Source organism: Hyla sarda, chromosome 1, assembly GCF_029499605.1.
Source record: "Hyla sarda isolate aHylSar1 chromosome 1, aHylSar1.hap1, whole genome shotgun sequence".
In the NCBI taxonomy this organism is placed as follows: Eukaryota; Metazoa; Chordata; class Amphibia; order Anura; family Hylidae; genus Hyla; species Hyla sarda.
This window is the reverse complement of record NC_079189.1, coordinates 558,841,507-558,913,595: the sequence shown is the minus strand read 5'-3', so window position 1 is coordinate 558,913,595 and position 72,089 is coordinate 558,841,507. Positions and strand designations below refer to the sequence as shown.

General features: G+C 42.4%; 2 protein-coding genes across 7 annotated transcripts; one reads left to right on the top strand and one right to left on the bottom strand.

Annotated features, from left to right (window-relative positions):
- Positions 1 to 31,922: 31,922 nt before the first annotated feature.
- On the top strand, positions 31,923 to 71,373 carry CDC20B (cell division cycle 20B). Of its 6 annotated transcripts, none has more exons than XM_056542340.1 (12): positions 31,923 to 32,559; positions 32,646 to 32,717; positions 54,041 to 54,248; positions 57,473 to 57,621; positions 58,236 to 58,332; positions 61,123 to 61,227; positions 62,802 to 62,998; positions 65,360 to 65,454; positions 66,132 to 66,357; positions 67,569 to 67,694; positions 68,328 to 68,445; positions 68,952 to 71,373. In XM_056542340.1, the coding sequence occupies exons 2-12, from the start codon at positions 32,655 to 32,657 to the stop codon at positions 69,053 to 69,055; spliced, it is 1,488 nt and encodes a 495-aa protein (XP_056398315.1). In that variant the 5' UTR covers positions 31,923 to 32,559; positions 32,646 to 32,654; the 3' UTR covers positions 69,056 to 71,373. The 6 variants fall into 6 exon arrangements, with proteins under 6 accessions (XP_056398315.1, XP_056398304.1, XP_056398311.1 ...); XM_056542329.1 differs by having other exon boundaries at positions 31,923 to 32,563; XM_056542336.1 differs by lacking the exons at positions 31,923 to 32,559; positions 32,646 to 32,717 and adding an exon at positions 42,480 to 42,568.
- GPX8 (glutathione peroxidase 8 (putative)) lies at positions 46,636 to 52,759 on the bottom strand. Its single transcript, XM_056542425.1, has 3 exons — positions 52,148 to 52,759; positions 51,585 to 51,846; positions 46,636 to 47,406 (listed from the first exon to the last, which is right to left on the bottom strand). Exons 1-3 carry the CDS (start codon positions 52,412 to 52,414, stop codon positions 47,243 to 47,245), a joined length of 693 nt encoding a protein of 230 aa, XP_056398400.1. The 5' UTR covers positions 52,415 to 52,759; the 3' UTR covers positions 46,636 to 47,242.
- Positions 71,374 to 72,089: the final 716 nt, after the last annotated feature.

The following is a 72,089-nucleotide window of genomic DNA, read 5'->3' as shown; positions in this document are numbered from 1 at the left end:
TAGAGGACAGTCAGCAGCTTCTGCCCAGCCAAGAAGTGGAGGAGACATTTGTCCTCCTCTGCTAGGCGGGCAAGTAGTAATGAGGAGAGAGGCATGGGAGGTGGTGTGGCGAGCGTTCAGGCTCCTGAAGCAGACACTGTTGAGGAACCTGAGGAGGACATCAGTGACGTGCAGACACAACTCGATGATGATGAAGCCGATTGCACTTGGGAGCCGGGTGCAGAAGGGGCTTCATCATCATCAGGAGAAGAAAGTTGCAGGTTGCCCATGAGGCAGCAGCTGAGCTAGCAAGGTGGTAGCATGGTTGGCAGTAAGCATGGTGGCAGAAGTGGAAAGTCTGGAGCCAAACGTCCCCGGGGCAGACCACCTGCTTCGCGGCAGCCTACCTTCCCGGGAGGTAGTGGAACAGGGGTTCCTGGAGTCGGCGGCAGTAGCAGTCGAACATTGTGGACTGTTGGTGGGAAAATCAGCTACTTGGCGGTGTGGTAGTCTTTCATCAAGCATTTAGAGGATGTTAACCTGGCCACATGCAAGATATGTTGGCAGAAGGTCAAGCCGAGGTGGAGAGTTCCAAGCCGTCATTTCTTTGCAAAGAAGGCAGTACCAGCCCTGCACAATTTTGTGGAAGAGAAGGTGGTCCAGTCCTTGAGCCTGTCAGTGTGTACCAAAGTGCACGGCAGCGGCGATGTGTGGAGCTGTAACTACGGTCAGGGACAATACATGTCCTTCATGGCCCACTGGGTGAATGTGGTTCCTACACAGCCACAACAGCAACTTGGACAGGTAACGCCGCTTCCCCCTTCACGTTCTCAGGCCATTGGTCCTGTAACAGTATGCGACTTCGCCTCCTCATTCTCCACCATGTCCGCAACCTCCACTGCATGGACAAGTCTCAGTGCACCTCCAGCATACCATGTGTGCAGGGCACGGCGGTGTCACGCTGTTCTTCACATGGTTTGCCTTGGCGAACGGAGTCAAACAGGGGAGGAACTGCTAAAAGTCATTCATCAAGAAATTGAATTATGGCTTACTCCACGAAAACTGGAAATGAGAACCATGGTGACCGAAACAGGAAGAACATTTTGTCTGCGCTGTGACAAGGAAGCCTGAGACATGGCACACGTGTTCAATCTGGTTGTCAAGTGGTTCCTGAAGTGTTCCCCCCATCTGCAAGACATCCTAACAATGGGAAGGAAACTTTGCATGCACTTCAGCCACTCATACACTGCAAAGCACACCCTATTTGAGCTGCTGCGTCAGAACGGTATCCCCAACAAAGTCTGATTTGCGTTGTTTCCAGATGTTGAAATTCAACCCTCCATATGTTGGGATGATTATACGAACAGAGAAAAGCCATCACCAATTTCTTGATGATCCAAGCGGATAGGGGGACTCCCCTGTGTAACTTCAATGTCAACCAGTGGCAGCCCATACGTGACACCTGCCGTTTGCTCAGGAAGCCACCTTATTAGTCAGTCACCAGGATTACAGGATGAACAACGTCATTCCACTGCTTCATTTACTACAATATGTGTTGAAAACGATGACTGGTCAGGGCACTGGAGACGTGGCGCCTACATCTCATGGCCACATGAGCCCTGTGGTGGCTGAACTGGAGGAGGAGGGGCACAGTTGAGCACAGTTTAGGTTTTGCAAGATGGGCGTTTTTTTCTAGTCATCTGACAGGAGAGGAGGAGCAGGAGCAGCTAGAGGAAGGCGTGACAGAGGACCCAGACACACCATGGCAGTATGCAATGGAGATGGAGACAGGGAGTCCCTCCAAGTCACTAGCACAACTGGCACGATGCATGGTCGCTTGCGTAGTGACCGACGAATTATCACCATTCGGCAGTGGGATGACTTCTGGCTCTCCACTTTTTTGGACCCTCGCTAATGGCGCAAAATGGGGCCTTTTTTACACCCACTGCGTGTTCCCTTCCTGTGCTAAAGTGCATGGGTGTATGAGTCAAACAAAACCAACCAACTGTTGGGAAACAAGTAAGGAACATAACAGAACCAACAAACAGATATATAAATACAAACAAAGCAGGATATAGCATACTAACATACAGTTCAGAAACCGGAACCAAGATTAACGGCAGATATAACATTAACAAGACTAGATAGGGGGATAAGTTTACAGCAGACAAAACCAGGAGATGCAGGGGATTAACAGGTTAACTGAATGTCAGAACAATAAATGGATCAGGAAATCAACAGCACTGTTCACACTGGACTCAGAACAAGGAAGACACTAGACACTCCACTCCAAACATGATGGGACATCAATACCAAAGCCAAATAGGCTTCTAGTCACCGGGCACTCTCCACCTAGTAATCCAGATACTGGCCTAGGAGGAAACAAAAATCCTAAATACAAGCAAAGACGGGCACAGGCACATGACTCACTCACTCCTAGATAGACAGATTAGCTCAAGGCTCAGAAAAGGATTCTATCCTCAGAGCTGCAGGATCAAACTAGGTCAAAACAGGACTGACAAAACGCACAGTCTGAATACAGACTAAGGAAACACAAAGCAAATGCAGAACATACACAAATACTAAAACCTGACAAATGTACTAAAACAAAGCAGGCTAAAATCTATATATCAAACAGGACAGATAACCATGGTTAAAACTCAGTATATGTGCACAGACAGACATAGTGAACATCAAGCCAACATGGCCAGAATACAGGTCTAATCACCAAACCAGAACAGCACCAGAAGAGGTCTTATATATCCTCCCAGAGCTGAAGTCAAGAAGGTTAACTCTTCTCATGCCAGGGAGAATTAACACATAAACTGTTCAGACATTAACAATGTTTGAACAGGACCCAGAGCAGAAAATACAAAATGCAGATAAACGGACATTACAGGATGTTTTCCTGTCTGGTAAAAGTTGCCTTAGGCACTTCCAGTGTCACTGTTCTGGGCCCAAAGCTCCAGGGTATATTGTGTTGTGTTATCTTTTGATTGTGTGTTATACATATGTTCATTAGTGCTACTGTATCTTTAAGGTATGCCATGCAGAGTAAACCATGTGATTCTGATGCCCCAATGGGATGCCCCCACCTTAATCCTTATATAGTGTGCGTGTGGGGGGGGGGGGGGGAAGAGTTGTTCAGTTTAGTTCCAATTTTAGTGTGAGCTGTGGTACAATGTGGAGAGGAGCTGGTAGAAGTCTGTGATAGTCCGAGGAGGCCTGAGGAAAAATTTACAGCCACGCAATTTCCAAGAACCCCATTGCACAGGCACAGTTCCAAGCCTGGTGATAAGCTAGAAGCTCCGGGGTAATATTCTTTAGCCAGTCTAAAGTCAGCATGGTTTGTCACAAGTGGCAAGCTAAAGTATAAGTCTGCAGCAACCATAATACAGTCAAGCAAAAGTAACTATAAGTCCCAGCAAGGCAACAGACTCCCCAGGGTTACTCTGCATCTTCCCTGCTCTGATCTGTACTGTAAAGGATATTACCACCATTCCTACTTCAGTAAAATATAGTTATCCATAACCCTGCATCTGTGGTCATTGTCTCCTTGGAGAGTGGTGGTTAACGCTATCCTGGTGTCACGAACAGTACATCCCCCCAGTGGTACACCACATGTGTATAGAGGAAAGATTAAGACTTCCCCTCTTTACAAACCCATTCCTAGCTTTAGTTTTAACCTGCATAAAAAACTGAACATGCTCTGATTGTAATAGTGGAAGCTACATAATAAAGCCTATTTTGAAACATTTCTGTCAAGTCTTTTGACGTTGTGCAGTTATGTCAAAAGTTTAGATCACACTGGGTCTCAGTCCTGGGACCCACTGCAACCGCGAATTAGAAGCATATGCTTCCCTTCCTGGCTGTCAATCAAATACAAATCATTCACTGCAGTAGTATATACAATGAATAAGTCAGATGGAAAGGCTAGCCGGGAGGGAGGAGCACTGTGGTGTATTTTACTGCTAATAACTTGCAGTGGGTCAAAGGAGTGAGACTCGATGTGATCTAAACTTTTAACATATCTGGACGACATGTCAAAAGTGTTTTCAAATGACAGTAACTCTTTAAAGACACGTGTTTGTGTTTCTGCTCCTTGAATTAGACCAGCTCCATTGATAATCTCTAAGAGACATGTACGTCCCCTGTCACTCTTATGTATGCCATATTTAAGAAGTGTCGGTCCTTACATGCCGTGCACACTAAGCAACATTTTCAAGTAAACAAAACTGTCAGAAATGTATGTCAACAATTACCTGTTAATTTAAGTAATTTAAGGTACAGCAAATCCTAAATTGTGTGATTTTTATACATACATCATACCACTAGGATATTTACAAAAAATGGTGTAAACTGTGGCCAAAAATTAGAAAGTCATGGCTTGTGAAAATTCTCTCATGCTCACCAAAATCTAAACAATGCCATGAAAAATTGGCATCAAATGTAAGGTCGTGTTCACACAATGTTTACAGTTGGTATTTTTCGGCTGTTTAAAAATCTGCTAGAACTCAATAGAAAAAAAGACCAATTTGCACATGTTTTTTGAGCAGTAAAAACACGATTTTGTAGTTTACGGCCCAAAATGCAGGCAATAATACATTGTGTGAACATGGCATAAGACAGATTTATTAGCAAGAAATCCAAAAATAGGTTCCCATAATTTTTCTGAATTTTAGACAGTCTTAAATACGGCAAATGGTGTCAGCCACCTGTGTCTACTACTATAGTGTCTGCCACTTCTAAATAAAATTTATGACAATATAATAGAATAATCTGCAAAATCTTAAGGATTTTTGTGTCTTATAAAATGCATTGATTTGGAAAATATGGCAAATGCCAACCTGTATGTTGTATGTGTGTAACCGTGTGTGTGTGTGTTCATGTGTGTGCAACTGACACACCATGAAAAATGCCCAAATTACATGCACTTAATTGATTTAATTATTATACAAGATGTCCTGGGTAAGTGGATGCACACTGACTATTTAACTATATTGAGAAGTTAATGATTCATTAAAAGACATGACTAACCCTGAAGGTCTTTGTTCTATCATATTAATGTCTATCCCTTAAAGGGAATGTGCTGCCTTTTTTTCATTATTAGTGTCAAATACTGAAATATTTCCTTATTTTGTAATCTGTTTCTATTTTCTGATTGTAAATTTTTTTGTACATTATTTTGGGGGCTGCCATCCTGCCTGAGCTATTTTTTTTTTAAACAGAATTTAGTGATCTACTTTACAGCAGGACCCTTGGACCACAGACAGCAGCAGACAGGACCTGTCTCGTTCAGATGAGTTGGAGACCTTTTCGGAGGTCATACTACAGGGAGGGGGTGTTGATCTCTGCTGTTAATGGTGGTAAATCCAGTGTTATCTCTCCCCTGGTGTTCCCTTTCACTGTGCTCCTCAGAAAAAAAGGCATTACTGGAAAATTATATGTACAGAACAGGACATCTCAGCTTAGTTTAAGCCCTAGTGGTCAGAATGGCATCTGCAAGATTTCAGGAATATTATTAACCCCTTAAGGACCAAGGGCGTACAGGTACGCCCTTGGTCCTGCTCTCCTGATATAACGCGGGGTTACACAGTAACCCCGCGTCATATCGCGGCGGGCCCGGCGTCATAGTGAAGCCGGGACCCGCCTCTAATAGCGCGCAGCGCCCATCGCGGCGCCGCGCGCTATTAACCCTTTAGCCGCGCGCTCAGAGCTGAGCCGCGCGGCTAAAAGTGAAAGTGAAAGTTCCCGACTAGCTCAGTCGGGCTGTTCGGGATAGCCGCGGCTAATCGCGGCATCCCGAACAGCTGACAGGACAGCGGGAGGGCCCCTACCTGCCTCCTCGCTGTCCGATCGCCGAATGACTGCTCAGTACCTGAGATCCAGGCCTGAGCAGTCATGCGGCAGAATCGTTGATCACTGGTTTCTTATGAGAAACCAGTGATCAGCATAGGAGATCAGTGTGTGCAGTGTTATAGGTCCCTATGGGACCTATAACACTGCAAAAAAAAAGTTGAAAAAAAAAGTGAATAAAGATCATTTAACTCCTCCCCTATTAAAAGTTTGAATCACCCCCCTTTTCCAATAAAAAAAAAACACAGTGTAAATAAAAATAAAAATAAACATATGTGGTATCACCGCGTGCGGAAATGTCCGAATTATAAAAATATATCATTAATTAAACCGCTCGGTCAATGGCGTGCGCGCAAAAAAATTCCAAAATCCCAAATAGTGCATTTTTGGTCACTTTTTATATCATTTAAAAATGAATAAAAAGTGATCTATCAATGCAAAAATGGTACCGTTAAAAACTTCAGATCACGGCGCAAAAAATTAGCCCTCATACCGCCCCATACACGGAAAAATAAAAAAGTTATAGGGGTCAGAAGATGACAATTTTAAACGTATTAATTTTCCTGCATGTAGTTATGATTTTTTCCAGAAGTCCGACAAAATCAAACCTATATAAGTAGGGTATCATTTTAATCGTATGGACCTACAGAATACATATCAGGTGTCATTTTTACCAAAAAATGTACTACGTAGAAACGGAAGCCCCCAAAAGTTACAAAACAGCGTTTTTTTTTTCAATTTTGTCGCACAATGATTTTTTTTCCCGCTTCACCATAGATTTTTGGGCAAAATGAATGACGTCATTACAAAGCAGAATTGGTGGCGCAAAAAATAAGCCATCATATGGATTTTTAGGTGTAAATTTGAAAGAGTTATGATTTTTTAAAGGCAAGGAGCAAAAAACGAAAATGCAAAAACGGAAAAACCCCCGGTCCTTAAGGGGTTAAATATAGATAGCAAAATGTAAAAAATATATAATAAAAAATGTGTACAAAATATGGTTAACGTAAACACCTGATTTAAATAATAGGTAATTTCCTGATTATACATTCCCTTTAAGAACAATACCATTTTAGGAGATTTGCAGGAATATCCATTTATTAATGGACTAGCCACAGTATAGGCTTTCAATTTGTGATTGTTGGGGGCCTGACCTCATGGCCTCCTAGTATCAGAGTTTGTAGTGTTTGAACTATTCCACTGAACCTAGGATGAATCCTGGGGTTTGAAAGGGAAAGAAAAATGATTTAACCCCTCGAGAACGCAGACAATTTTTATTGGCTCCTTTTTTCATCTACAGACCAATTTTTCTTGCTGGACCAATTGTACTTTGTATTGACACCTTTATTTTAACATTATATATATATATATATATATATATATATATATATGGGTCAAAATTTAAAGAAAACCAAAACCCAATTTTGCAACTTTTTGTGCAGTGCATTTTATAGTAAAACTGACATCTTATCTTTATTATTCAGATCAGCATGATTACAATAATGTCTAATTTATAAAGCTTTTGTTTTATTGTACTATTTTCTAAAAATAATTTAAACGTAAAAAATTTTTTTTGCTCAAAATCTCCCTCTTCTGACCCTTATAACTTTTATTTTTCTGTCTATGGGGCTATGTGAGGGTTCATCTTTTGCACCATGATTTTTTTTTATTGGTATCATTTAGGATACATGTTATTTCTTTTATATACATTTTTTATATTTGAAAAATAGGAAATGGGGGGTTATTTGATGTAAATGGAGATTTGCTTTATATTCTCTAAAACATTTTTGTTTAAACTTTTCAACTATCCCTAGGTAACATTTATAAGCTACTATTAGATTTATGCAATGCTATTTCATTGCATTGATTAGTTGAATTAACGGGGTATTCTGGCCATAGACATCTTATCCCCTATCCAAAGGATAGGAGATAAAATGTTTGATCGCGGGTGGCTCGCCGCTGGGAGTCTCTGTGATCTCCGTGCAGCACCCGGCATTCTATGCAGGACTTCTGCAGTCTCGGAAACCTCTGTTCACGCCCATAGACAATAATGGGGAGGGCTGGGCGGTATACCGGTTCATACCGAATACCGACATTTTTGTGCTGCACGATATGAATTTTAACCCATACCGCAATACCGGTTTGGCCCCTCCCCCTCGGGAATGAATGAATTATTAGCGCAGCGCTACACTAACTTTACAGTCCCTGTTGCATAGTCAAATAAAAAAAAATCCTGGAATGACCAGCTTCAGCATGATGGCTGATTTAAGCCATTGATGGTGATGGCCGGCTGCTGATAACTGTTGTCACCCACTGTTATGAGGTGAGTTCAACTTTCTTCATAATAAGAGTGTGAGCGTTTACCGCACAAGTATCACTAAGGGAGTGACAGAGCTTTAAGAATAAAAATAATGGATACTTTTCTGTGTGATTTCCCTAGCTAAAATTCTAACAGTATCCTTCCTAGTAACTTCTCCACACATGCGAAATGCCCACTCGGCCAATCACTGATCATTTGGAAAGTTGCTTTATTTCTGTTCTTAGATGAATTGGAGCCTTATGTGTCTTGTGTGCAAAAATCTAATAAAGTGTTAATAATTTTCAAACTTATGTAATAGTCTAGACTGCATTACTGCAAGTTATATTTTATGTACTCAAAAATGTTGTAACAATTGTTCACAAGGAATAAAGTACAATTTCTCTGAAACTGTTTTTTCAAACCACCAAGTCATCCTATAAATCACCACCTATGAAAGGTAAAGTATTGCATGTTTTACATTTTAAGTCAAACAGTATAAAAGCCATTTTCCTCTACAAACAAAACAGTAGATCTGCAAGGAATGTTAACATCTCTTGAGCATTATGTTTTCCCCATTGTACTGACTTAAATGCTAAACCCAACCTGCAAGAAAAGAAAGACTTTTATAAACAAAGTAATGTAACTAGTGATGAGAAAAGTGAGGCCGCTAAACCCGCAGAAATCATTAGAAGGTAAACAGAAGAGACATGCTCCTTCCCTGTAGGCGAGGTGGATTTGTCTATGTGGAAGTTAATGCTGTTATGATCTCCTTGAACTTAAACACCTTCTACCTGACCAGAAAAGACCTTGTGATGACTCTTAAACACATTTGTCTCCAGGGCTTATATTTTATGATGTTACTTAATAATGTAAATATAACCATGATATACAATCACTGGCCACCTGTTCCTTGTTAACACAAGTAGCTAATCAGCCAATCACATAGCAGAAACTAAATGCATTTAGGCATGTAGAAAAGTCAAGACAACTTCCTGAAGTTCAATCTAAGCATTAGAATGGGGAATTTAAGTGACATTGAACGTGGCATGGCTTTCGGTGCCAGACGGGCTGGCCCGAGTATTTCACAAACTGCTAATCTACTAAGATTTCATGCACATCATCTCTAGGGTTTACAGAAAATGGTCCTAAAAAGAGAAAATATTCAGTGAGCGGCAGCTGTGTGGATGAAATTGTCATGCTGTTGTCAAAGGAGTATGGGCAGACTGGTTTGAGATGACAGAAAGGCAACAGAAACTCAAATAACCACACGTTACAACCAAGTTATGCAGAATACCATCTCTGACCACACATGTCCAACTTTAAAGCACATGGGCTGCAGCAGCAGAAGACCAAACCGAGGGCCACTCCTGTCTTCTAAGAACAGAAAACTGAGGCTAAAATTTAGCTGACCAAAAAGATTGATGGTCTTTCCTATCGACAGACCATCAATCAAGTGGTCCCAGAAAACTTTATTAACCCCTTAATGCATTCTGTCATACATGTTTGTTGGAAGTGCATTGGGGAAATAAGGTTCACTCCAGAGGTAGAGGGTGCCAGTTGTGTATTACCAATGGCATCCACTGGCAATAACTTTAATCCCAGCTGTTTAATATGCTAGATCCCATGTTTGCTTACAGTCTAGGCAAGCAGAGGGGAAGGGCATCTGTGGCGTCGGTGCATGATGAGGGAATTATCCTGTTTGTGGTGCCAAAAAGAGTTGTGGCGCCCACTGGGTGTTAGTAGACGTACCTGATCACTTGAAGACACCAGGGCACCGTTTATCCGATCCACGGTACGAAGATGGGAAGCAGTCTTCCTGGGCCAGACACAATGAGTCAATAAACACACCGACGTCAGGTTACAGTTAACTGCTTTTACTGAGCTTGTGAAGTTGGTATAACACAAACAGCTGGCCTTAGTGTGAGAGTGCAGCGCACCCCTTGCGAGCCTTGTTGCCGTTCTGAGACTTGTGATGCTTTTCAGCGGACGGGATTGTAGAATTTGTGGTACTGGTAGCTAGGGTCCTTTCAAGGCACTGTAGACTATTCTGCAGGGGCATGTAATCCTCCTGCGAGTGACACTTGTAAGATGACAAGTAGTAAACTTGGAGCTGAAGTAGGCCTCTGCTTATGACACACGACACACCTGAGCTTAGCTGTTGTTCAGGAGTCTCACTAGGTTGGAAACTAACTGTGGACTAACTCCTCCCCTGTACCTCACTATACAGAGGGGACTTTTGGAGTCTCAGTGGCTCACATGATCACATGGGATTCACTGCTCACATTTTTAAAGGTACAGTAACATGTTGAACTTATATGCATGGAACCATAACAAAATTAATTTAAGAAAAATATCTTATTTTAATAATACACTATGCACATAATTGATAAAACAAAAAGGACACTAGTGGACCCAACACAATGTGCTGCTAGGCTGCATGAGACAGTCCAAAACCACGAGACAGCCACTTGTGCAGGAACACAACACATCTATTCATCACCCAATCTATAAAGCAGTGTTAGGCTGGGTTCACACCACGTTTTGTAACTACTGTTCCCGTATACGGCTGGTAGGAGGGGGGGGCGGGGCTTAATCGCGGCGCCCGCACTCAGCTGTATTCGGGAACCGTATTTAATGCATGTCTATGAGCTGACCGGAGTGATCGACCGCGTTTTTGCCTACGGTCGGGAAACCGCACACGGCCGAAAACGAAGCTGACCGGAGGCTGTGGTTCACTCCGGTCGGCTCATAGACATGCATTAAATACAGTTCCCGAATACAGCTGAGTGCGGGAGCCGCAATTAAGCCCCGCCCCACCTCCTCCCAGCTGTATACGGGAACCGTAATTACAAAACGTGGTGTGAACCCAGCCTTACCAAACCAGGGTGCCCCTAGCTGTTGCAAAACTACAATTCCCAGCATGCTGGTTGGAAAATAATGCTATATAGTGTGTGTAGGGACATGCCCATTGATAAGGGTGATGGTAACTAGAATATGGGTGTCACGATGCCGGCTGGCAGGTAGTGGATCCTCTGTGCCAGAGAGGGATTGGCGTGGACCGTGCTAGTGGATCGGTTCTAAGTCACTACTGGTTTTCACCAGAGCCCGCCGCAAAGCGGGATGGTCTTGCTGCGGCGGTAGTGACCAGGTCGTATCCACTAGCAACGGCTCAACCTCTCTGGCTGCTGAAGATAGGCGCGGTACAAGGGAGTAGACAGAAGCAAGGTCGGACGTAGCAGAAGGTCGGGGCAGGCAGCAAGGATCGTAGTCAGGGGCAACGGCAGGAGGTCTGGAACACAGGCTAGGAACACACAAGGAACGCTTTCACTGGCACTAAGGCAACAAGATCCGGCGAGGGAGTGAAGGGGAAGTGAGGTGATATAGGGAAGTGCACAGGTGTAAACACTAATTGGAACCACTGCGCCAATCAGCGGCGCAGTGGCCCTTTAAATCGCAAAGACCCGGCGCGCGCGCGCCCTAGGGAGCGGGGCCGCGCGCGCCGGGACAGAACTGACGGAGAGCGAGTCAGGTACGGGAGCCGGGGTGCGCATCGCGAGCGGGCGCTACCCGCATCGCGAATCGCATCCCGGCCAGAGGTGGTATCGCAGCGCCCCGGGTCCGTGGAACCGACCGGAGCGCTGCAGTGAGAGGAGTGTAGCGAGCGCTCCGGGGAGGAGCGGGGACCCGGAGCGCTCGGCGTAACAGTACCCCCCCCCTTGGGTCTCCCCCTCTTTTTAGAGCCTGAGAACCTGAGGACCAGACTTTTGTCCAGGATATTGTCCTCAGGTTCCCAGGACCTCTCTTCTGGACCACAACCCTCCCAATCCACTAAAAAGAAGGTTTTCCCTCTGACCTTTTTAGATGCTAAAATTTCTTTGACGGAGAAGATGTCCGAGGAGCCGGAGACAGGAGTGGGGGGAACAGATTTGGGAGAGAAACGGTTAATGATAAGTGGTTTAAGAAGAGAAACATGAAAGGCATTAGGAATACGAAGAGAAGGAGGAAGAAGAAGTTTGTAAGAGACAGGATTAATCTGGCGCAAAATCTTGAAAGGACCAAGATAGCGTGGTCCCAACTTATAGCTAGGGACACGGAAGCGGACATATTTAGCGGAGAGCCATACCTTGTCTCCAGGGGAAAAAATGGGAGGAGCTCTTCTTTTCTTATCCGCGAATCTCTTCATGCGTGAAGAAGCCTGTAAGAGAGAATTTTGGGTCTCTCTCCATATGATGGAAAGATCACGAGAAATTTCATCCACAGCGGGCAGACCAGAGGGCAAGGGGGTAGGGAGGGGGGGAAGAGGGTGACGGCCGTACACCACGAAAAACGGGGATTTGGAGGAAGATTCAGAGATTCTGAAATTATACGAGAATTCGGCCCAAGGTAGAAGATCTGCCCAGTCATCCTGGCGGGAGGAAACAAAATGTCGTAAATAGTCACCCAAGATCTGGTTAATTCTTTCTACTTGTCCATTGGATTGAGGATGGTATGCAGAAGAAAAATTTAATTTAATCTTGAGTTGTTTACAGAGAGCCCTCCAGAATTTAGACACAAATTGGACGCCTCTATCCGAGACGATCTGCGTAGGCAACCCGTGAAGACGAAAAATGTGTACAAAAAATTGTTTAGCCAACTGAGGCGCTGAAGGAAGACCAGGAAGAGGGATGAAATGTGCCATTTTGGAGAATCGATCAACGACCACCCAAATAACAGTGTTGCCATGGGATGGGGGTAAGTCAGTAATAAAATCCATACCAATCAGAGACCAAGGTTGTTCGGGGACAGGCAGAGGAAGAAGAAAACCAGCGGGCTTCTGGCGAGGAGTCTTATCCCGGGCACAGATAGTGCAGGCTCGCACAAAGTCCACCACATCAGTCTCTAGAGTCGGCCACCAATAGAAGCGAGAGATGAGTTGCACAGATTTCTTGATGCCCGCATGACCTGCGAGATGGGAGGAGTGACCCCATTTGAGGATTCCGAGGCGTTGGCGTGGAGAAACAAAGGTCTTTCCTGGAGGAGTTTGCCTGATGGAGGCTGGAGAAGTGGAAATCAGGCAGTCAGGAGGAATGATGTGTTGAGGAGAGAGTTCAATTTCAGAAGCATCTGAGGAACGAGAGAGAGCATCGGCCCTAATGTTCTTATCAGCAGGCCGAAAGTGAATTTCAAAATTAAATCGGGCAAAGAACAGAGACCACCTGGCCTGACGAGGATTCAGCCGTTGGGCAGACTGGAGGTAGGAGAGGTTCTTGTGATCGGTGTAAATAATAACTGGAAATCTTGATCCCTCCAGCAGATGCCTCCATTCCTCAAGTGCTAATTTAATGGCTAGAAGCTCTCGATCCCCGATGGAGTAGTTCCTCTCCGCCGGAGAGAAGGTCCTAGAAAAAAAACCACAAGTAACAGCATGCCCGGAAGAGTTTTTTTGTAGAAGGACAGCTCCAGCTCCCACTGAGGAGGCATCAACCTCCAATAGGAAGGGTTTAGATGGGTCAGGTCAGGAGAGCACGGGAGCCGAAGAAAAGGCAGACTTGAGTCGTTTAAAGGCGTCTTCCGCTTGAGGAGGCCAAGACTTGGGATCGGCATTTTTTTTGGTTAAAGCCACAATAGGAGCCACAATGGTAGAAAAATGTGGAATAAATTGCCTGTAATAATTGGCGAACCCCAAAAAACGTTGGATGGCACGGAGTCCGGAGGGGCGTGGCCAATCTAAGACGGCAGAGAGTTTATCTGGGTCCATTTGTAGTCCCTGGCCAGAGACCAAGTATCCTAGAAAAGGAAGAGATTGGCATTCAAACAGACATTTCTCAATTTTAGCATAGAGTTGATTGTCACGAAGTCTCTGAAGAACCATACGGACATGCTGGCGGTGTTCTTCTAGATTGGCCGAAAAAATTAGGATATCATCTAGATATACAACAACACAGGAGTATAACAGATCACGAAAAATTTCATTAACAAAGTCTTGGAAGACAGCAGGGGCGTTGCACAGGCCAAAGGGCATGACCAGATACTCAAAGTGTCCATCTCTGGTGTTAAATGCTGTTTTCCACTCATCCCCCTCTCTGATGCGGATGAGGTTATAGGCGCCTCTTAAGTCCAATTTAGTAAAGATGTGGGCACCTTGGAGGCGATCAAAGAGTTCAGAGATGAGGGGTAAGGGGTAGCGGTTCTTAACCGTGATTTTATTAAGTCCGCGGTAGTCAATGCAAGGACGTAGGGAGCCATCTTTTTTGGACACAAAGAAAAATCCGGCTCCGGCAGGAGAGGAGGATTTACGGATAAAGCCCTTTTTTAGATTCTCCTGGACGTATTCAGACATGGCAAGAGTCTCTGGGGCAGAGAGAGGATAAATTCTGCCCCGGGGTGGAGTAGTGCCCGGGAGGAGGTCGATAGGACAATCATAAGGCCTGTGAGGAGGTAGAGTCTCCGCTTGTTTTTTGCAGAAAACATCCGCGAAGTCCATATAGGCCTTAGGGAGACCGGTTACTGGAGGAACCACAGAGTCACGGCAAGAGTTACTGGGAACCGGTTTTAGACAGTCCTTGGAACAAGAGGGCCCCCAACTCTTGATCTCCCCAGTGGACCAATCCAGGGTTGGGGAATGAAGTTGAAGCCAGGGAAGTCCAAGGAGAATTTCCGAGGTGCAATTGGGGAGGACCAAAAGTTCAATCCTCTCGTGATGAGATCCGATGCTCATTAGAAGGGGCTCCGTGCGGAAACGTATGGAACAGTCCAATCTTTCATTGTTTATACAATTGATGTAAAGGGGTCTGGCGAGACTGGTCACTGGGATGTTGAACCTGTTGACGAGAGAGGCCAAAATAAAATTTCCTGCAGATCCAGAGTCCAAGAAGGCCACAGAAGAGAAGGAGAAGGCAGAGGCAGACATCCGCACAGGCACAGTAAGACGTGGAGAAGCAGAGTAGACATCAAGGATTGTCTCACCTTTGTGCGGAGTCAGCGTACGTCTTTCCAGGCGGGGAGGGCGGATAGGACAATCCCTCAGGAAGTGTTCGGTACTAGCACAGTACAGGCAGAGGTTCTCCATGCGGCGTCGTGTCCTCTCTTGAGATGTCAGGCGAGACCGGTCGACCTGCATAGCCTCCACGGCGGGAGGCACAGGAACAGATTGCAGGGAACCAGAGGAGAGAGGAGCCGAGGAGAAGAAACGCCTCGTGCGAACAGAGTCCATATCTTGGCGGAGCTCCTGACGCCTTTCGGAAAAACGCATGTCAATGCGAGTGGCTAGGTGAATAAGTTCATGAAGATTAGCAGGCATTTCTCGTGCGGCCAGAACATCTTTAATGTTGCTGGATAGGCCTTTTTTAAAGGTCGCGCAGAGGGCCTCATTGTTCCAGGATAATTCAGAAGCAAGAGTACGGAATTGTACGGCATACTCGCCAACGGAAGAATTACCCTGGACCAGGTTCAACAGGGCAGTCTCAGCAGAAGAGGCTCGGGCAGGTTCCTCAAAGACACTTCGGATTTCAGAGAAGAAGGAGTGTACGGAGGCAGTGACGGGGTCATTGCGGTCCCAGAGCGGTGTGGCCCAAGACAGGGCTTTTCCAGACAGAAGGCTGACTACGAAAGCCACCTTAGACCTTTCAGTGGGAAACAGGTCCGACATCATCTCCAGATGCAGAGAACATTGGGAAAGAAAGCCACGGCAAAACTTAGAGTCCCCATCAAATTTATCCGGCAAGGATAGGCGTAGACCAGGAGCGGCCACTCGCTGCGGAGGAGGTGCAGGAGCTGGCGGAGGAGATGACTGCTGAAGCTGTGGTAGTAACTGCTGTAGCATAACGGTCAGTTGAGACAGCTGTTGGCCTTGTTGCGCTATCTGTTGTGACTGCTGGGCGATCACCGTGGTGAGGTCAGCGACAACTGGCAGAGGAACTTCAGCGGGATCCATGGCCGGATCTACTGTCACGATGCCGGCTGGCAGGTAGTGGATCCTCTGTGCCAGAGAGGGATTGGCGTGGACCGTGCTAGTGGATCGGTTCTAAGTCACTACTGGTTTTCACCAGAGCCCGCCGCAAAGCGGGATGGTCTTGCTGCGGCGGTAGTGACCAGGTCGTATCCACTAGCAACGGCTCAACCTCTCTGGCTGCTGAAGATAGGCGCGGTACAAGGGAGTAGACAGAAGCAAGGTCGGACGTAGCAGAAGGTCGGGGCAGGCAGCAAGGATCGTAGTCAGGGGCAACGGCAGGAGGTCTGGAACACAGGCTAGGAACACACAAGGAACGCTTTCACTGGCACTAAGGCAACAAGATCCGGCGAGGGAGTGAAGGGGAAGTGAGGTGATATAGGGAAGTGCACAGGTGTAAACACTAATTGGAACCACTGCGCCAATCAGCGGCGCAGTGGCCCTTTAAATCGCAAAGACCCGGCGCGCGCGCGCCCTAGGGAGCGGGGCCGCGCGCGCCGGGACAGAACTGACGGAGAGCGAGTCAGGTACGGGAGCCGGGGTGCGCATCGCGAGCGGGCGCTACCCGCATCGCGAATCGCATCCCGGCCAGAGGTGGTATCGCAGCGCCCCGGGTCCGTGGAACCGACCGGAGCGCTGCAGTGAGAGGAGTGTAGCGAGCGCTCCGGGGAGGAGCGGGGACCCGGAGCGCTCGGCGTAACAATGGGGCTTTGTATTTGCAGACCAGGTAGAGTGCTCTGCTGATCCACCTCCTATAATGGCCACCCGGATGTAATGTTTGGCAGGGAAAATTGCAGCCCTCAACTCACTCAGACCACTGTCCCTGCCTTTTTGTGTGCCCACCTCCCTAATAGGATGGCCCCAAACCATGATGCTGGTCTCTACTAAAGTGCAAGGCATAGTAAAGTCAGGGAAGCAGAAACACAAGGGATAAACAAACAGTAAAGAGTAGATGGGCCGAATCCAAACCTAGAGCGCTCGCAGTGCAAATACGGAAAACAGAAGAATAATCAGATCACTTAGCCAAGGGTCAAAAACACAGGATAGATCAAGCAAGGAGAAATTCAGAAGCTACTGCAGAAAGAACTCAAACACAGGAAAATAGTAACAGACTGGTATTTATATCCCCTATGAAGATAGCTTGGGCGCTGAGACCAGATGTAATTGGCCCGTTGCCCAAGCCCCATGATTGGCCCTTGTGTCGCCACAGAAAAGCAGCATGCTAAAATAAAATTAACCAAAAATATAGTCCACTAATGCAACTTCAAAAATGCAAAATCAAAACTTTATTAAAAAAGACATGATAGATTGAAAACCATGCTCTGTGTGAGGTATTAAAGAGAGGCAGTGCATTACCGGAGGATCACAGATAATAATATTCGAGTAACGCCATGACACCTGTAACTGTAACCTACAGTATATTAAGATCGATTCTTACCAAGATTAAATATCCATAATCAGTACTTTATAACTACGGTATTCAGACCATACAGAGACTTTCCAAACTACTGAATCTAAGTCACAAACAAGTCCCTTCATATCAATAAGTAGCATTCCATCCCCCAAGCAGATAGGGCAGTTCCATGTAGAACTAAGCAAAATATAACCAAAGCTTCTTACTCATATCTGTCCAGGGATGTGCACCTTTTAACCCCAAGGCCTGTTTCGCTAACTTCCTCAGGGTCTTGATTTAGAATTCATGTATAATTTGTGGGTAGAACAGATTTTTATCAACCCCTGTGCAAGTATATAACTATATTGCACTGATCTGCCTGTCTATGTAAAACAATTGCTGCCCTCCTGTGGTTATATGTATATAATACATATCCTGTAAATAGATAAATGGAATGAGAAGATAGATAGATAGATAGATAGATATGAAATAGATAGTAAATAATATATTGATATAACAATGAAAAGAATGATATTAATATATAGTAGATAGAAAGATAGCTATTTATTTATTTATTTATCTATTTATTTATTTAATGTATATCTATCTATTTTGTATCTATCTATCTATCTATCTATATATATATATATATATATATATATATATATATATATATATATATCTACCTAATATCTATCTATCTCATATCTATCAATTTTATAGCTATCTATATCACATCTATCTATTATTTAAATAATTATGTATCTATCATATACTTATTAGGGCTCGTTCTTATATATCAGGCAATCCTGCTCAATGGTAAAAAAAAAAAACCCACACCAAATGGAAGCTGATGGCAGAAATGATTTCATTGTTACTCATTCCAGGCATTCGGCACTTTATTTAGGTTAGGGACCCACTCTGACTAGGTAGCCTTGACGTGGCGAGTAGGCTTGTACTTTTTGATCAAAATGTATACTAACAACCTGTTTGTTTTTGAAATTGTGTTGAGTAGCAATTAGATCAAAATACTAATGGTGGATTTGCAGCTATGTTTCTCTATTTTTGTGGTATTTTAGATAAAACATTGGATTGGATAGAAGAACACATCTTGTAGCATTTTCCTTTCCGCTCAGATCTTTTTATTACAGAAGGGTGAAATGGTACAACCTTACTTATGAATATTTTTTTGGCATCAGGCAGAGCTGGAGAGTGCCAAATGCAGCACTCCAACTCTCCCATAGAGATGTTTTGAGGGGGTGTGTCAGCCGACGCGTTATGCGTTGGTCGGACACGCCCCCTTGCCGCTAAATGCCTTTAACATGTATTATAAAGGGAATAAACACAGTAAAGGATCAGAGGAGATTTATAAGAAGAAAAACTACCACAAGAGGACATCGTTTTATATTATAGGAGCAAAGGTTTATGCTGTATTATCAGGAAGTATTACTATACTGAAAGAGTAGTGGATGCATGGAATAGCCTTCCTGCAGTGGTATCTGCAAATACAGTGAAGAAGTTTAAAGAAGTGAAAAACTTATCTCCTATCCAAAGGATAGGGGATAAGTTTTAGATCGCGGGGGGTCCAAGTGCTGGGGCCCCCCGCGACCTCCTGTTTGGAGCCCCTGCTCTCCTTCACAGCAGCGTGTCACGACCCCCGCCCAAAGTGGGAGATTGCCGAATGGCTCTCCTATAGAGCTATATGGAGGGGGCAGGGGGTCGTGACGCACCACTGTGAAGGAGAGCCGGGACTCCAAACAGGAGATAACGAGGGCCCCAGCGCTTGGACCCCTTGCGATCTAAAACTTATCCCCTATCCTTTGGATAGGGGATAAGTTTTCTTCCATGATACTTCTCCTTTAACCCCTTAACGACAATTGACGTAAATGTACGGTGGTGTGGTGGTACTTAAAGTGTAAAAAAAAAAGTAAAAAAATTTGAAAAATCCCCCAATAAAAATGTAAATGTAAATCCCCCAATGAAAATGTAAATCATCCGTTTTTCCCATTTTACCCCCAAAAAAGCATTAAAAAATTATTAATAAACATAATTGGTATCACTGCGTGCATAAGTCTGAACTATCAACATATATTGTTAATTATCCCGTACGGCGTAAACTTAAAAGTCCAAAATTGCTGTTTTTTTTCTCACATTTTATTAACTTATTAACCCCTTAAGGACCAGGCCCATTTTGGCCTTAAAGGGGTACTCCGCCCCTAAACATCTTATCCCCTATCCAAAGGATAGGGGATAAGATGTCAGATCGCCGCGGTCCCGCTGCTGGGGACCCCGGGGATCACCGCTGCTGCACCCCGCTGTCATTACTGCACAGAGCGAGTTCACTCTGTGCGTAATGATGGGCGATACATGGGACGGAGCAGCGTGACGTCATGGCTCCGCCCCTCGTGACATCACGGCCCGCCCCCTTAATACCGGCACTCCCCCTCCCATAGACTCGCATTGAAGGGGGCAGTCCGTGACGTCACGAGGGGCGGAGCCATGACGTAACGATGCTCCGGCCCCTGTACTGCCCGTCATTACGCACAGAGTCAACTCGCTCTGTGCAGTAATGACAGCCGGGTGCCGCAGCGGCAATCCCCGGGGTCCCCAGCAGCAGGACCGCGGCGATCTGACATCTTATCCCCTATCCTTTGGATAGGGGATAAGATGTCTAGGGGCGGAGTACCCCTTTAAGGACCGGACCAATTTTCGTTTTTTCCTCCTCGCCTTCTAAAAATCATAACTCTCTTATATTTCCATCCATAGACCCATATGAGGGCTTGTTTTTTGCGTCATCAATTGTACTTTGTAATTACATCACTTATTTTACCATAAAATGGACGGCACAACCAAACTAATATTATTTATGTGGGAAAAGTGAAAAGAAAACTGCAATTGAGCAAATTTTGGAAGGTTTTGTTTTCACGCTGTACGCTTTCCGGTAAAATGACATGTTTTCTTTATTCTGTGGGTCAATGCGATTACAATTATACCCATGTTATATGCTTTTCTATAATTGTACCGCTTAAAAAAAAACATTTTAACAAAATTAGTATGTTTGAAATTGCCCTATTTTGACCACCTATAACTTTCTAATTTTTCCGTATACGGGGCGATTGAGGACTCATTTTTTGCGCCATGATCTGTAGTTTTAATCAGTACCACTTTTGCTTAGGTTTTACTTTTTATTAAAAAAATTGGGTCTTTTTTTTTTTTTACGTTTACGCCGTTCACCGTACGGGGAGGGGATTTTTCTATTTTTTTTAATTTTTATTTTACATTTTTTAACTTTTTGTTTCACACTTTTTATGTCCCCATAGGGGACTATTCATAGCAATTAGTTGATTGCTAATACTGTTCAGTGCTATGTATAGGACATAGCTCTAAACAGTATTATCGTCGATCTTCTGCTCTGGTCTGCTTGATCTCAGACCAGAACAGAAGATCCCGGGAGACGGCCGGAGGTAGGTGAGGGGACCTCCAGCCGCCATGCTGGATAATCGGATCCCTGTGGCAGCGCTTTGGACGATCCGATCATCCATTCAAAGTACCGCACTGCCGCAGATGCTGTGATCTGTATTGATCGTGGATGTCCGCCATTACCGGTGGGTCCCTGGCTGCTGATAGCAGCCGAGACCTGCCGCGCATGACGCGAGCACTGCTCTGGTGCTCACGATCATGGCGGCGCGTAAATGTACGTCATGGTGCGTTAAGTACCACGTCACCATGATGTCCATTGTCGTTAAGGGGTTAAAGAGTAAAATATAAGCAAAAGTGGTAGTGATAAAAATTACAGATCATGGTGCAAAAAATTAGCCCTCATACTGCCCCGTATACAGAAAAATTAGAAAGTTATAGGTGGTCAAATAGGGCAATTTCAAATATACTAATTTTGTTAAAATAGTTTGAGATTTTTTTTAAAGCGGTACAATTATAAAAGGGCCTATAACATGGGTATTATTTTAATCATATTGACCCACAGAATGAAGAAAACATGTAATTCTTACTGTAAAGTGTACAGTGTGAAAACAAAACCTTCCAAAATTTGTTAATTGCGGTTTTCTTTTCAATTTTCCCAAATAAATAATATTTTTTGGGTTGCGCTGTACATTTTATGGTAAAATAAGTGATGTTATTACAAAGTAAAATTGGTGACACAAAAAACAAGCCCTCATATGGGTCTGTGGATGGAAATATAAGAGAGTTATGATTTTTAGAAGGTGAGGAGGAAAAAACGAAAATGCAAAAATAAAATTGGCCTCGTCCTTAAAGGGGTACTCCGGCGCTTAGACATCTTATCCCTTATGATTGCGGGGGACCCGCCGCACCCCATTAAAATCAGTCCCTGGAGCTTGTTCGCTCCGGGTCTGATTACTGTCGATCATGGGGACGGAGCGTTGTGATGTCACGGCTCCGCCCCCGTGTGATGTCACGGCTCCGCCCCTCAATTCAAACCTATGGGAGGGGGCGTGACAGCTGCCCCTCCCATAGGTTTGCATTGAGGGGCGGAGCCATGATGTCACACGGAGGCGGAGCTGTGATGTCACAACGCTCCGTCCCCGTGATCGACGGTAATCAGACCTGGAGCAAACATGCTCCGGGGACTGATTTTAACTGGGGTGGTGCGTGCAAGATCACGGGGCTCCCCAGCGGCGGGACCCCCGCGATCAGGCATCTTATCCCCTATCCTTTGGATAGGGGATAAGATGTCTAAGCCTCGGAGTACCCCTTTAAGGGGTTTAGCATGCATAAGATAGGCATAAGGCTATCTTTTATATCAAATAGCACCAGGGGCTATATATATAGTATTCAGAATATTGAGCAGACTAGATGGGCCAAATGGTTCTTATCTGCCGATACATTCTAATTTCTATATCAATCTATCTATCAATGTACAGTGGGGCAAAAAAGTATTTAGTCAGCCACCAATTGTGAAAGTTCTCCCACTTAAAAAGATGAGAGAGGCCTGTAATTTTCATCATAGGTATACCTCAACTATGAGAGACATAATAAAAATCCATAAAATCACATTGTCTGATTTTTAAAGAGTTTATTTGCAAATTATGGTGGAAAATAAGTATTTGCTCGGGGAACGTAACAAGGGGTTAAGTGAACCTTTATACCCCACAGGTGTTTCATAACTTTTGTATATGTAAAAAAAAAAATTTGTTTTACCTAAAATGCTTGTTTTCCCAAAAATTTTACATTTTTAAAAAGGGTAATAGCAGAAAATACCCCCCAAAATTTGAAGCCCAATTTCTCCCGAGTACGGCGATACCCCATATGTGGCCCTAAACTGTTGCCTTGAAATACGACAGGGCTCCAAAGTGAGAGCGCCATGCGCATTTGAGGCCTAAATTAGGGACTTGCATAGGGGTGGACATAGGGGTATTCTATGCCAGTGATTCCCAAACAGGGGGCCTCCAGCTGTTGCAAAACTCCTAGCATGCCTAGACAGTCAGTGGCTATCTGGCAATACTGGGAGTAGTTGTTTTGCAACAGCTGGAGGCTCCGTTCTGGAAACAGTGGCGTACCAGACGTTTGTCATTTTTATTGGGGAGGGGGGCTGTGTAGGGGGTATGTGTATATGTAGTGTTTTTTACTCTTTATTTTATTTTGTGTTAGTGTAGTGTAGTGTTTTTAGGGTACAGTCGCACGGGCAGGGGTTCACAGTGGTTTCTCGCTGGCAGCTTGAGCTGCAGCAGAAAATTTGCCACAGCTCAAACTTGCAGTCGGATACTTACTGTAATCCTCCGCCCATGTGAGTGTACCCTGTATGTTCACATTGGGGTGGGGGGTGGTCATCAAGCTGTTACAAAACTACAACTCCCAGCATGTACGGTCTATCAGTGCATGCTGGGAGTTGTAGTTTTGCAACCGCTGGAGGCTCCGTTTTGGAAACAGTGACGTACCAGACGTTTTTCAATCTTATTGGGGAGGGGAGGGGGGCTGTGTAGGGGTATGTGTATATGTAGTGTTTTTTACTTTTTATTTTATTTTGTGTTAGTGTAGTGTAGTGTTTTTAGGGTACAGTCACACGGGCGGGGGTTCACAGTAGTTTCTCGCTGGCAGTTTGAGCAGCGGCAGAAAATTTGCCGCAGCTCAAACTTGCAGCCGGATACTTACTGAAATCCTCCGCCCATGTGAGTGTACCCTGTACGTTCACATTGGGGGGGGAGAAACAACCAGCTGTTGCAAAACTACAACTCCCAGCATGTACGGTCTATCAGTGCATGCTGGGAGTTGTAGTTTTGCAACAGCTGGAGACACACAGGTTGTGAAACACAGAGTTTGGTAACAAACTCAGTGTTTTGCAACCAGTGTGCCTTCAGCTGTTGCAAAAGCTACAACCCCCAGCATGTACGGACAGCGGAAGGGCATGCTGGATCTTGTAGTTATGCAACAGCCGGAGGCATACTACATTGGCTGGGGATGCTGGGGATTGTAGTTATGCAACAGCTGGAGACACACTGGTTTGCTACTTAACTCAGTGTGCCTTCAGCTGCAAAACTACAACTCTCAGCAGTCACCGACAGCCAACGGGCATGCTGGGAGTTGTAGTTATGCAACCACCAGATGCACCACTACAACTCCCAGCATGGACTTTAGCTGATTGTGCAAGCTGGGAGTTGTAGTTATACAACAGCTGAAGGTACACTTTTCCATAGAAAGAATGTGCCTCCAGCTGTTGCAAAACTACAAGTCCCAGCATGCCCATAAGGGCATGCTGGGAGTTGTGGTGGTCTTCCTCCTGCTGTTGCATAACTACAGCTCCCAGCATGCCCTTTTTGCATGCTGGGAGCTGTCGCTAAATAACAGCAGGAGGCTGTCACTCACCTCCTGCTGCTGCTCAGGGAACAGGTCAGTCCTGCCGCCGCCGTCGCTCCTGGGGCCCCGATCCCAACAGGGACGCCGGGGATCGGGGTCCCCAGCACCCGGGGTCTTCTGCCCGCACCCGCTCACGTCCTCCGGAAGAGGGGCGGAGTGGGTTGCGGGAGTGACACCCGCAGCAGGCGCCCTGATTGGTCGACGAATCAGGGCGATCGTGAGGTGGCACCAGTGCCACCTCACCCCTGCTGGCTCTGGCTGTTCGGGGCCGTCTCTGACGGCCCCGATCAGCCAGTAATTCCGGGTCATCGGGTCACTGGAGACCCGATTGACCCGGAATCCGTCGCAGATCGCTGGACTGAATTGTCCAGCGATCTGCGGCAATCGCCGACATGGGGCGGGGGCCGGAAATGCTCAGGGCGTATCCATAGGCCCTCGGTCCTTAAGGACTTGGAAACGGGGGCGTATGGATACGCCCTATGTCCTTAAGGGGATAAGGACTCAGGGCTTACTTGTACGCCCTGGTCCCGTTAACGGGGTTTAAACCGTTCTCACGACCGGAGAACGCTTTAAACCCAGTGGGTCCCGACTGCTATCAGCAACCAGGGACCAGGGTTAATCCCGGGGACGGCCGATCGGGCCGATGCTCGGCATTAACCCTTTAGACACCGAAGTCAAAGTTGATTGCGGCATCTAAAGCAAAACCAAAAGTATCCCGGCAGCTCAGCGGAGCTGATCGGGAATATTGCGACATAATCGTGATCTCCCGATCAGCTTACTGGACGACAGGAGTGTCCTCACCTGCCTCCTCGTCGTCTGATCTGCAATCTGCTGCTCCAAGCCTGCTCCGCAGGCTAGAGCAGCAGAGTGCCGAGAACACTTATCAATGATATGCTATGGCATAGCATTAGTCAGTATATGCAATCAGAAGATTGCATGGTATAGCCCCCTATGGGGGCTAAAAAAAAAAAAAAAAAAATAGTAAAAAGTGTTTAAAAGTTAATAAACGTTAATTAACCCCCTCTATTACAAGTTTAAATCACCCCCCTTTTCCCATTTTTTAAATAAAATAATGTAATAAAAAATAAAAATCATCATATGTGGTACTGCCGTGTGTGTAAATGTCCGAACTATTAAAATATAAGGTTAGCTAAACCACATGGTCGATGAAAAAGTCCCATGAAAACAATAATGGTACCGATAAAAACTACAGACCACGGTGCAAAAAATTAGCCCTCATATAGCCCCGTATGTGGAAAAATAAAAAAGTTATAGGGGTCAGAAGATGATCATTTTAAACATACTAATTTTGGTTCATGTATTTAGTTAAATAGTAGTTATATAAAATAAAACCTACATAAATTGGGTATCCTTGTGACCGTATGGACCTACAGAATAAAAAAGGTGTCATTTTTACGAAAAGTGCACTGCGTAAAAACGGAAGCCTTCAAAAGTTGTAAAATGGATGAAGGGGAGGAGGAAAAAACGAAAATGCAAAAACCAAAATAGTTTTGAGTACTTAAAGGACAACTGCAGCGCAATATACACTTATCCCCTATCTACAAGATAGGGGATAAGTGTTTGATCGCAGGGGGTCCGACCGCTGGGACCCCCCTCGATCTCCCTAACGGGGCATCGCCATTAGCGCTCATGGTGACGTAGCGTCGACCTAGAGGTCGACGGTGACGCCGCGTCACCTCCCCGTCCCCATACAGTTCTATGGGGGAGACGGAGAGGCACGAACGCTGCCTCCCCGCCTCTACCATAGAGATGTATGGAAGAGGCGTGCCGGCTGCAACGTCATGCTGCGGCTGGCACGCCCCCAGCAGGGTACAGCCGCGGCCCCGTACAGGAAATCACAGGGGGTCCCAGTGGTCGGACCCCCCCGCAATCAAACACTTATCCCCTATCCTGTGGATAGGGGATAAGTGTTAATCACGCTGCAGATGTCCTTTAAGGTAAAAATGGGCTGAGTTCTTAAGGGGTTAAAATATAACGTTATTGAAACCACACGGTCAATCGCGTAAACATAAAAAAATACCAAAGCCCAGAATTTCAGATTTTCCAAAAAATTATGAAAAAGTCCCATGAAAACAACAAATGGTACAGATAAAAACAACAGATCGCATACATCCCTGTATATGGAAAAATAAAAATGTCATGGGGGTCAGAAGAGAACAATTTTAAGCATACTGATTTTCGTACACAAGTAATTTTTTCAAAGCAGTAAAATAAAAGAAAACCTATATAAATTGGGTATCATTGTAATCGTATTGACCTTCAGAATAAATATATTGTGCACTGCGTAGAAACAGAAGCCCCAAAAATTAGCAAAATGTTCTTGTTTTTTTAATTTTGTCCCAAAAATATACATATTTTTTTTTTCCTGTAGACTTTGTGGTAAAATGAGTGGTATCAATATACAAGTGGCGCAAATAACAAGTCCTCGCATGGGTCTGTAGGTGGAAAATTGGAAGAAATGGCTATAAGAAGATGAGGAAAAAAACGAATGCTCAAAAACTAAAAGGGGCGTCTTTAAGGGGCTAAATTTCCCAATAACCAGGTATCATTTTCCCTTACATTAGAGGGGTGTTTCATAACCAGGGTGCCTCCAGCTGTGGCAAAACTACAACTCTCAGCATGCCCGGACAGCCTTTGACTGTCCGGGCATACTGGGAGTTGTAGTTTTGCCACAGCTGGAGGCACCCTGGTTGGGAAGCATTACACTATTGCTTACCATGCAATTTCTTAATCTCCTAGTATTTATTAATATAAAAGTTTTACAAGTGTTTTGGAAGAAATTCCCTAAACAAGACTATGCCTGTCATACTTTATTGCAATATAAGCCATATATATTAAATCATATCATATATTGTGAATTATCGCGATATATCGTAAATTCTAATACCGCTTTCCATCTGACAGGGAAGAACCCCTCCCGTCCCCATAGTAACAAAACGCTGCAGCAGTACGCCGCGTCACGTGACTCACCCACAGCCACCGAGACCCCGCCCCTGTCCCTGTCCCTCCCGCGCTTCTTTTGCCGCCACTCACCAGCGCTACCCGGCAGTTGGCGCTCGAAAGTTCAACGGGCATGTGACTTTGCGGTTGCCATGGAGATGAGTCGGGGGGGGGGGGGGGGGGGGAAAGTAAAGCGCCTACTTTGTGTCCATGGTAACCAAAAAGGCTGGATGCAGAAGCTGAAGTACCAGTTTACTTCACCTGTTACCTAGCCAGTAATAATGTGTGTATATATATATATATATATATATATATATATATATATATATAGTAACTTTATAAATGTTTGAAAAATAAAACGTTACAGCTCATGAGAAGACATGACATGCTACTATGTTCATCCCCAACCTGTGCTTCTCCAGCTGTTGTAGGACTACAACTCCCGGCATGCTGAAAGCAGCCAGGGCATGCTGAGAGTTGTAGTTTTGCAACAGTTGGATGTCCCTATACACTATATCAGTGGTCTCCAACTGCAGACCTCCAGCTGTTGCAAAACTACAACTCTCAGCATGCTAATGGCTGTTTACACATGCTGGGAGTTATAGTTTTGCAACAGCTGAATCAGTCGGTGCTGTTGTGCATGGAATGTCGGCTTGGAATTTCTCCGGGTGGGCATACTGTAGTTTCAATGCGCCCTTATTTTCCCATTTCTATTCTTTTACATTCTTTTGTTATTTATTTATTGGCATTTTGTATTATGGGGGAATAAATATATATATATATATATATATATATATATTAGTATATATTTTAATATTTATTTTAATAAATTTTTTAGTCAGAGAGTCATCGAATTAAGTACCTATACCTATGTATTACAGTGAACAGTCATATTGTCGATCCATTAGTGGAGCCTGCCTACAGGCTGTAATAGCAGGTCTGTCATGGCAGCCACAGGGCATTCGGAAGCGCTCAGGCTGCCATGACAAGTCCATTATGTCAGGGGAGAGCCGATTTGGCCTGTACTGTTCATTGTAGCTTCTAACCATCTAGATGCCACTGTCAGGGTTAAAGGAAGGATATGGGGATAAGTTATAGATCGGAGGGGTGGTCCTACCTCTGGGGTCCCCCTCCCTCCCCCCGTAATCTACCGTACAGAACCGCGGCAGTCGGCAGGAAGAGGGCGTTCTGTTCTCCGTATGACGCGGCGGCCGACACGCCCCTCCATGTATCCCATAGAGATACATGGAGGGATGCAGGGGGCATGTCTGCCGCAGCTTCCAGCGGGGGTCGGAACAAGACTTCCTGCGGACTGCCGCGGTACAGGAGATCGCAGGGGTTCCAGCGTTCGGACCCCTGTGATCTATAACTTATCAGTACTTATCCTCTATCCTTTGGAAAGAGGATAAGTTATATTTCACTACAGTATTCCTTTAAATAACCAGTTTTGGAGCTCGCTCTGTGCCAGTGAGTGCGCATGCACACCAAAATTGGCGCATCCGGCGGCAGAATTTTAAAACCACCTGCTTCGGTATCCCTTCCGGATCCATGCCATACTCGATTCATTTCAATGATCTGAACTAACTCCAGTCGGCTCATTTTCCGACCGTATCTGGCTTCTGAACTGGACTGAAAGCCGGAGCAGACCATAGTTTTCAGTCAGGGTTAAAAGCCGGTTACGGTTGGAAAATGAGCCAACTGGAGTCTCTATCTGATTCAGTTAGGCTCATTGAAATGAATGGGGTACTGCATAGATCTGGCAGGGAAACACCAGCAGGCATTTTTTAAATGTTGCCGCCGGATGTACAAATTGTGTCGTGCATGCACCTTGCTGAACATGGCTGTGAGCGGTTTCCAAGCACTTTTCATATCTCCTAATGACACCATAATGTACTGTTACATCATGGGTCATTCAGGGGTTAATACTTTTCTTGTTTTTTTGATGGCACCATTTATGACAGCACTGTGCATTGTAGTCATCTTTACAAAATGACATTCATTTCAGAATTGGCACCTAAATGCCTGAACGGAGCAATGTTTACCTTCCTGTATAGAACTATGCAATAGGTTACAAAGCTTCCTGCTCCGTCTCCAGCACAAAACCCAGCTCCATAGAATCACATTACCCTGGGTCTCATGCTGGAGACGGGTGCTGTGGAGAAGGAGCAGGAAGCTTTGTTAGGCTGGGTTCACATATGTACAGCATCCGGCATAGGTCTCGATGCAACTGATGCCACAACTGATGACAAGCTGTCATCAGTTGTATGGCATCCAACATTTCTGCACAGCGTGTCCAACCATCCGGCATCAAAATTGAGATGCTGGATGATTGTGAACTGTCCCATTCAAATGAATGGAATCAGTTTTAGCATCAGTTTTCCTCTGTGCATGCCGGAGGGAAACTATGCTGGACGCTTAAAATATGTAAATCCAGCCTAACCTATACGGCAGAGAGTGGGAAAAACTGTACACCATTCAGGCATTTAGGTGTGGATTTGGAAATGAATGTCACTGTAAAAGATAACTATAGTACGACAGACATAATTTTAAACAAATTCAGTGATCATTGGAGGTACCCTGTTATTTTGTTGGTCAGTGCCATAACAGCAATACCAATTGTATTTAGTTATTGTTATATTTCACTACTAAAAAAAACTTAAATAAATTGTGCTTTGAATGTCCATATTATGACCACCCTGACGTTTAATATTTCGGTTGATGGATTTGTGGTTGAGAGCTTGTTGTTTTCACGCAGGCTGTAGTTTTTATCGATACTATTATAGGATACATAGTACTTTTTAATCGCTTTTAAGCACATTCAATCCAAAAAATATATATATCTGTGATTTCTCTCTTTATTTTTGAAAGTTCTCAGTTCTCTATTTTTTTTTTATCACATGACAGAATATTAGGCAGGCATCCTTACTTGCTCCAGGGTTAATCCTATCTTATATAATGAATAATAAGTTAAAAAAAATATCATTCACCACCTAATAGAAAAACAGCAATAAGCACTGTCATCCATGAGGACACATTCAGCAGTTATCTTGTTGTCATGACCATATATTACTGTAAAAAGAACAAAGGAACATAATTACTTTAGCTTTATATTCTTCTAGGGAGAAATAGATACATAGATTGATGTGAACTAGATGTAAGATAGATAGATTTGATAGATATTAGACAGATATGTTGATAATTGAAAAATGACAAAGATATCAGATAGATAGATATGCTATAGATAGAATAGATTGAGAGATGATAGACAAATAAACAAACGTGATAGATATTCCATAGATAGATAGATAGATAGATAAACATGTAAGATAGGTAAGTAAATGTTAGACAGATATGATGTATATATATAGACAACAGAAGAAAAATGTAGATATTACTTAAATACATAAATAAATAAATAGACAGTTATATACATGTATGGATATGACATAGATAAAAAATATATAATAAATAAAAGATAAATAGATAGATACAGTAGAAGATAAATACATAGATGATAGATAAGCTGTGATCATATGTTGCAGTTGCATTGCCGTTTAATTGCAGTACTGCAGCATTTTTACTGTGATTATGCAGTAATGCAACAGTGCAAATGCAAGGTGTGAACACAGCCACACATAGGTGACAGATGATAGATAGACAGATAGATAGATATGAGATAGATACAAATGAGATAGATAGACAGATAGATAGATAGATAGATAGACAGACAGACAGATAGGAGATATATACATATGAGATAGATAGATAGATATGAGATAGATACATATGAGATAGATAGATAGATGGATAGATAGATAGATATGAGATAGATAGATAGATATGAGATAGATATGAGATAGATCGATAGATTTGAGATAGATGATAGATAGATATGAGATAGATAGATAGATAGATATGGGTAGATACATTAATATATCAAATAGATCGAGAGATAATATAGAGAGGTACATATAAAACTAAAGTATACTGAGAGACAAACAAAAGGAGGAAAGAATGATAACTAGATAGATAGATAGATAGATATAGATAGATATGAGATAGATATAAATAGATAGATATGGGTAGATACATTAAATAGATCAAATTGATCGAGAGATAATATAGAGAGGTACATAGAAAACTACAGTATACTGAGAGACAAACAAAAGGAGGAAAGAATGATAACTAGATAGATAGATATGAGATAGAAAGACCGAGATATGTAGATAGATAGATAGATAGATAGATAGATAGATAGATAGATATGAGATAGATAGATAGATATGAGATAGAAAGACAGATAGATATATAGATAGATAGATATGAGATAGAAAGACAGATAGATAGATATGAGATAGATAGATATAAATAGATATGGGTAGATACATTAAATAGATCAAATTGATCGAGAGATAATATAGATTGTAAATAATATGACCGATAAAAAGAGTAGATTGAGAAACAAACATAAAAAAATGACAAAACAAAGAAAGAATGGGATAGATATATTATTAGATAGATAGATCGATGCAGATAGGTATGGATATCATACTATTACTTCTTCTATAACAATACTAATAATAATACTAATAATAATTCATATCACATCCTGGTCAGTTACATAAAATAAATATCGCCTTTTACTATTTTGCTATACACACATATAATCTTATATTTGTCCACACAATACTCCATATACACGTGTATCCGTTGATATCCCCCGTGTCCCCCGGATAACCCGCTGGCACATAATAATAGTAATAATAATAATACAGTTGCTCCTGGCATGTTTGGGTAACTATGGCACCGGCAGCCGCTCCTCTCCCCCGCCTATGGCAGCCGCTCCGGCGGGTACCGCTCGGTTATCAGTTACCTCCATCAGCCTCAGACTGGCGCTAGAGGACACAGCCTGAGGGTCAATACACAGTCTACACTGACAGCAGGGAATCCCCGCCAGTGACGTCACGGAGCTCTCCACCAATCACGTGAAAGACACTACGCTTCCCGCTGCAGCAGGCGCCCCCCGGCAGATCCTCCAGACTAGAGGGATTCCCTCCCGTGACGTCACTAATAGAACGTTTCCTCTCCTTGCCCTGAACTCTTCCACCAATCAGAGGGCAGCAAGGTGATTCCCGCTCCATCCGCCGCCCGGTCTCTACCTTTATATAGGAGAATGGTCCCCATGGGAGCATCACAAGCTGCAGGGAGACAAAGAAAAGGGAGAAGCAGCCAGAGTAGGAGCAAATAGAGGAAAACCATGGAGTGGAAGCTGGAGAGACTGTCATGTCCAAGAATTAAGACAGATGAGCATGTGATGTGGGTAAGAGCCTGGAATCTGGGGGGGTCTCCATGTGTCTGGTCAGACTAGAGAGAAGATACATTGATGATGTTTGTCTCCTCAGGAAAGTGTTATGAAGACTCTTGGAAAAGACTTCAGATGGAGCAAGAAAGCAACTTTACAGAAGATAAACAAGGTCAGTGCTGAGCCTAGGTCTACAAACTTCACATGTTGCAAAACTACAACTCCCAGCATGCCCGGACAGCCAACGGCTGTCCGGGCATGCTGGGAGTTGTAGTTTTGCAACAAACTTGAGCTCCGCTCTTTGGAAACCACTCATATAGTGTACAGGGACATCCAAATGTTGCAAAACTACAACTCCCAGTATGCCCTGGCTGCTTTCGGCATGCTGGGAGTTGTAGTTTTGAAACAAACTTGAGCTCCGCTCTTTGGAAACCACTGATATAGTGTACAGGGACATCCAAATGTTGCAAAACTACAACTCCCAGCATGCCCTGGCTGCTTTCGGCATGCTGGGAGTTGTAGTTCTGCAACAGCCAGAGAAGCTCAGGTTGGGGATGAACGTACTAAGCTTGTCATTAGAGATGAGCGAACATACAGTAAATTCGATTCGTCACGAACTTCTCGGCTCGGCAGTTGATGACTTTTCCTGCATAAATTAGTTCAGCTTTCAGGTGCTCCGGTGGGCTGGAAAAGGTGGATACAGTCCTAGGAGACTCTTTCCTAGGACTGTATCCACCTTTTCCAGCCCACCGGAGCACCTGAAAACTGAACTAATTTACGCAGGATAAGTCATCAACTGCCGAGCCGAGAAGTTTGTGACGAATCGAATTTACTGTAAGTTCGCTCATCTCTACTTGTCATGTATTGTCATGTAGTATACCGTTTGTCCACCGGCAATAGTCACTTACCGAGAAAATGCACAATAATGACTTCTGGACATTCTTATATTCATACAATATGGGGGACATTTATCTAAGCATTTAGTAGTTTTTTTTTTTTTTTTGCTTAAAATTGTGGCAAAAAAGTTGCACGTGCGACTACGCTCTTTTTTCTGCGACTTTTTGCATGTTCAGTGTCCTAAGCAAAAAATAAAAATCTTGCTTACCAAAGCAAAAAGTGATTTTTGACTTGCAGGGGTCAGAGATTTATCAAGTGCGAGAGTCGCAAAAAAGTCGCATGGCATGAAAAAAAGCTACTAAATTTACTCCAGCTCAGACATAAAGCAGAAAAAGCCACTAACAAAGCAAAAAAAAAAAAAGAAAAATGCTTAAGTGAAAGAGATTTATCAACAGGCTGAAAGCAGTTGATAAATAAGTCACACATAAGCAAAAAAATTGTATGAAAAAAGAACTAAAAAAAGGAATACATAAGCAAAGATTAATAAATGTCCCGGCCGTTACAAAAATGTACTATTTCTTCCGTTCTTTCTCCTGTCACAAAATAACGTCCGTTATTAATAACGGGCTATGACGGGTTAAAAACGGATAATGTTAAAATCCCATAGACTGTAATTAACGGCCGTTTAACTGCTGATTTTAAGGGTTCTCATGACGGAACATTAAAACGGGACTTTAAAACGGATACATTTATAGTGTGAAAGGGGCCTTAGTAAATTAAAGGGTACCTTTCATCAAAAATACTTTTGATATATTATAGATTAATGTATTCAGAATAATTTTCCAATAGCATGTTATTAAAAAATATGCTTCTTTCTATTTAATTTCCCACTTTGAAAAAATTACCACTAGGGGTCTCCCTACCAGTCCTTTTTTATTTTATATATTTCAGACTTATTCTGGAGTCCTAAATCTCAGACTGCAGCCGGGACACAGACAAACTCAGCACTGCTCCCTGCCATGGCGTTTTTCTGTGTCCCGGCTGCAGTCTGAGATTTAGGACTCCAGAATAAGTCTGAAATCTATAAAAATTGTCATTTTTTCAAAGTGGAAAATTAAATAGAAAGAAGCATATTTTTGAATAATATGCTATTGGAAAGTTATTCTGCATACATTAATCTATAATATATCAAATGTTTTTTTTGATGAAAGGTACCCTTTAACTTAATAAATAGATTACTTATCTGATCCTAAGTTACAACCTGTATAGTACTTTAGAGCTGCATAATAACTTACAGAATTGTGAGTACAGCTCTGGAGTATAATACAGGCTGTCACTTAGAATGCATTATCTATACATGTAAAATAGGGGATGTACCCCCCTGCCCCCCTTCCCCCATAGCTAACTCTGACTTTTCCAAGAGATATACTTGGCTGTCTTGCTGGGAGTTGTAGTTTTGCAACACACTGGTTGGGAAACACTGCCCTGGACTCTCACCTATGACTCTTGAACACATTAGAAATTTCCTTTAAAGGGGTACTCCGGTGGTAAACTTTTTTTTAAAATGAACTGGTGCCAGAAAGTTAAACAGATTTGTCAATTACTTCTATAAAAAAATCTTAATCCTTTCAGTACTTTTTAGCAGCTGTATGCTACAGAGGAAATTCTTTACTTTTTTTATTTCTTTTTTTGTGTTGTCCACAGTACTCTCTGCTGACACCTCTGTCCGTGTCAGGAACTGTGCAGAGTGGCATAGGTTTGCTATGGGGATACGGACATCAGGTGTCAGCAGAGAGCACTGTGGACAACACAAAAAAGAAATTCAAGAAATAAAGAATTGCCTCTGTAGCATACAGCTGCTAAAAAGTACTGAAAGGATTAAGATTTTTTTTTAATAGAAGTAATTTACAAATCTGTTTAACTTTCTGGCACCAGTTCATAAAAAAAAAAAAAAAGTTTTCCACCGGAGTACCCCTTTAAATAACAGCGTCCCTATAATGCCTGTACAAATTTTTACATCATTACATCTTTTGGAGTTCACATACATTTTCAGTGTTTCCCAGCCAGGATGCCTCCAGCTGTAGCAAGACTACAACTCACAGCCTTTGGTAGTTCTGCAACAGCTGGAGGCACCCTGGTTGGGAAACACTGGTGTGAAAAGAACATTTTGTCATAAAAAAAAAAAAAAATCAGGATAAAGTAGTTGTAATTTGATTAAAGGATCTTTCCAAGCCGTGAAGATTCCTGAAATGAGCAGAGACTTGTGACATTACTTTGATGAGACGGAGCGGTGAGGCAGTGCATTACTAGCTGGCTGTTGTGGTCCGATGAGACAGCTGCTAGATGCCCTCCACACTATACTGTCTGAGAACTTCTTTTGAAAGAGTAAGTGCGCCATCTACTGGAATTTTTGTGTAACTGAATAAAAAAAAAAAAAAAAAAACATTTCCAGGTATGAACATTGACATCCTATACAGTACCCAGGCCTTATCAATATACCTGTTTCAGGTAGGCAGTGTATTTTTAGCTGGCTGCTTGTTAATGTAATCAGCAGTCGCTAATACCCTGCCACCAGCAACGGAGATAAGACATCACTTCCAGGAGGTTGTTACCGAAAGAATGGCGGGTATTCCTTGTGTGTGGAAGGAAGGCAGTGTATGTTAGCTGGTCTCCTGGTAAATGCACCTGTTAACTTACATCTGCCCCCCTTCTGCATGCTCATTCATCCAGAGAACATAATACGTTGTATTAAAGCAGTGTTTCCCAACAAGGGTGCCTCCAGCTGTTGCAAAACTACAACTCCTAGCATGCCCGGACAGCCGAAGGCTGTCCGGGCATGCTAGGAGTTGTAGTTTTGCAACAGTTGGAAGTACCCTAGTTGGGAAACACTGCTTTAAAGGGGTACTACTGTGGAAATGTTTTTTTTTTTTTTTTTTTTAAATCAACTGGTGCCAGAAAGTTAGACAGATTTGTAAATCACTTCTATTAAAAAATCTTAATCCTTCCAGAACTTTTTAGGGGCTGTATACTAAAGAGAAATCCAAAAAAAGAAATGCATTTCCTGTGATGTCCTGACCACAGTGCTCTCTGCTGACCTCTGCTGTCCATTTTAGGAACTGGAGAAAATCCCCACAGCAAACATATGCTTCTCTGGACAGTTCCTAAAATGGACAGCAGAGGTCAGCAGAGAGCACTGTGGTCAGGACATCACAGGAAATGCAATTTCTTTTTGGATTTCTATTTAGTATACAGCCCCTAAAAAGTACTGGAAGGATTAAGATTTTTTTTAATAGAAGTGATTTACAAATCTGTTTAACTTTCTGGCACCAGTTGATTTAAAAAAAAAAAAGTTTTCCACCGTAGTACCCCTTTAAGTTGTTGGACCCACTGCTATATTTGGAATGTCACAAATGTATATGGTGTTAAAAGCCCTATAGGACTCTCCTGTAGTTGTCTTCCAGCTTTTAGGCTGTGGTCACATTGTGTACTTTTAGGCTTATTTAAAAAAAAAAAAAAAAAAATTATAATAATAATAAAAGTGCCCGGACAGTCATGCCAAAAACTTGCAACCGTTTTTGCAAAATGAATGTGTTCTACGTAAGTCTAGAGAAAAGTTGTCAGCACACACAGGCCCTGATTTACTGAATTTACTAATTCTGCACCTGAATTTTACACCGCACAACCTACACTTTTGAAAACACCCGGAGTGTTTTTTATTACAAGAAAATGGGCATGGTTAACAAAAAAATGGGAGTGTTCCCGACCAAAAGCAGAAATTTCTCGAAGTACTTCCAAAATCACTCCTGAAAAAGCTTGAGTTTGGCTCATAGAATAACCGACAGCCAAGAGGATGTGTAAAAACTACCAAAAGCGAGTGATTTTGGCAAAGGCACAGCTTAAAAGGGTACTCCGGTGAAAACCTTTTTTTTTTTTTAAATCAACTGGTGCCAGAAAGTTAAACAGATTTGTAAATTACTTCTATTAAAACATCTTAATCCTTCCTGTACTTATTAGCTGCTGAATACTACACCGGAAATTCTTTTCTTTTTGAAACACAGAGCTGTCTGCTGACATCACGAGCACAGTGCTCTCTGCTGACATCTCTGTCCATTTTATGAACTGTCCAGAACAGCATATGTTTGCTATGGGGATTTCCTTTTACCCTGGACAGTTCCTAAAAATGGACAGACGTCAGCAGAGAGCTCTGTGTTTCAAACGGAAAATAATTTCCACTGTAGTATTCAGCAGCTAATAAGTACGGGAAGGATTAAGATTTTTTAATAGAAGTAATTTACAAATCTGTTTAACTTTCTGGCACCAGTTGATTAAAAAAAAAAAAAAAAGTTTTTCACCGGAGTACCCCTTTAAATCTTGCATTTTTTTGCTTGTTTGGTTTGGCACATGCTATTGATGATTTGTATTCTATACGCATGTTTTTTTCTTTTAACTCGGAGTATGTGCAACACATTTTCCCCTGCGACACACAAAAAAAAAAACATTTGACAGAAAATGAACCGACACGTGCGACACATTAGTAAATCAGCTCCCAGAAAAAGAGGAGTGAAATCTAAAACACTCCAGAAAGAACACTCGGATTTTAGTAAATCAGGGCCACAGTGTATAAAAAAAGGTGGATTTCTTGCATTTGTAAAAACAAGTGACATGTGGCTTATTTATACTGATGCAAAAAATATGTCTGTCTTTTACAAACTGTGTGCACAACATACACGGAGAACATTCATTTTGTAAAAACGGATTAAAATTTTAATTGATTTTACAGACGCTATATATATATATATATATATATATCTATATATATATATATATATATATATATATATATATATATATATATATATATCTCACAACTAAAAATACATGTGAACATAGCCTGTGTGAACATAGCCTTATACATACCAAAGATACAAAGGAGAAGACAATACAGTCGTAGTGGATGTACCACTAGATGTAATGAGGACCATATACGTTAACAGGTTTACACAGTTGTAATGAGGGCCATCTAGGTTAACAAATTCACAGACATTGTCTTTACTGGCGATTTGTTTGTTTTTCCATTTTTTTTTTTTATATAGAGAATGATTACATTGTATATTTTAAGAATTGTTTTTGAATTGACTTCTTTAGTTTGTGCTTCATGTGTGTTGTATCTGTGGAAGGTCAAGCGGTTTGGCGAACGGCCACACAGACAACCCAGGAAACGCAGAATAAAGACAGTGCGTTGTATGTGTGGTGATTAGGCAGTGTATTGTTAGTTAGCTGTGGTGTGTATATCAGCTACTACGTACACTACCACATCAGCACATGTCATTGTCACCAGATGGTTAGGGTGGAAGGATAGGCTTGGCTTGCCAAAGCAACGTCTATGAGCAAGAAAATAAAATTAAAGGGGGAAAAGCTGGCCATTTGGCCAGTTGCCCATAGCAACCAATAAGATGGCTTCTTTAATTATTATTATTTTTTTTATGATGTGCAACTGATATTACAGATAAACACTGATAAGTACTGGAAGGAGTAAGATTTTTAAAAAGAAGTACGGTAATTCACAAATCTTTATAACTTTCGAGCACCAGTTGATTTGAACATTTTTGTTCCTCCGTAGTACCCCTTTAAGGCTAAGTTTCCACTTGGTTTTTTTTCTGGCAGTTTTTGGAATACTGCCACTGCAGTTTTTGAGACCAACTCAGAAGTGGATCCATGAGGCTAAGTTTCTACTTGTTTTTTTGGGGGAAAAATGCCAATTCTGCCTCATGGCGTTTTTTCGGCCAAAAAACGCTGCGGCCAGATGTTAGATGTAAATCAATGAGAAATCGCAAAATTCTTATTCTACTTTGTGTTTTTCACTTTGGCGTTTTTTAATCCTTTTGGCGATTTTTCACTCTTTTTTTGCGTTTTTCGGCTCCTTGTCGGTTTTCCAAAATCGCAGCATGTTGAGCCACTGGTGATTTTTTGGTCAAAATCATGGCGTTTTTCTCCCATAGAAGTCTATGAAACGATTAGTGGGTTTCAACTTTGGCGTTTTTGCAAGCGGTTTTTATTCTTTTTTGGACTTTAGCGATCCAAGAAATTGATGGAGATAACTTTTTTAATAAAATTTTGTAGGGTACCATTAAAAACAAAAAAAAGGTACTGTAGTGAAGGAAAAAATTGTATCTAACGAAATGTATCTTTTTTATAACAACATTTTTATTAATTTTTAAAACAGGGATCAATTTATGTGGGCGAGTGGGGACCTAAACATGTAGCCGACAATAATAAAAATGTAGTGTGTGTGTTTTTCACTTCTTTTCTTTAATTTTTACATTTTTTTAGGTAGTTCTTCTACTCCCAGCATGGAACACACTGTTCCATGATGGGAGTAGTAGTACCTATACTTATAGACAGATCACCCGTTACGATCCTCCTGTATAATGTATAGATGCGGCCGGCCGCTCTTCTATGGTCCCCTGCACTGCCGTATATATATACACCTATTCATATTTCCCGCAGGGAGCTGTGATTGGCCAGATGGTTCCAGCCAATCACAGCTCTCTGTGGGAAATATGAATTTGTGTATATATACGTCAGTGCAGGGGACCATAGAAGAACAGCCACATCTATACATTATACAGGAGGATCACAGCGGGTGTCAGGAGTGACATCCGCTGTGATCTTTCCTTAACTGCAAGTACTACTACTCCCAACATGGAGCACACTCTGCTCAATGCTGGGAGCTCTAGTACCTGCATTATTAGACAGATCGCAGCAGGTGTCAAAAGTTACACTCGCTGTGATCTGTCTATTAATGCAGGTAATATAGCTCCCAGCATGGAGCAGAGTGTGCTCCGTGTTGGGAGCAGTAGTACCAGCAGGTAAGAACAGATCACAGCGGGTATCACTACTGACACCCGATGTGATCGTCCTGTCTATAGCAGAGATGGAGCGGCCCAATACAGCGCTCGCATCTCCACACTATACTCCGGCCGGCCACTCACTCATTCATATTTCCGTCAGAGCTGTGATTGGCTGCAACCATCTGGCCAATCACCACTCTGGGCAGAAAATATTAATGAGTGATGTTCTATTCACATCACTGGCCGGAGTATAGTGCAGAGATGCGAACGCTGTATAGAGCCGCTATGCATCTCCACTATATTATGGATGATCGCATCGGGTGTCACGACTGATACCCGGGGCGATATGTCTATTAGTACAGGTACTACTACTCCCAGCATGGAACAGTCTGTTCCATGCTGAGAGTAATAGTACTACCTACAAAATTTTAAAAATAGAGAAAAAAAGTGTAACACACTCTTTGTTAAAAAAAATTTTTTTCTGGCTTTTTTTCTTCAACCCAAAAAACGCAAGACAAAAAACCAAGTAGAAACTTAGCCTAAGGGAGGAGAAGTGTAAGTTTTTCCTTTGTATGTTCCATTCCTTTTGAATACATTTCTGCAGTGGCAATTTTCCAAAAACTGCCAGAAAAAAAAAAACAAGTGGAAACATAGCCTTAGGAAGTTGCAGTACTTGCAAAAGTGCCGTGGCCCCACAAAACTGTTGATTGGCGGAGGTGCCAGAAGTCGAATCCCTGCCGATCTAATATTGATGGCCTATCTTCAGGATAGAATATCAATTTTATGAGGCTGAATAACCCATTTAAAGGAAATCTAAACCTAAATTATATCTGTCTGCTGTGTTGTTACACTGTGGTTATTTAGAGCTGCATTCTTAACTCTGCCTGTGGTCAGGTACACCCTATACCAGTGTTTCTCAAACAGAGAGGCTCCAGCTGTTGCAAAACTACAACTCCTAGCATGCCCAGGATCGTTATTATGAGCATTATAGTACCTTCAATATGGCGCTTTGTTTATCTGTAATATCAGTTTTAGTGATATGTAAATTAGGCAGTTTGGTGCACTGTGGGCGGTCCTTTACTCATCGGTGCACTAATATGGCCACATGCCCTTCCTCATAAATACTGATAGAGGAGTTGGTTTCCAAACGATGCACAAAAGTGTAAACGAACACCCCCCAGTGTACTGAATGGCCTCATTTGCATATCAATAAAACTGATAAAGAGAAAGAAAACAGATGAAAAGTGCAACAGAGCTTCATAGTGAAGCTACTATAATGCTCTTGGAAACCGGCTGACAAATGCCCCTCAATTACGTTCAACTAACATCACATCCAGATCGGATGTACATACAGTGGATCACCTACCTTCATATCAAGTGACTCCATTTCAGTATTTACATTATATCCTTGTAGATGCAACGTGAACTAAATTACGCACCAAAGATATTGGGAAATATGTTTGATCATATATTGTTATGTTTTTTTTCATGCACAAGGCCATGCCAGCTTTTTGGGTATATTGTGAATATAGAAATTTTATGGAGCAACTCGCAAAGTTTGGCATGGGAATGCTGCAGATTTTATGTACATTATCTTAAAGCCTATGGGCCCATACAGTACCTTTCATTTCATCTGAATACATTCAATTGTTTCTTCTCGCAGATTCATACCTGATCCGTTAAAAATAAAAATTGTGGCATGCTCCATTGTATGCTAAGCTATGGAGGTATTTTCTTGGAGGAGCATTCCTTCTTGTCAATAATACTTTTCTATATAGAGACACAAAGGGGGTGCGTTGTTTTCATACCCTGCACATATATGAAGTTCCACCTATTTTTAGTTTGCTGGATTTGAGCGCACTCCTCTTAGGAAATCCAGCGGCTCTGTGGTTGCCGGTTGCGCCCATTATAGAAATCTAGAGTGTAGATTTCTGTGACTTATGCTGTAGCAAATAAGGTTTAAGGGTCAGTTCACACATCCTTATCTTTGCTGCGGATTTGTTGCAGCATATTTTGCAGCCCATTGACTTCAACAGGTAGCAAAACATGCTGCAGTAAATCTGCAGAAAAAGATAAGATGTGTAAACTGACCTTAAAGTCACATGTAAACAGAGCACATCCCCTCCATACGAAGCCATGCTCTCTTCCAGGCCTGCCTCCTTCTATCCCGTCCTCCTATCTTGACCTCATATCCCGTCCTCATATCCCAACCTCATATCCCATCCTCATATCTCGACCTCCTATCCCAACCTCCTCTCTTTGTGAGATGGGGTGTGGCTTGCAAGCCAGACTGACACATTCACCAGGAGATGCAGAGCAGAGCTTGTGGAGTAAGGTACTGGAAGTCCCATATACTTGCCTAAGGGTGTAGGTAAGGGTTAATTTAACTATCATATCTTTTTATTTGACATATAAGTAATATGTGTACTTGGTATTATTGAAATATCTCCAGCCGTACGGAAGTTATGTGGGAACATACATTTCCCATTGATTTGCATGGGATTTTAAATAAAAACCCTGACCCTCACAAATGGGGGTAGTTAAGGGTTAAATGAACTATCCTATATTTTAAGTGGACATATAAGTAACATGTGACCAAGTATTATCGAAATATCTCCAGCCTTTTGGAAGTTATGCTGGAACATATATTTCCCATAGACTTGTATGGGACATTAAACAAAAACTCCGACCCTGGCAAATGGGGGTGAGTAAGGGTTGAATCACCTATCCTATGTTTGTTGTTGACATATAAGTAACATGTGTGCCAAGTTTCATGTTAACATCTTCAGCCGTGATGCTGGAACATACACACACACATACACACATTAGGGGAGATTTATCAAAACCTGTGCAAAGGAAAAGTTGCCCAGTTGCCCATGGCAACCAATCAGATCGCTTCTTTCATTTTGCAGAGGGCTTGTTAAAAATGAAAGAAGCAATCTGATTGGTTGCTATGGGCAACTGAGCAACTCTGGACAGGTTTTGATAAATCTCCCACATTGAGTTTTATATATATATATAGATATACCAATCGCGCAGTTTAGTAAATCTTCCCCTTTGTTTTTGTCTATAGAATGCACACTTTACACATGTATTATCACAATTATCTATTCAGCTATTTGGTTGATGCATTTTTACTTTTTGTTCTATGCATGAATGCTGCCAAATTATATATATATATATATATATATATATATATATATATATATATATATATATATATATATATATATATATATCTGGGATCAAATAAAACCAAACAGACATTTCCAAATAACACTGTATTGCTTAGCAAAAAAAAAAATTATAATAAAATAATATATATATATATATATATATATATTTATATATATATATATATTTTACAATTGGTCATTATTCAATATATTGGTGCCCTAAAACATACACAACATTCTGGGTGCTGGGTACGTTTATTATAAGATGTTACACATGGGGAAAATTTATCAAGGCTGCACCAGACCCAACAATAATTTTCAAGTTTTTGAGCAATCAACAATTTGGAGACTTTTTGTTGGGTCTGCGCCATGCTTGCCAAGTGGGCGAGGAGGGGACCACAGCAGGGTGCGTGGCCTCCCTATGTGCTGAATATGCAAACCCTGCAGAAATTGTATAGCAGTATTTTCTAAACAGTGTGTCCTCAGCTATTGTAAAACTACAATTCCCAGCATGCCCGGACAGCCGTTGGCTGTCCGGGCATGCTGGGATTTGTAGTTTTGCAACAGCTGGAGACATACTGTTTGGAAAACGTTGTAGAGCATTACGAACAAAAGCGGAAGAATATCACTTAGTGCTAGCATGCACTATGGCATTTTGTCATGTGATACAGAGATCAATGTGGTACTTACTGTTAGGCTGTGTTCACACAGTGCAAAAGCTGCAATGTGAGTGCAATGTGCGAACACAGCCTTACACAATGAAACTCTCTCACATAATACCACACATATGCACCCTCAGATACGCCTACACATAGACATCTATGTAGCGGAACTCTGGACCCTGAGGGAATTATTCTATGAGCCCAACCATCTGTTGTATAGAAAAGTGCACACAGGTGAGTTTGTCAAGAAGGGCTGTAAAAATAATCAATAAAAAATATTTAACCACAGCAGCAAAAGGGGTTGTCCAGGAATAGAAAACCAGAGCAAATTTCTTCCAAAAACAGCACCACCCCAATCCTCAGGTTCTGTGTGGTATTGCAGCTCAGTTCCTTTGAAGTGAATGGAGACAAGTGGTAATACCACACACAACCTAAAGACAGGGGTAGGCGCTGTTTTTGGTACAATCTAGCTCTAGTTTTTCTCTTCCTGGACAAACCCTTTAAAGCTATAACAGGGGTGACTACTGTTCTGTTGTTATGCTAGTGCCCATTAGAGGATCCTGGTAGTCTGGTAGACAAGTCTGACCCTGGCTAAATCGTAATACACTGCTCAAATAAAGGGAACACTAAAGATAACACATCCTAGATCTGAATGAATGAACAAATCGTATGAAATACTTTCATCTTTACATAGTTGAATGTGCTGACAACAAAATCACAAACAAATTATCAATGGAAATCAAATTTATCAACCCATGGAGGTCTGGATATGGAGTCACATTCAAAATCAAAGGGGAAAACCCCACTACAGGCTGATCCAACTTTGATGTAATGTCCTTAAAACAAGTCACAATGAGGCTCAGTAGTGTGTTTGGCCTCCACGTGCCCATATGACCTCCCTACAAAGCCTGGGCATGCTCCTGATGAGGTGGCAGATGGTCTCCTGAGGGATGTCCTCCTAGACTTGGACTAAAGCATCCGCCAACTCCTGGACAGTCTGTGGTGCAATGTGGCGTTGGTGGATGAAGCGAGACATGATGTCCCAGATGTGCTCAATCGGATTCAGGTCTGGGAACAGCCAGGCCAGTCCATAGCATCAATGCCTTCCTCTTGCAGGAACTGCTGACACACTCCAGCCACATGAGGTCTAGCATTGTCTTGCATTAGGAGGAACCCAGGACCAACCGCACCAGCATATGGTCTCACAAGGGGTCTGAGGATCTCATCTCGGTACCTAATGGCAGTCAGGATACCTCTGGCAAGCACATGGAGGGCTGTGCGGCCCCCCAAAGAAATGCCACCCCACACCATTATTGACCCACCGCCAGCTGGAGGATGTTGCAGGCAGCAGAACGTTCTCCACGGCATCTCAAGACTCTGTTTGTCACATGTGCTCAGTGTGAACCTGCTTTCATCTGTGAAGAGCACAGGGTGCCAGTGGCAAATTTGCCAATCTTGGTGTTCTCTGGCAAATGCCAAATGTCCTGCATGGTGTTGGGCTGTAAGCACAACCCCCACCTGTGGACGTCTGGCCCTCATACCACCCTCATGGGGTCTGTTTCTGACAGTTTGAGTGGGCACATGCACATTTGTGGCCTGCTGGAGGTCATTTTGCAGGGCTCTGTCAGTGCTCATCCTGCTCCTCCAAAGGCGGAGGTAGCGGTCCTGCTGCTTGGTTATTGCCCTCCCACAGCCTCCTCCACGTCTCCTGATGTACTGGCCTGTCTCCTGGTAGCACCTCCATGCTCTGGACACTACGCTGACAGACACAGCAAACCTTCTTGCCACAGCTCACATTGATGTGCCATCCTGGATGAGCTGCACTACCTGAACCACTTGTGTGGGTTGTAGACTCCGTCTCATGCTACCGCTAGAGTGAAAGCACTGCCAGCATTCAAAAGTGACCAAAACATCAGCCAGTAAGCATAGGAACTGAGAAATGGTCTGTGGTCACCACCTGCAGAACCACTCCTTTATTGGGGGTGTCTTGCTGATTGCCTATAATTTCCACATGTTGTCTGTTGCATTTGCACAACATCATGTCAAATTGATTGTCAATCAGTGTTGCTTCCTGAGTGGACAGTGTGATTTCACAGAAGTGTCATTGTGTTGTTTAAGTGTTCCCTTTATTTTTTTGGGCAGTGTATATAAATATTTTAACCATATGTATGTGTACCATATAATAATTCATGTTTGGAGCCTTAAAGGGGTATTCTGGTGGAAAAAAAAAATCATATTAACTGGCTCCAGAAAGTTAAACAGATTTGTAAATTACTTCTATTAAAAAATCTTAATCCTTCCTGTACTTATCAGCTACAGTATACTACAAAGGAAGTTGTGTAGTTCTTTCCAGTCTGACCACAGTGCTTTCTGCTGACACTTCTGTCCATGTTAGGAACTGTCCGGAGCAGAATCAAAACCCAACAGCAAGCCTCTCCTGCTCTAGACAGTTCCTGACACGGACAGAGATGTCAGCAGAGAGCACAGAGCACTGTGGTCAGACTGAAAAGAACAACTCAACTTTCTGTGGATCATGCAGCAGCTGACAAGTACTGGAAGGATTAAGATTTATTTTTTATTTTTATAGAAGTAATTTACAAATCTGTTTCATTTTCTGGCACCAGTTGACTCCAACGGGGTTCCCCTTAAAATGCAACTTCCGACATATTTGACTGGAAGAACAGCACAGTACACAGAACTTTTCTTTCCATGAAAACTACAGAGCCCATGACGGAACCCACACATTGCTGTCACTTCTGTTATAAAATGATGAGTCTGCCATGTGATAGATTTGGCACTCCATCATTTTATAACAGAAGTGACAGCAATGTGTGTCTTATCCACAGAATTTGGAAATTAGTTTGTGTTGGAATATGACAGGTTTACATAATATCATCAACATTTTATCCCACAACCAATAATTTAATATTTCTCTTCAGAAAAAAGCCATTCATAACAGGCCATCATTGTGCATTATCAAATCCCCCAACCCAAACAGTGGCACATCCCATTGGAAAATTTTGGACAGGATTTCAAAAATATAAAAATGAATTCTACTAAAGTAGCAAAATATAAAACCCATTGGAAAAATTTGTAAAAAATAATCTTCTAAAATTAAGACCCATGAAGGATTCTTGCTGTAAACAGTCTGGCCTAAGGTTTTTTGTGGCTTTAAAGATCTTCCTTTTTCCTCTTGATGATTTCCCTGACAATAGAGGCCACTTCATCTCTGATATTTTCCACAGGCTCCTCGGGTCTCCAGGTTTTCACGACTTGACCTTGGGGGTTAACCAGATATTTCCAGAAGTTCCATCTTGGCTCCTTCTTAGTTGAATCTAAATTGAAATACATGAACTGGGTTATCTATGGAATTAGTTTGAAATACGAGGGATGTTTAAAAAGTTTCTGCACTTTTATATTTTCTTTAGAAACGGTAAGATAAATATAATATAAAAATATATACAGTATATATATATATATATAAAGCCTCCTTACACAGGGCCCTTGTGGGGAGGCAAGTAGTAAATAAAATATAATGAACAATTATACCGCTCTATAAGGATATCAGGAAATTCATTAATCCATTATCTGTTAGTCCGAAAGTTATCACAGTCCGCAATTATAATGCATGTAAATGAATGTAAATTCAATATTCCATATGTGGGTAGCCGTATCAGAAATATATATTTACCAGCTGATGATATACAAAGTGTCAGAGTCGTCCAAGTTCCATTGATGTCCGAGGCTCCATATGCTGTACTGAGCGCTGGCGTGCCCTTCTGCGGCTGGTCTGCCTGCCACAGACCGAGTGTGAAGCCGCCGTTCACAGAGATGAAGAATACAGCTGATGGAGGATAAATGCTGACATATACTTCTGCAGCAGACAGACCAAGTGGGAAGCCGCTGATAGCAGAAGGAGAAATGGATGATACAGCCTCGTGGGGAATCTCGGCATCTGACGTCAGCCAAATGATAGGGCTGGTGGAGATGGAAGATCCGGTAAAGGTAAATGGAACCATGCGGCTGGATTAAAAGTCGGGGTCCGTCTTTGCGGTAATGTAGAATAAAGTCCCAAACAGATGCGGCAATGATGCAGTATTTAATTCTAGATGCGTTTCAGGGTGCTAAATGAAATGACCCTTTCCTCAGTAGACATGAGGACATCTACTGAGGAAAGGGTCATTTCATTTAGCACCCTGAAACGTGTCTAGAATTAAATACTGCATCATTACCGCATCTGTTTGGGACTTTATTCTACATTACCGCAAAGACCGACCCCGACTTTTAATCCAGCCGCATGGTTCCATTTACCTTTACCGGATCTTCCATCTCCACCAGCCCTATCATTTGGCTGACGTCAGATGCCGAGATTCCCCACGAGGCTGTATCATCCATTTCTCCTTCTGCTATCAGCGGCTTCCCACTTGGTCTGTCTGCTGCAGAAGTATATGTCAGCATTTATCCTCCATCAGCTGTATTCTTCATCTCTGTGAACGGCGGCTTCACACTCGGTCTGTGGCAGGCAGACCAGCCGCAGAAGGGCACGCCAGCGCTCAATACAGCATATGGAGCCTCAGACATCAATGGAACTTGGACGACTCTGACACTTTGTATATCATCAGCTGGTAAATATATATTTCTGATACGGCTACCCACATATGGAATATTGAATTTACATCCATTTACATGCATTATAATTGCGGACTGTGATAACTTTCGGACTAACAGATGCCGGATTAATTAATTTCCTGATATCCTTATAGAGCGGTATAATTGTTCATTATATTTTATTTACTACTTGCCTCCCCACAAGGGCCCTGTGTAAGGAGGCTTTATATATATATATATATATATATATATATATATATAGTTACATAGTTAGCAGTTACATAGTTAGTATGGTTGAAAGAAGACATACGTCCATCAAGTCCAACCAGGGAATTGTAGGGAAGGGTGTAAGGGGATAAGGGAAAGGGATGTAGTTTTATAATTCTGCATAAGCATTAATGTTATTTTGTTCCAGGAATGTATCTAACCCTGTTTTAAAGCTGTTAATTGTTCCTGCTGTGACCAGTTCCTGAGGTAGACCGTTCCATAAATTCACAGTCCTCACGGTAAAGAAGGCGTGTCGCCCCTTTAGACTAAACCTTTTCTTCTCCAGACGGAGGGAGTGCCCCCTCGTCCTTTGGGGGGGTTTAACCTGGAACAGTTTTTCTCCATATTTTTTGTATGGGCCATTTATATACTTATATACGTTTATCATATCCCCCCTTATATATATATATTATTTTTTTTTATATTATATTTATCTTAATAAATGTATTCTTTGTTATCATCATCAATTTGAAGCATGGTTCTCTATTTCTGTTTAAATTTATTAATTTTTATTCATCATGTATCAGTTTATCTGGTATTAGTCTTGAGGTGATGGTTCTATATTTTTCTTTTTAATACATTTCTATTGTACTTCTTTTAGTGTAAGTACTGTACCATAGATCCACCTCCACTAATTTTTTGTGAGCTGCACATTGCTTTTTTTTTCTTTTTCCTTTCTGTAATTTACAAATCTTTTCAACTTTCTGGCACCAGTTGACTTTAACAAATTGTTTTCTACCCGAGTACCCCTTTAAAATAGTGTACTCAAGGATTGTGCATTAGGCCTCATGCACATAGCCATATTACATCTCCTTAATATGTGGTCTATAGGAAGCTTTTATCCTATACCGACAGAAGTACATAGCTTCCATATATTCACATGTCACATTATGGGGGAGGGGGGTGCACCCCATAAACCATTGTATCTAAGGGACAATACAGTGACTTGTGGTGGCAACTATTGCTGGTACATGGACAGGTCCATAATAGAAACTTATGTGATGTCCCAGTACAGGATATAGTCCCGTTCAGTACTTAGGCCCTGTCAGGTTTAGTCCCTCTGTGTCCTAGGGGCTCTGCTGCAGTGTCTCTCCCATAGTGTTATATGTATTATGTATAAAGGACCTTTGAGTTTGTCACATGATAATGTGGTCACATGTTCAATTCACATGTTTGTTACCCAGAGAGCACCAGCTAACCAGGCGACCTGCAGATTGACCTATGGACTCCTTGCTCAGCCCCCCTTTTAAGAGGGAGAGGTACTACAATCTCTCTCTTTTCTGCTGAGGTCAAGTCCATTCCAGGCATCTCAGAGCGAGTGTCCAGCACATCTGGAGGCCTCAAGCCTAACCTATAGCCACATGTCAGTAAGTCAAGTCATCTCTGTCTGCTGTCATTATCGTCAGTCAAGTCTATTATGGTCAGCGTGGTTGTGTTAAAGTCTGTCAAGTCACTGCAAGTCCCAGCAAGCTGCAAGGTCCCCTCCATGTTACTGGTCACCTCTCTGAGATCCTGGCCTAGCTGTAAAGACTGTTACCATCTGTCTACCTCAGTAAAGCTACTGTTAACCCTAACCTGGCCTTGGACTTGCCCTGCCTAGGACTAGCGGAGCAACCATCGGGTAGCCCTGGCGTCACAAACATTTAGAGGTTAATACCATCTGCCCCTGGGCTACAACATCTGCCCCATACATCTCACATCGCACCACACTTACCGTATTTTTCGACGTATAAGACGCACTTTTTCTTCCCCAAAACTGGGGGGGGGGGGGGAAGTTGGTGCGTCCTATACGGCAAAAAAACACACCTATCGCGGTGGTCCCTGCGGCCATCAACGGCCGGGACCCGCAGCTAATACAGGACATCACCGATCGCGGTGATGCCCTGTATTAACCCTTCAGATGTGGCGATCAAAGCTGACCGCCGTGTCTGAAGGGAAAGTGACACTAACCCGGCTGCTCAGTCGGGCTGTTCGGGACCGCCGCGGTGAAATTGCGGCGTCCCGAACAGCTTACAGGACACGGGGAGGGACCTTACCTGCCTCCTCGGTGTCTGCTCCGTGTCAGGATCCCCTTCATGGCCGGCGCTCTCCTTCGACGTCATCACGTCGTCGCGTACGCCGTCCCGTCATCCAATAGGAGCGGCGTGCGTAGCGACGGATGACGGCGACGGAGAGCGTGGATCCTGGGGAAGAAGACGTCCGGAGCGTTGGGGACGCGGCGACAGCGAAGGAGCAACATCCAGGGCAGCGGTGACGGGTCCAGAGAGGCGGGGACAGGTGAGTACTACCTCCTATCCAGTGGTCTTCAACCTGCGGACCTACAGATGTTGCAAAACTACAACTCCCAGCATGCCCGGACAGCCAACGGCTGTCCGGGCATGCTGGGAGTTGTAGTTTTGCAACATCTGGAGGTCCGCAGGTTGAAGATCACTGTTGGGTTCAGAATCTTTTTTTTTCTAGATTTTGCACCTTTAAAATTGGGTACGCCTTATATGCCGGTGCGTCCTATAGGGCGAAAAATACGGTAGTTTGCCGCTGTACAGGCAAATAAATAGGATCAAAATCTCAGTGAACAAATGCCATAGAAAACAAAGGTAACCACCTTCATTTCCATACCTCTAAAAGCCCATAGACTTACCTACAAGAAACCGAAACGCAGGTTCCGCCTCCAAGCCCAGAATCTTTATCTTGTTGAATATGGGGAACGTCACTGCGTAGTTTCCTTTGGCGAAAGCGGCTATTTCACGATTCGTGTTTGGCTCCGAATCCCCAAACTGATTGCAGGGGAACGCGAGGACATTGAAGTGGGACGGCCCAAACTCCCTCTGTAACTCCTGCAGCCCTCTGTAGTTTGCATCTGTGTGCTGACAGGCACTCGCCACGTTTACAACCAGAGATGCCTGCAGGAGAGAAAGGCAGAAACTCATTGTCGTATTGCAAAACTACAATTCCCAGCATGCCCGGACAGCCAACGGCTGTCCGGGCATGTTGGGAGTTGTAGTTTTTGCAACATCTACAGGTCCACAGTTAAGAGAAAACTGCTTTAAGTCATATAGGGGACATATACAGTAAAGAGAGTAAAAAATGGCAACAATAGTGATGTAAACATATCATTACTTTATCTAAAGGTATATACACAGTAATAGGTATATATAGTATACGTAACAGTCTAATATATGCAGTCTATAAGCTGTGACTTACTTTGCCTCTGTATTTGCTCAGTGATACCGTCCTCCCCTTGGAATCCTTCACTTCATAGGAGTAGAAGTCTTTCCCTCTGGGCCTGAAGAATTTTAACTGTAAAATAAATAAAGCGGCCGTGCATACGACCATAGAGAAGAAAACAAGAAATACTTTAGCCTTTGGGGACGAGCATTTTAAGGCATACGGAGGAGGCAGAGTCTCCATTTTGGAGATTTTTTGCAGGGAAGTTTCAGCAAGTCCCTGGAATGTAGGGAGGAGCGTCATCCGTAACTGGAAACCAGATGCTTTCTCAGCCCTCCGGAAGATACAGAGGAGGATCTTAAGTCACATTCAAACTATGATGACACGTTTTTGTATTAGTGTCATCGTTGTTTGCAAAAAAAAATAAAAATTAAAAACAGCAACACTCTTGTTCACAGGTTGTGTCTGGTATTGCAACTCACCTCCATTGAAGTCAATGGGACTGAGCTGCAGTAATAAATAGAAAAGAAAGGGGGCTCAACTCTCCAAAAAATAACATGGGGTGCCATCAGGTATAACCAATCACAAAAAGAAGGAAAAACATAAACATGAAAGCGATGCACACCCAGAGTAATAATATTTACATACAAGCATGTAGAAAAGATACTCACGGCACTCGATGCGCTGGTATAAAAGGTACTTCTTTATTTCAGACAAAGGGGTTCACAGACATCGGGAGCGGAGACGGGGGAGACCGGTCAACGACTGTTTCACCGCAACTGCGGCTTCTAATAATATTTAAAAATCAGTTATTGTTTATTATGCAACAACTTTTAAAGAACTATCATGCAGAAAAACGTATCTTCAATCCAAAAGATAGGGGCTAAGTTTTAGATCACAGGGGGGAGGGGGGTCCGACTTCTATTAAAAAATCTTAATCCTTCCAATACATTTCATGGGCTATACACTACAGAGGAAATGCTTTTTCCGTGCTTTTGGATTTCTCTGATGTCATGACCACAGTGCTCTCTGCTGACCTCTGCTGTCCATTTTAGGAACTGTCTAGAGCAGCATATGTTTGCTATGGGGATTTTCTCCTGCTCTGGACAGTTCCAAAAATGGACAGCAGAGGTCAGCAGAGAGCACTGTGGTCATGACATCAGAGAAATCCAAAAGCACGGAAAAAGCATTTCCTCTGTAGTATACAGCCCATAATATATACTGGAAGGATTAAGATTTTTTAATAGAAGTCGGACCCCCCCCCCCCCATCCTGTGATCTAAAACTTAGCCCCCATTTGGATAGAAGATAAGTTTTTCTGCATGATAGTTCTCCTTAAATGTTGTTGCATAATAATAAATGATTTGTAAATATTACTATATGGTCCAGTAGAAGCCGCAGTTGCGGTGAAACGGTCGTTGACCTGTCTTCCCCATCTCCGCTCACGATGTCTGTGAACCCCTGTGATGTCAGAGAAATCCAAAAAGAAAAGCATTTCTTCTGTAGTATATAGCGCCTAAAAAGTACTGGAAGGATTAAGATTTTTCAATAGAAGTAATTTACAAATCTGTTTAACATTCTGGCACCAGTTGATTTAAAAAAAAAAAAAAAAAAAATATATATATATATATATATATATATATATAAATAAATAAAATAGTTTTCCACTTGGGAGTTACAGAAACAACATGACTAGTGGCGGTACGCTGTTTAGGCAACCCCCATTAATATCAATAAGAATTACACAAACTACTAAACAGCATACTTGTTTTTGGAAGCCATAACTAAGTTGTAGGGGGATAGGGGGCCCTCAATCTTGAGATATTTGTGGATCCCATTAATGCAATATACTGTGTAATACATTCAAATAAATATCCAATACATTGTTTAGTTCTGATAGTAATTTGCAATATCTTATTTCTTACTTTAGACACCAGACATCGGAAAGATGTCATATTCAAGATTCAAAAGAAGCATCTTAAGAAGACGGGCAAGACAGATTCCTGTCGCTAGTAGTCCGATTTCCTCTAGATGGCAGTATTGTCAAGGACAACACCAGGAGCCTGCCTTCAGTGAGCAGTCCCTGAGCTCATCGGATGAATATTGGCGAACACCGGAAAAATTGGTATTATTACCATGTAGGTGCTGCATGTATATTTACTTAATACAATGCGGAGATTTTTCTATATGAATCCCTGGATAATAAGCTAATTTTTGATATACAGTAACCCCCCGACTTACGGTGGCCCCGACATACGATCATTTCAACATACGATGGCCTCTCAGAGGCCATCGCATGTTGAAGGCAGCATCAACATACGATGCTTTTGTATGTCGGGGCCATCGCATAAATGGCTATCCGGCAGCGCAGAATGCTTCACCTGCCGCCGGAGAGCAGTTTACGGTGCCCCGTGTGGTCCGGTGATGACCACTTACCTGTCCTCGGGGCTCCGGCGCGTCCTCTTCAGAATCCCCTGCATCGTCGGCGCTCTCCATCGTCTCCATCACGTCGCTGCGCACACCGTCCCGTCATCCAATAGGAGCGGCGTGCGTAGTGACGTGATGGCAGCAACGGAGAGCGTGGATGCCTGGGAAGCAGAGGCCTTGCCGGAGCGTCGGGGACACCACGGGGACGCGGCGACAGTGATGGGGGGAGACATCCAGGCAGGGGTGACGGTCCGGAGTGGCGGGGACACGTGAGTATAACCTCCAATTCCAGTGGTCTTCAACCTGCGGACCTCCAGATGTTGCAAAACTACAACTCCCAGCATGCCCGGACAGCCGTTGGCTGTCCGGGCATGCTGGGTGTTGTAGTTTTGTAACATCTGGAGGTTCGCAGGTTGTAGACCACTGTCCTATACTTTACATTTCACAGATCCCTCAACATACGATGGTTTCAACAAACGATGGTCCATTTGGAAGGGATTCCCATCGTATGTCGAGGGACCACTGTACTTTGCTTTACTACCTTTGTACAGCATTTTAGTCACGCAATGTTTTATTCTCTGTTCATACAGAACATTAACCTCAAACTTCTGCTAGGTTCCTGTTGTGAATTGTGGAAGATTACACCACAGTCACACTAAGCTGTTGGGTCATATCTGACAGTAGAGTAGAGCGGAACCATTACTTGGTCCAAAGCCAACCAGCAGAATTTTATTTTTACAGGTAAAGAGATGTGTATGAAAGGAGAACATGGCATTTGAATATTTGAGAGTGGATGTTCTTGTTGGAACTCTGAAGTAGATGCTTCAGGCAACACATGGTTTTCTAGGAGTCCAGGCCGATAACAGTTATGTTTCTTTTTTTTTTCATTAAATTTTATAATTTTAAAAATAGAAAAAGGGGGTGATTTAAATTTTTTATATGGGCCCATTTTTTTATTTAAATTTTTTTTAAACGTGTCTTTTTATCTCTTATACATATGTGTTGTAGTGTGCTGTCAATTCTGATCATCTACTATTACAGCATACTTATGGCAGGCTGTAATAGGAGACTTAAAGGGGTACTCTGGTGGAAAAAAATTTTTTTTTAAATCAACTGGTGCCAGAAAGTTAAACAGATTTGTAAAATTCTTCCTTCAAAAAATCTTAATCCTTCCAGTACTTATCAGCTGCTGTATAATACAGAGAAAGTTCTTTTCTTTTTTTATTTCTTTTCTGTCTGACCACTGACACCTCTGGCCATGTCAGGAACTGCCCAGAGCAGGAGCAAATCCCCACAGCAAACCTCTCCTGCTCTGGACAGTTCCTGACATGAACAGAGGTGTCAATCGAGAGCACTGTGGTCAGACAGAAAAGAAATTCAAAAAGAAAATAACTTCCTGTGTAACATACAGCAGCTGCTAAGTACTGGAAGGATTAAGATTTTTAAATAGAAGTAATTTACAAATCTGTTTAACTCTCTGGCACCAGTTGATTAATTTTTTTTTTTCTATTGGAGTACTCTTTTAACATAGCAACCATAGAGGCCTTCAGAAGGCCCCATGCTGTCATGACAATCGATTAGCATTGCATTGGGGGAAGGATAGAACCATTAGTTGCATGACAGGACCTGCACTTAACATTTAATTGCCTAGACGCTGCAGTCACTTTTGACTGTGGCATCTAGTGGGTTAAAGGGGCACTCCACTGCTCAGCGTTTGGTACAAACTTTTCTGAATGCTGGAGCCAGCGCCGGGAGCTCGTGACGTCATGGCCCTGTCCCCTCATGACGTCACGGCTCGCCCCCTCAATGCAAGTCTATGGGAGAGGGCATGACAGCTATCACGCCCCCTCCCATAGACTTGCATTGAGGGGGCAGGGCATGACATCATGAGGGGGCAGGGCTATGATGTAATAAGCTCCCGGCGCCAACTCCAGCGTTCCAAACACTGAGCAGCAGAATACCCTTTAAGTGCAGTTATACTCTATGGGGGACATTTCCTAATCTAGTCTATTCTGGGTATGCTTATAGACCAGCGTATGTAGTAGTCTCCTGTCTATTGTGCTCCTAATTTATCAAAGGTCTCACAGCCCTTGATAAATTCTGTGCTCAGACTTCAGGGTCTACAGCTTAAACTGCATTTAGACCTGCTCCAACATGGTCTGACATTTCAGCGTATTTTGGGCAGATGCGACTTGTCGCACAAAAGTCGCACTTGATAAATTCAGCACCAATGCATTTTCCAATGCATTTCCGTCTAAAATAGACTTGCATGCATCATGTTCTAAAAATCCTCTACAGCAAAAGTCGCAGGAAAGTCACACATATTTAGACTGCGACTTTCTGTGCGACAAATTTAGACAGGAAAAACCAGTCTAAATCCTTTGATAAATCTCCCCCAATGTGTTTTTTGCCCAGACATGGTTTAGGCCAAGAGCCAAAAGTCCACTAAAGGACTCCCTTAAACAGATGATAGCTGGTATAGCCAACAGTTATTGCTCCTGACTCCCAATACATCTGCTCGCTTGACATATTAAATAGTAAAAAATGAACAATGTAAAAAAAGATGAAATAAAAGAACACTTGAAGCAAACCAAATAATATAGTCTAATTTGGTATTGTATTTGAAAGAATCTGTTTATAACATTTATAATATTGTTGAGCTGAATAGTGAACAGATTTTTTTTTAGTATTTTATAATATTATAAATGAATAAAAAATGAAAAGTCTACTGCCACATAGCCGCAAGGAATGAACCACGGCACTCACTGATTTTCATTACATTCTTTTTTCTTCTATATTGAATAACACTTATAACATAAATGGGGGGGTTACAGTGGACAGTAAGGGTGTGCAAAAGGAGGAGATGGAAGTTTCATGTCTACTGGCACTTTGTCAGGCCTTGATACCTTCTTAATGTACTGTAACTTTTTTTCAGACCTCACAGAAGTATCCAATGTAAGTGTTCCGGACTCAACTTCCAAACCATCCCATTCTGAAGACCATCCCATCGTAAGCCACAGCATCTCTAAGAAATCTATGAGAAAATGTCTAAATCAGAAAAAATTATCATTTCTTCAGCCTCAGGTAAATTCTCAGAATAATGCCATTACTATCACCTAATACTGGTTTTGGCTAAAACAAACAAACAAGCAAACATAAAACACAATAGAAACTACCAAACTTGCTTCAAAACTTTAAAACTGTACGCAGTGAGCTTCTTAGCTCCTCCTTGTGGTGACCACAGGCAGCTAAAATCTGCCATGTGAACATAGCCTAAGCCTGTGTTTCCCAACCAGTGTGCCCCCAGCTGTTGCCGAACAACCTTCAGCTGTCTGGGCTTGCTGGAAGTTGTAGTTTGGAAGCTGTAGATTTACACCAGCTAGAGGCACACTGGTTGGGAAACACTGCTCTAAGCTGAGCCCTCTTAAAAGGAAGAAGTTAAACATCGTTCTAATTGGATCAATGAGTCCAATATCAGATCTGCCTGTCTGTAGGGCATGTAGTTTTTAATTCTATCCTTTCCAGAGTACATAGTATAGAAGAAACAGTGGTGATGGCATTGGCCTTGGCCTTTTTTGGGAGAAACCTCTGCAAAAAAATCTCCCTTATGGAAACAAGGCCTAGAGGCCCAGGCCAGTATATACTATGCTACTGTACATAAAAGGGTCCCACATGTAACTCAGTTATTTTGTTTGCAGATATTCCTGACCTCTGTGGAAGAGCATAAAACTGGAACATCAAAGCTACATAACACTACAATGCAGATATGTGAAAAAGACTCCTGTATACACAGAGGTATGGGGAAAAAAAAGGAAATGGAGCTGATTCTACTTTCTTGGACACTAATTCAACCAGATCCTACTCATTCTTTCAAGGGTTATCCCCTTTGGCCCTCCACTGTTAAAACATCTTTTTAGTTCCTTTACCCCTGATTTTATTGTAGTGGCCCACGGTGATGGCGGGACCATGGGGTGTAGAGGATGGGGCAACATGGTATTAACCCCAGAGGCAAGGTGTTATTAACCCCTAATGTCTGTGATGCTAGAGTGGTTTTTGGGTACCGGAACCATCCAAATGGTATCTCTGCTATTCCAATGGCTAGGCAGTGAAAATGAGAGTCCACAACCAAGTTATGGTTTAACGGAGGCTTTACTGAGTTAAGACAGGTGTTATTATCTTCACAGCTAGGCCAGAATCCCAGAGAGGTGGCCAGGAATACAGAAGGACCTTGCAGCTTGCTGAGACTAGTTGTACTTGTAGATAATTGACTTGAGGCTTGGCTACACTGTAGGCAGTGACAGCAGACATAGACTTGACTTACTGGAATGACTGTAGATTTATGGCCTTCCAGGTAGCTGGACACTAGCACTGAGACATCTGATCTTGACTGTTCCTCAGCAGGGAGCATAAGAGAGAGAATTGTAATGGCCGCCCCCTTATATAGAGGGGGGCTGAGCCAAAGCCCATTGGTCAAACTGCGGGTCATGTGTTAAACTGGTGCCCTATTCTATGGGGATTTCCAGAAGCAAAACAAGTGGAATTCCACAAGCAAAAATTCATAAGTGTGAATGGGAGTGCGGAATCCCATAGAAGTCTATGGGCTTTAATTTGAGGTGTAATTCCGCACACGGAAATTCTGCTGTGTAAATATACCCTAAATTACTTCTTTTTAAAGAACTTAATCCTTCCAGTACTTATCAGCTGCTGCTACAGAGGAAGTTCTTTTCTTTTTGAATTTCTTTTCTGTCTGACCACAGTGCTCTCTGCTGACACCTCTGGCCATGTCAGGAACTGTCCAGAGCAGGAGAAAACCCCCATAGCAAACCTATCCTGACATGGACAGAGGTGTCATCAGAGAGCACTGTGGACAGACAGAGAAGAAATTCAAAAAGAAAAGAACTTCCTCTGTAATAAACTGCAGCTGATAAGTACTGGAAGGATTAAGATTTTTAAATAGAAGTAATTTACAAATCTGTTTAACTTTCTGATGTTTTGTTTTCCAGCCGAGTACCCCTTTAAGCAGTTTCTTAGTTATGGCTCTATATTGTTGATTATATAACCTTCTTCTTAGGGGTTCTTACAATTTTTTTGTGTTTTTGTGCCTACAGAATTTCTTGTACAGTATAGACAAAAGATATGCAATGGTTTCCTGATTGGTAGAGGTTTGGACCTATCATTGGCCAGGAAACTTTTGCCCCCTTCATCTGCAAGGCTAGGCATCATTGCTTAAAATGGTTATCCACACATAGATAAACAGAGCTAATTTCTTCCAAAAACAGCACCACATCTGTCTTCAGGTTGTGTGTTGTATTACAACTTGGCTCCATTGACTTCAATGGAACAGAGCTACAATACCATACACAAACTGAGGACAGTTGTGGTGCTGTTTTTAAATGAAGAAATCGGCTCTGTTTTTTTTACATTTTTTATCTGAGATAATTATTCATTCATAAATTCCCTAAATTAACTTCATAGAGAGCTGCACTCATAGCCACCTCTCCCTTTAGTCTCCTCCTGTATTTGGCCTCCTTTCAGAATAGGGACCCAGAGATAAACCCCCTACCTATTAGACATTGATAGCATATCTAATTAATATGCTATATTTGTCTACAGTGGGAAAATCCTTTGATTATCAATAAGGCCATATTCACGCGACAGAATTTCAACGATTTTAATGTGATCATGCTGCACTGTGCACACGGCAGAATTTCCACGCCAGATGTTTCTGCCGCGGAAATTCTTATTCCGGTGTCCGCAGAAAAATAGACCTGTCTATTCTTTCTATGGAGTCTGCAAGGAAATGCATTGCAGTCTATGAGATGGCACATTACCGAATGCGGTCCTAGCGCCGGCATGTTGTGCCTGTACTCTGCTGCCTGTGGATTGTGCACACAAATTTCCATTCCACCATGTGAATATAACCTACGTGTGTTGTCTTTGTGATGGACTTGTATCAAATTAAAATGCTCTGTTCTTTATCCTATGTTCATTCCTCTTTTGAGATGTCTGTCATTTGCTCCATTACACAGAAAAGCTAATACTTAACTTCACTTCACAAGACTAATACAAGTTTGGTCAGTCTTTGGATCATTGGTTTTCCCCTCTCGTGTCACAAAGCATACTTCAGTCAACATGAGAAATCCTCCTTAAATGGGCTGACACATGAAGACAACCCCTCTGCACGTGCCTGCATTGAGGTCCTTTGTAATCTGGCAGGTCATCAGTCATCCATTTTTCATTAAAAAAAATCAACGGCTTCCAAGTATTTTGCTTAGATTAAGGCGCCATTGATAGTCTGTTTCAGCATAGTGCCACAATGGTTGGAGAAAATTGGCTTCTATGCCCTTTCCTTCTCAGACCCAATCATTTGCTCCTCCGCTGGACATTCATCCGCAGCATTTGTAAAATCTCATCCACTTGCTGTACACTGCAATCTGCTTTGGATTTTTTTTAGGTAAAGTCTGCAAAAAATCCATCACTTAACCCTTCCAGTGTTATATAACCTTAAGCGTCGCTGAAACAATCCCTTCACATCCTTATAAAAATCAGATGTACTTAATTCTATAGAGTAATGTTTTTCTGCAGGCTGTGGACAAAACAAGACAGACGTCTCACTGCAAAACTCTTCCAATAGGAGCTTGTTGCAACCTGACGTAAAGATCCATTTGTCCGGGCTTCGGAATGATTACTGTAAGTTCCAGTAAGTCGTATTTTATTGTCACATATAATATTACGACTAATATTGTTACCAACACCTATTGATTGAATAGAATGTTTTATTATAATGTTAAATGCCCATTGTTGCTTTCATATTGGCTGATTGTTGGGAGTCCAACCAACAGGACCTCCCGCGATCTCTGGAACAGGACCCTGCGCTCAGTGAGGAGCGCGTGATGCAGACTTAGGTCTTTTCCACCCTCCCATAGAAATGATTGGAGCGAGTGCCGAAAAGACCTGAGTACAGCACTCGGGCATTATTGGCACTCTTATAGAAATGAATGCAGTATGTGCCGTCTACCAGTAAATGACACGTACTGAGAGAGTCAGGGTCCTGTCCCGCAGATCGTGGTGGATCTCAGCGGTTGGACCCCACCGCAATCCACTATTTATTCTTGTGGATAGGGGATACATTTTTTTTTATTGCTGAAATTCTCTTTTAATAATAGGTTGCAGCTTTACTGTACTGCTGAAGGCCTTGCTAAGACATTATAGAAATACTATATTGTACATAGAGATAAGGCTTTAATCAACTTGCGCCATCCTCTCTAAAGAAATATTAAGTAAGCTATTCTTAAGTAAGATTTCCTCTAGAATGATTTTATGAGCTTAATGTTTTTTTTTCTTCAAATGACTATGCTCACTAACATTTCCCTATGCAGTGATCCCTCAACTTACAATGGCCTCAACATACAATAGTTTCAACATACAATGGTCTTTTCTGGACCATTGTAACTTGAAACCAGACTCAACATACAATGCTACAGACAGTCCAGATCTGTGAAACGTGTCAATGGCTGGAAGAGCCGACCAATCAGAATGGGCATTTTACTGGTGAATCACCTCTATTACTGAAGTACATGCACTGACCGGCTGTCTGGTAGCGCCCCCCTACAGTACAGGGAGGAACTACAAGTTCTGTACTACTCCTTACCTGTGCCAGGGTTAGCGGCTCCTTTGGACACCAAGTAAGGGCGGCTCCATTTGGGACACTGTGTGTACTGTATAGGACCCTGAAGAAGCTCCTGTTCTCTACATAAACCATTGTTTCCCAACCAGGGTGCCTCCAGCTGTTGCAAAACTACAACTCCCAGCATGCCCGGACAGCCAACGGCTGTCCGGGCATGCTGGGAGTTGTAGTTTTGCAACAGCTGGAAGCACCCTGGTTGGGAAACACTGACATAGACAGTGATTACAGCTCCCAGCAGATCTTTCTTACTTTTATATGTAAGGATTTGCTTTATCTATACTAGTTATCTATTTATTTTTGTTTAATCCTCACTTTTTCCTATTTTTGGATGACATTTTGGTGGCTTCAGAACCAATTACCAGGTTTCCATAGAGTTATAGTCTCAACATACAATGGTTTCAACATACAATGGTCATCCTGGAACCAATTAATATTGTAACTTGAGGGACCACTGTATTCCCATTTGTATCAGTCACCTAAAGTGTAGGGTTTGCTACAATTTCTGCCTTAATATGGGATTATCCTTATATTTACATCACTGTGCCTCTACTTACATATATTTGTTGTTTCTTTTCAGATCTAAACTTGTTGGATTGGAATTCAGAAAATCATGTCGCCCTGGGGCTAAAATCAGCTGCATATATTTGGAATACGGAAAACAATAGCATTGCTCAAACTATTCTTTTACATTCTTCATCAACATATGTTTCATCAGTATCATGGATAAATGCAGGGTCATGTCTGGCGGTGGGCACAAGCAATGGAGAAGTTCAGGTAGGTATTTTTGTGCAACTTGTAGCAATTGAGCTCTAAGGCTAGGTTTCCACTTGGTTTTTTTCTGGAAGTTTTTGGAAAACTGCCACTGCCGTTTTTGAGCCAAAGCCAGAGGTGTATTCAAAAGAAATAGGAGATATAAAGGAAAGACTTATACTTCTCCTTCCTTATGGATCCACTTCTGACTTTGGCTCAAAAACTGCAGTGGCAGTTTTCCAAAAACTGCCAGAAAAAAGACCAAGTGGAAACCTAGCCTTATGGTTAACATACAAAAGCCCGGATTTATCAAACTGCATGAAAGAAAAATGTGTCTGCTTTACGCATAGCAGCTTAGGGTTTATTATACAAGAGCTTATAAATGAAAACTGATGACATTTATATCTTATAAATGAAAACTGATCTGTGGTTGGTTGCTATGAGACAATTTTTTTTCTGACAGATTGTTAAATCTGGGCCAATCCAGACATAAAATGTATTTCACACAAGATCTGGGACATGCTGTAAACTGAAATTACCAGTTTTCTGCAGAACACTCTTGGCTTTACTGTGTAGATTGTGGCAAAGCCATTCAAATTATTCCATTATTATTATTAGGAGGCCACGGTATTTAAAGAGTACCTGTCATGATCTTGATAAATGTTATAATCCTCCCAGTTCACTGCCCCCATCATGATAAACCACCCCCTGCCTTTATTTTTATACCTTGATATTGCTGTGTAGTTTCTGCTCAGTCTCAGTCAGATTACAGGCTGGAAAGGGGCATTCTCCAGCAGGCTGTGACATCATCTGAAGCCATCCAGGGGAGAACTTCCTCCCTCACTCTGCTACACACAGCCCAGAGCAGTTCAGTGTGAGATGAGCTATGATTGGCTAAGGCTGCACACACCCCCTTCTGCACTCCAGACTGCATTGCCAGAGTTTGGACTTCTGCCAGGCCAGCAGGAGTCCAGTGTCTGTGCAAAGGATGGGGGAAAATGTGCTCTGAATAAGTAGAGGCTACTTTTTTAAACACAAATAAAATATAGAAAACTTAATTTTTTAAAACAAAGTACATTAGGAAGATTTTTTTATTTGACATAAGGAGTGCAATAGCAAAAAATTGTTTTAATACAGTGCCCATTTAAGTTACAGCTATTTAAGTTACAGCTTCACTGTACTGTTTTAGGCTTTACGATAGCAACACTATACTGTACATTCAGATAAGGCTCTGTATGCAGCTGCTATGTCTTTCTTTTGCTGGAAACTATAGTCATTAGAGATGAGCGAACTTACAGTAAATTCGATTTGTCACGAACTTCTCGGCTCGGCAGTTGATGACTTATCCTGCATAAATTAGTTCAGCCTTCAGGTGCTCCGGTGGGCTGGAGACTCTTTCCTAGGACTGTATCCACCTTTTCCAGCCCACCGGAGCACCTGAAGGCTGAACTAATTTATGCAGGATAAGTCATCAACTGCCGAGCCGAGAAGTTCGTGATGAATCGAATTTACTGTAAATTCACTCATCTCTAATAGTCATCTTGTATCACTTTTGTTTCCATAAACTCAGAATTATTGCAGCTGATACAATGCTAATATACCGTTCTGCACTGGCTATAAAGACAATACAGGAAGGAAATATTAGTCTCTGAATATAAAAGGCCCTAAAGACATTTAAATGTAATATAATACAAATTTTTTTTTGTTTCATGTAAATTCATAAATTTTGACCAATGTGTCTTGGCACACGTCTATTGGTGACCACCCATAGGAAAATCTGTAGAATTCCTGCAGGTAAATCTGCAAGGACAGTACCAAAGTGTGTAGATTTTGTGTTTTTGTGTTGGATTTGCTACCGGAAATTAGGAAGTGCAATATGTTTATGTTCTAATAAAATAATGAATTTGAAATCTACAATAACTGCTGATTTTCTGAAGATTGGACTCTCTCGTTGAAATCAATGAGGAAAATCTTTCATAAATCCTTAGTATTTATTGACTGCAGGTCAATTTCCACACACATTTTCAGCAGATTTATTTTTCAGTGTGTAAACTTCATTCACATTGCTACCACTGTAATGTGCTGTGGATTTTGGAGTGTAGCCAGCCCACGTGAACATACTCAGAGGGTATGTTCACACAGTGGAGTCGCAGCAGAGTCCCATGGTGAAATTTCCACGGCAGATGTTTCTGAATTAGAAATGTCTATTCTTTCTGCCGTCTCATAAATGGCAATCCAAATCTACACGATGTTTAATCTGTCCTAGGATTCTTCTGAAAATAGCCATATCATTTAGGCTATTAAATTGTAAATAAATATTGAAAATTGAGTGACAAAAAATAATGTCAGTGAGCTGTGAAATAATGGACTTTTCTAATCTTTCAGCTCTGGGACATTGAAACTCAGAAGAGACTTAGGAACATGCTTGGGCACATGTCTGTAGTGGGGGCTTTAAGCTGGAATCAACACATTGTAAGCAGGTAAGGACAGGCATGCAATCCACCGGGTAGGAATTTTGCCTGCAAATAGGCAGCCAACTATGTTGTGGATTTGTGATTGATTTCACCATCTTCTGTGTATAGGGATGAGATCCCCAGGGAATCGGTAACAAAATCCTCATGTAATGCATGCGCTTTTTTGCTGCGTATTTGTGTCAGCGCTGCATGAAAACAACGACTGGTTACTTAGTGTTGCCTCATCTATTTATACACCACATAGCAAAGGTTTGTGATGCTTCTATGGAAGGTCTGCTGTTCACTCCATATTTCTGACCTCCAGCGGAAGGGAGAAGTGATACATATTCAATCCACAAATTAAGCATTATAATATTATCTACTACATTTCCTTTATTATTATTATTATTATCATCATGAAGCTTTTGTTTATGGTCAAGTCTACTCACGGTGGTGTCCTTTTGTTAGTCACAAGGTAGTAAATGCAAGGAAAATTCCAGGGATAGCAGCTGTTCAGCTTTATTAATAAATGCATAGAATTCACAGTTTGCCGTGTCGTCTTGATTCTAGGCTACAGTTTGACCTTTCTTTGAAATGCTAGTCACAATGTTGCATTTTTCACAATTACATTTCAAGAAAATAGTACATTCGAGTAAATTATTTTTCCTCCAATTCATCCATTTACCCACCTCTGTTTTGTGCAGTGGCTCCAGGCTTGGTCATATACATCATCATGATGTCCGCATGGAAGAACACCTCATTGGAACTCAACGTCACAAGCAAGGCATTTGTAGTCTAAAGTGGTCACCATCAGAAAAGCTTTTGGCTAGTGGATCAAGTGATGGGATACTTAAAATCTGGCCCTATGATCCAGGATCCTCTAGGATTAGTACACCACTACAGAGCATGGTGCACCCCACAGCTGTCAAGGTGAGATTTACCAGAAGGAGATAACACTAGAGATTGTGTACTGTTCTTAACACTTGTTTAACCAGATGTCACCTGTGGAAGGCATCTGTTTAGGAACCATAATGCACTATTTATATAGGCAAAGTATAGCTTCTCTTGGTACTTGTTGACTATATTTGGCACACTATGGTAATATAGATACTATATGGCTCTTGTGTTGACAAACATGGCACATGTGAGTATGTGGTACTTTCTTTGTTTCATATAGCACTATGTGAGCATAATTTCAGCAGCTAGGGCTTGGTATGGCACTACCGTATATACTCGAGTATAAGCCGACCGAATATAAGCCGAGGCCCCTAATTTTACCCCAAAAACCCAGTAAAAGTTATTGACTCGACTATAAGCCTAGGGTGGGAAATACATCATCCCCCCCTTTCATCATTCAGACCCCCGTCATTAACACCCTCAACATCATCCCACTGTCATCATCCCACACCCCCCCTTCATCATCACCGCCTGTCATCATCCCACCCCCCCTTCATCATCACCGTCTGTCATCATCCTCCTGTCATCATCCCACCCCCCCCTTTATCATCACCACATGTCATCATCCCACCCCCCCTTCATCATCACCACCTGTCATCATCCCCCCCCCCCCCCCGTCAATGTCTGAACAGTGGTCTTCAACCTGCGGACCTCCAGATGTTTCAAAACTACAACTCCCAGCATGCCCGGACAGCCGATGGCTGTCCGGGCATGCTGGGAGTTGTAGTTTTGAAACATCTGGAGGTCCGCAGGTTGAAGACCACTGAGGGCGGAGAGTTCACTCGAGTATAAGCCGAGGGGTGTGTTTTCAGCACGAAAAATCGGCTTATACTCGAGTATATACGGTATGTGAAAACCATATGGCTCTCTTTAAAGAGACAAACAAGAAGAGATCACATATTGGCAATCTATGGGCGACAATAGACACTGTGCTGGCAATGCCTTTGGGTAGGTAATATATGTCATGGTTCCACATTCCAATTTGGAAAATTATTGTCAGTCATGAAAAGATCTGTAGACGACCTGTGCTTCACTTTCCAACAATCTAATGTCTGTTCTGACTGCACGCTGGAATTAATTGTAAAACTATTGACTCCTGAGAAAAGGAACAAAACCATAGCAAGAATGTTGGCTGCAATACAAAATCAAAGCCGTATGTCAACACTTTGGTTTATCATCTACAGGCTATGGCCTGGTGTCCGTGGCTCTCTGACCATATTGCTGTAGGAGGTGGAATGAGTGATGGCCACATACGTATTTGGGATACAAGTAATGGAAAAATGACAGACTCAATGAGCACAAACTCACAGGTAAGCAAGTAATTTTTACTATGTGTATGAACAGTGCATTCTTATTACATTGTAGCGCTCCTGCCATCATGTCTATAGCTCAGTCGCTTTACTATATGATTTATTATGTACAGTATAGAAAGTTAAAAAAAAAAGAGAGAATCTTTCCAAGAGAGTCTTGTTCCAAAGACACAGTTTTTCTTTGCAGTTTTTTTTTCCCCTTCTGGTTGGGCTAGTGCTTCCTCCCAATTGTATATTTAATTTTGTCCTATAATAGACAAGAGGTGCATGAAGAACCCCATCCTTTTAACTTAGTAATAATTATGGTCATACAATAACTTACACCATGAACATATTCATTAAAATTACGTTTTTTACTATTTTTGCACAAAGTGGAAATTCTCCAAATCTGAAAAAAAATTAAAAATCTGCAGCAAAATTTGCATGTATCAATGACAATAATCCAAGACAGGCCCTGAGATCCATGCAGATTTTTCTATGCACTATGGCTACATATGCCAGTCCCACTCCAGGTTTTTTCTAGGAGCTTATTCACTTGCATTGCACTTGAATTCACTGTGTAAGATCAACAGCTGTATACTTCACATTTATTTTCTCTTTTTATTTTAATTTTATTTTATATGTGTGGACTAGATCTGTTCCATGCTTTGGCTGCCAGATACAAGAGAGCTTGTCACTGGTCACGGATCTCCAAGAAACCAAATGTCTATTTGGCAATACCCCTCTTTAGCAAAAGTTACTGATATTCATGGTGAGTATGATATTTACTAATCACATAGATTTTCTTTAAAAAATTAATAAATAAATAATGATTTTCTATTTCCACGTACCCATTTAGGAAGTTAGTGTGGTGGGGGTCCTCTCTTCTGCATAGAGCAAGAACTTTTTTTTTGTTTATTACATAGACATGCCTTTGCTTTCAATGGGAACTGTGTAATACCCAATTTCCCCTGTGCTGGCACTGGAAAAATGTAAGACTTACTGCCAGACTCCCCCAAAGATTACAGCTGTTTGCTTGGGGTCCCAAAATGGGAGACATTTTGTAACCAACTTATTGTCACTTGACCCTTCCAACAAATAGGAATTGTTGGTCAACAAATGTTGCACAAGCTCCCACAAACAGAGCTTGTGCTAGAGAATTTAGCAATTTTAGCCATTCTCCTTTGGCACAAGGAATGATAAATTCTGTCTTAAATGTGCATTAATATAATTGTATCATTGCGATACATGATTTAACTTTATATTGCCTATTTACAGGGCACATAGGAAGAGTTCTGCACCTTGTGCTAAGTCCAGATCACAAGAGAATCTTTTCAGCGGCAGCAAATGAAACATCTTTTATATGGAAATACAGCAAATAAAGAGTAAACTAAAGGAGAACAAAAGATAATCATGAAGTTAGAGACTTTAACATTGCTCTGATGTAAAGGAACATATTGGCCCAGATTTACTGAGATTGGTGGGTTTTCAAAATCATACTGTCATGACCAGGGGTGGACAGGGAGAGCAAGCCCTAAACAGACCCTAGAAAAACTCTCCCTGCCTACTTACCCATCCACCCTTAACGATGGATCGACAACTTGGAGCCGGTCCCTCCCTGCGCTACGCAATGGGTAAAATACAAATAATATACATAGTCGGTTACAGGCCAGAAACAGAATGGGAAAACTATCAGAAAACCAGATATACCAGACAGAATATAAACTCACAAACAGGGCAGGATGCAGTGTAAAAACATACAATTCATAAACTGAAATCCAGATAAACGGCAGACATGTATAAATGAACAAGAGATGCAGGGGATGAACGAAAGAACTGAATGCTAAACACCAAACTGATCAGGAACATAGAACACCGTTCACACTGGGACACAAAACAGAAACAAACTGGACACCCCACTCCACAAAAGGATTAGACAGCATAATAAAGCCAAATAGACTACTAGCCAGCGGACACACTCCACCTTGTGATCAGGATGCTGACCTAGTAGGAAACAGAAATATAATACATAGAACACTAGACTAGAACCGGATGAATCTGAATAGACTCCTGGATACCAAACAGAAATTATAACATACAGAGCACGAGTAACAAGCAAGACTCACAATGTGAACAAAGACTAAGCAGAACGGACATACATAATCCTAAAAACCGACTGATGTACATAAAACCAAGCAGACTAAAAGCTATCATAAACATGATTATTAAACCATGGTTAAAACTCAGATATTAACAGATAAATACAAGGTGCATGCCAAAACAGACATTGTCAGAGTATTGCACAAATAACCAGCACAGACTATAGGAAAGCTCAAGTTTAAATAGCCCCACCCAAGTTCCCATTGGCTCAGAGCATTAACTATTCCCTATCCAGGGTGAATAGCACAGAAAATTGATACTGTATACAAACAAAGTCTGAACAGGGTCTTAAACTGAAAAAAGCAAAAACACAAAAACAGACATTTCACATACCTCACTAGGGTTATAGTTTCTTGTAATACTTGATAACTGTATATTATCTGTCTCTTCAGTATTAGTGTATTTGTTTTTTTCACACCAAACTGCATCAATCACATCTTTAATGGGAAAACTGACCAATTTAAAATTAGCCATGAAAGTGCAAACACCATGCGCTAGAATCTGTAGGGCATCCCATAATAAATTAATCAGTTACATTGAACTGACCAAGGACATGCCCCTTTCTGAGCAAGATTGGGAAAGTCATAATAAATCTTCCAGGAATGGTGTGAACATGCTTGAAATGCTAAGAAAAAGGAACTGTTGGTTTTGGGCCATTGTATGTTTCAGGGACAATAATTAGAAGGCAGCCCCAAGCTGTGTTGGACTGGGTTTCCTTGGGCCACCTTCCATCTGTACAAAATATTAGCACTTTTAACTTTATTATAAACTTTGAACACACAGGACTTACTGTATAATCTATAACAGCAGCTCCCAGACCGGGATACACGTACCATCAGGGGTACGCAGCAGTTTCCCCGGCAGTTTGTGCAAGAAAATCTGCAAAGGCGCCCGCTGGTTCCCATGCAGCGATTATAGAGCAGGTACTGGTCGGGCAGTCACTGAGGAGCGGATATCTCCACACAACAGCAGGAACTGTCTGACCAGGACATGCTTTGTATTTGCTGCATGCTGGGGGTATAGGACCTGTGGTGGTGTCACAGTCATGTGACCAGTACATGTGGGGCGAAGCTCAACAAGATAGAAGGGATTGTGGCTGAAGGACCTTTTGAAGCCAGAGCGAAGCAATCGGGGGAGAAGAGAGTCTGAGAGAAAGTTCAGTGACAGATCACCCTGTATTATACTCCCAGGGCTGCAGTCACTACTCTGCTGATGTGAAGTCACTGTGTATATACTGTACAATATAATTCCCTGTACAGATAATATAATTGTACACAGTTACCCACACCAGCAGAATAGTGGGTGCAGCTCTGGAGTATACCTGATAAATACTCCAGAGCTGTACCCACTATTCTGCTGGTGGAATTACTGTGCACATACATCACATTACTTATCCTATACTGATCCTGTATTACTGGTCCTGTAGAGTGACATTCATTATTCTGCTGGTGAAGTCACTCTGTATATTAAAGGAGAACTCCAGATTAGACAAATTGTCCTCCATACTGCCGTCAATAAAAAAATAAATAGATACATACCTTCCTTCACTCCCCCGGTGCCTCCGGTAACCCACTCCAGTCTCCGCCGCGATCCTCTTCCTGGTTGCCGGTGGTCGGCGAGTCATACAGCATCTGCTGCCGGGCCGAAAACATCACACTGCCGCTCAGCCTATCGTCGGCCGAGTTGGGACTTCGCTGCGGTCGGTGATTGGCTGAGTGCAGTATGACTCGTCGACCACCGGCAACCAGGAAGAGGATCGCGGTCGGAGGCCGGAGTGGGTTACTGGAGGCATCGGGGAAGAGAAGGAAGGTATGTATCTATTAATTTTTTTTTTTTTACTGCCGGTAGTATTGAGGACAATTTTTATATTCTGGAGCTCTCCTTTAAGGCTTGACAAATTTGTTATGATGCCACATGCAACGTTACATAACACAACATGACATCATATGATCAGTCATCAGTGTCCCCTCATCTCTCCCTGTGTCACAGTCATCGTTGTCCCCTCAACTAAACATTTGACACAATAATACAGAGAACAAGAACAATAAATGAATTATAACAATGATATAACAACGAAAAAGTGAAGATGAATGTGCTTGTCCTGGGTTCAAACGTTTAGCAAAACATAGCACAAACTTATGTAGCATTAAATAGCATTAAGGAAAGAAGAATAATTAATAGTTATGTATTAAAGAGAATATGTCACCTATAATTCATGTTCCAAACTGCTGACAATGTTGTTAGCACAAGGAGACA

Excerpts from the sequence above, each read along its gene's own strand:
- CDC20B (XM_056542329.1), top strand. The coding sequence starts at position 32,501 with ATGGAGTGGAAGCTGGAGAGACTGTCATGTCCAAGAATTAAGACAGAT. Across the intron at positions 32,564-32,645 it reads CAGATGAGCATGTGATGTGG|GAAAGTGTTATGAAGACTCT; the intron begins GTAAGAGCCTGG and ends TTGTCTCCTCAG. Across the intron at positions 65,455-66,131 it reads AATCAACACATTGTAAGCAG|TGGCTCCAGGCTTGGTCATA; the intron begins GTAAGGACAGGC and ends TGTTTTGTGCAG.
- GPX8 (XM_056542425.1), bottom strand. The coding sequence starts at position 52,414 with ATGACGCTCCTCCCTACATTCCAGGGACTTGCTGAAACTTCCCTGCAA. Across the intron at positions 51,847-52,147 it reads TGAGCAAATACAGAGGCAAA|GCATCTCTGGTTGTAAACGT; the intron begins GTAAGTCACAGC and ends TCTCTCCTGCAG. Across the intron at positions 47,407-51,584 it reads TGCGTTTCGGTTTCTTGTAG|ATTCAACTAAGAAGGAGCCA; the intron begins GTAAGTCTATGG and ends ATTTCAATTTAG.